The sequence below is a fragment of the Gracilinanus agilis genome, chromosome 4 (assembly GCF_016433145.1).
Source record: "Gracilinanus agilis isolate LMUSP501 chromosome 4, AgileGrace, whole genome shotgun sequence".
In the NCBI taxonomy this organism is placed as follows: domain Eukaryota; kingdom Metazoa; phylum Chordata; class Mammalia; order Didelphimorphia; family Didelphidae; genus Gracilinanus; species Gracilinanus agilis.
In genome coordinates, this window is record NC_058133.1 from 441,497,906 (window position 1) to 441,567,718 (window position 69,813).

The following is a 69,813-nucleotide window of genomic DNA, read 5'->3' on the forward strand; positions in this document are numbered from 1 at the left end:
AGTTATTAGTGTCTGCTTTATTTTTAATCTTCTGAATCAAAGTGGACAGAACATTTTGAGGAAATAGTATACTTGGGTAGGGTATAGTATTCAATATTAAACTCCCATTTCTCTGACTTGAGGTTTTCTGTCTAGTGGATCTAACTGAAAGGTTGACTACAGGCTAATGACCATTCTGTCTCTGCCACTCTTTGTAAATTTTGACTGGTCACTTAGAACTTTGCTTTTACCAGCATCAATTGTTCCAAATACAGATAAACACTTTTCCCCCTTTAGTTTAGTTGAGGAATATGTTGAACTCTCCCCCCGCCCAATTAATTTTGTATGTTTATTATGAATTTGAAAAGTTCACGTAACTTTTTGGATTACTTGATGAAAAATGAAAAATTCCTTTTGAGTTCCATTTGTCTATTATGTAGGAAATACTCCCAAGGTTGGAGTTTTCAAAATAAACTTTTTTAAATTTAAAGATATTTTATTTTCCCAGTTACATGTAATAACAATTTTCAACAAAGGTTTCCAAAATTAAAAGATTCATATTGTCTCCTTCCTTTTACCTCCCCCCTCCCAGAGATGGTAAGCAATTTGATCTGGTTTATACATGTATTACTATTGGACATTGTTGTAAGAAAATACCATACAAAATGAAAACCCAATAAACTGCAAATAAACTAATATGAAGGATAGTAGGCTTTGATCTGCATCTGATTCCAACAGTTCTTTCTCTGGAGGTGGATAGCATTCTGTCATAAGTCCCTCAGAATTATCTTGAATCACTGTATTGCTGAGAGCATTTCAGTTGATCATGGTACACATTGCTGTTACTGTGTACAGTGTTCTCCTAGTTCTGCTTATTTTGCTCTGCATCAGTTCATGTAGATCCTCCCAGCTTTTTCTGAAGTCATCCTGTCAAAGAAACTTTTTAGGCAGTTGAGGGAAAAGTCAGACAATCGACAAACATTTGTTCAGCATATGATAACTCTTATGCTAAGTTCTGGGGGATACAAAGACAAAAATATAGTGGTTCTTGTTCTTGAGGAACTTCCTGTTAGCATGAAATTAAGTGTAAAATTTATGATTTTACAAGGAATGGAACTATCTTTTTTTTTTAAACCATATCTTCTATTTTAGAATCAATACTATGCATTGGTTCCAAGGACAAAGAGCAGTAAGGGCTAGGCAATCAGGGTTAATTGACTTGTCCAGGGTCACCCAGCTTAGAAGTCTCTGAAGTTAAATTTGAACCTGGGATCTCCTGTCTTGGTGCCTGATTCTCTACCCTCAGAGCCACTTAGCTGCCCCAAAGAATGGACTATCTTAATATTCTCTGGCTCAAGTTCCTTAAAGGGTACCTTGTTCTCATTTTCTCTTTTGACTCAGACTCTTTTGTCTTTGGCCCATTTCTTTGTTCAGGTCAGCAGCTCAGGATTTGTTGGACTCTCCTATTAAGACTATGCCTATATTTTGATAAGAGTCTGTATCTGTATCCTTTTTAACTAGGATCTTTGCCTAGTATTACTGGATGGCCAGCTGCCATGCTCCCTAAGATAGCCCTCCTGTGATTCCTGCCTGCAAGGCACCTAAACCAATTGACTTTCTTATCAAATTCCAGGCATCTTGTGTAATTCCTACCAATTTGTAGCATTTAGTCTGAGAGTGTTTCCAGCCCTTCCTTTGTTGACTGATCTATGATAAAGTGTACTTCCCTTCCCTAAGAGGTGTGGCCTTTTTCTAGATTTCTATTTCATAGTTTATGATTTCACAAACATTTATAGGCATGTAGTAATAAAGCATAACAATGACTCAGTGAGTGAAGGGTCATTTTTATCGTCTTTAAATCAATAGTCATGAAGAAACCTGCTAAGATTTAGGGCATGGACTCCTTTCTTTTCCTTTGAAAATCTGTAGTGGTATAGTATAATGGGTATAGTTTGCCTCAGAGTACAGAAGTTCTAGACTCAAGTGCTACTATCTTTAACACATAATAGCTGTGTGAATGAGTAAACCTCTTAACTCCCCAGGCAATTGTTTAAGATTTTACATTGCAGAGCAGGTACTAAATGTAGAAATGGCAAAATTTGGCAGTTGGTTAAGTGAGGTGAGAGAGAATGAGAATTTGATGATGTACCAAGGTTATTGCCATAGGAGACTGAAAAGACTGGTGTGGTCAATAGAAATGAGGAAGTAGGGTTGGGATGGATTTAAAAGAACATGTTGAGTTGGAGATATCTCTGAGACCTCCAGGTTGAAATGTCTAGGAAGCATTGGAGATGGGAGACAGAAGCTCAGTGGAGAAATTGAGGCTTGATATATACTTCTATGACTCCTAGTAGATTGAAAGAAGTTGAAGTTTTGAGAGGGGGAATGAATGTGGGGGCAACTTCCTGGAGAAAATTGGAGGGGATGGAATGAAGAGTAAATGCAAAGGGAATTGGCATTGGCAAAGAAACTAGAAGAAAGGAAGAGAAAGTAGAGTTGGTATAATGACTTAGGCATATAGAGTGACTTGAAGGTAACTTTGTCAGTAAAGGGAGTGTTAATATGAGAGCATAGGGGAAAAGGAATAGAGGAAAGTTTGAGGAAAGAATTAACCGTTTGACATAATTTCTGTGACAGAATGAAATAGGGAATCGGCTAAGAAGGAATGAAAGGATTGTATTGTTGGTGTGAGGACCCAATTGAAGTGGCATAACATACTTTTATAATGTACCCAGTTAGCTTGATTTTGCAACTTCTTCCCAGATCTATTCAGCAACAGGACAGATTGGAGGAAGTGCTTGATGGGAGTCGTCAAGAACTAGGCTTAGGAGGCAGCTGAGTAACAGGTGGCAAAGGATTCAATAATAGAAAACTGTGTAGAGCTGAATTGATGAACTTTTGTGTGGAGACTGGAAAGAGAAGAATAGCGAGGAAGTGAATGGCCAGAGAGTACTGAGGATTGGGAGTACTGGAGGTTATGATGAGGATGATTGCAGTTTGAGGAAGAGTGAGGGATATAGAGTGATGGAATGAAAGGAAATTATGATCAGATGGGGAAATTCCAGAGTATTTGATCAAGGAAATGGAATATTTGTGGGAGGTTGAGTGGAAGAATAGTTCCTGGGGAGGTTGAGGAACTCGGAAGTTAGGGCACTTGAGGCTGCATTAACATCGATATCGAATGCTACCAGGTTAAGGGCAGGCTTTTGAGGAGAGCAGGACAGATAGCCAGATGTTGAACTCCTTAAGAGAGGAATCAGAATGACATGTGGAGGATTGGTAGAACAGCCACAGTGGTTTGTAAAAATGATCCAAAATATTAGTAAACACAAAGCAGCAGAGGTTGCTGAGTGATGGAAGAAAATGGGGAGTTGTAGTGATACATGGGGAGTTGTAGTGATACATAGGGAGCATTCCGGACTCTTCCTCCAGGACCACTGTTTGGGGGTGGGGTATGAGGAAAGTTGGAGCAAGGGCAAGAGAGGATGGCTAGGGATGCAATGAGAGTAGATAAGTGGAAGGAATATGAGAGATCAAGCCTATAATGGAGTGAAGTTTGCTCATTCTTGAACAGGAATTAGAGCAGGCAGAGTAGAATGAGTGGGAAAATTTAGAGCAGAGCATAGATAAAATGGATTTAAGGAGATTGGTATGAGACAGTTGGGATTGTGGAGTGAGAACAATTTATTTCTGGGTAGTTAGTGATTAATATAGGGAAAAGGGGAGTATCAGTCAGTGGGAGTTTTCCAGTCATAGGGTAGTAGTGGGTGGCAGGCAGATTAGGACATGCATTAAATAGACACATGCCTGCTGCATGCCACCTACCATGCTAAGCTTTGGGGATTGATACAAAGAAAGGAGAGTTCCTGCTCTCATGGAGCTCACTGTCTAATAGGGGAAACAACATACATAAAACTATGTACAAACAAAATGTATACCAAGTAAATTTGGGGTCATCACAAAGAGAAGTCATACTTGGGATTTGGAAATTTGGATCATCTTGTGGAAGGTGAAATTTTAACTGAGACTTCAAAGAAGCCAGGAGAGGAAGAGGAAGACGCATAGGGGACAACCATTGGAAATGCCCAGACTGCATTATAGGAGGCACATCGTCCACGACCAATGAGACCAATGAGTACAATCCTACTAAATTTTTGTTTGATCTACAAAAATAATAAAGATCTACACTCTCTAGGTTAAAAAAAATGCTCAGAGTTGGGAAAGAGAGAGTGCTGTTCAAGAAATAGCTAGGAAATCAGTTTCACTGGATCTCAGAGTATTTTGGGTGGAGTAAGTTGTAAGAAGACAGGAAAGGTAGGAAAGGGCCAGGTTATAAAGAGTTTTAAAAATCAGACAGATTATATTATATTTGATCTTGGGGACAATAGAGAGCCAGTGGAATTTATTGAATTGGAGAGGGTGGTGACAGGGACACCCTAGAAAGATCAGTTTAACAGCTGAGTAAAAGATGAAATAAGAGTCAGGAAAGTTTTGAAGCCCTGTGAACCTTCTGGCTAGAGACAGGTTAGGGCATTGCAAGAGAAGAATCATAGACTAGAATTGGAAGAAACTTCTGAGGCCATCTAGTTCAACCTCTTGTTTTATAAATGATGAAACTAAGGCCCAGGTTTGTTAAGTAACTTGGCCAAGACATAGGGATTGCCAGGGGAGGATTTGAAGTCCTCTGACTCCAAAGCCAATATTCAGGGATGGAATGTTTTCCATGAAGAGCTTTCTTCTTTTAATCTCATAGACCTCTTCTTTATGATAATTTACCCATTATAGAAGGTATGTTTGTACATGTGTATACACACATATTTAAAAGGTAAAAAAGGAGATAGTGTACTATTTTATATCCTATATTATACTGTTACTAATAATTGAGTTTTATATACTTATATCAGGATTGCAAGTTTTAAACATTTAAACATTTATCTCATTTGATCTTTCCGACATTCTTTTGAGGTAAATTCTTGAGGTCTTTTGCCATTTTATAGATGAGGAAATTGAGATGTAGAGAGTTGAAATGATTTACTCTTAGTTTGAGAGGTAGAATTTGAACCTATGTCTCTTCTGACTCTTAAATCTAGCATACTATTTAGCTTCTCATCTAATTTTTGTATGTTAGAGCCTCTGCCAGTAGAATACCGATCAAATACTCTATTTCAATAGGCTTTTGGGATCATCTGTTACATGCAAAATGCTGTGCTGGGAGTTGTGGAAATTACAGTGATGATGACAATTCCCTGTTCTCATGGAACTTTCAGTCTAGCAGGAGTTATAGCAGGGTGTGCAAACAACTAGATTGCAAAACAGAATGTGACAAGTGCTTGCAAAATACAAAGTACTTTTAAAATTCAGAGAAATAAAATCATTGTTAGAAGAGAAGGATTTCCTGAAACTTCTTAACTAGTTCCCACTTCCTACAGTAACTTTTTCAAACTCTGTTTTTAAACAGTTGCCAAAATAATCTTCCTAAAAGTATGAACACATTCATTGCCCTGCTGAGAGATACTAGCTAGCTATTTCTTATTACCTAGAACTTAAATAACAACTCCTTAGCCTAACCTTTCAATGTCTCCACCAGGTGGCTCCAGCCTTATGTTACATTATTCCCTATCTATTCTAGCCTATTAGCCTTTCACCAGCGTTGTCCTGCATTCTCTTGCCTCTGAGCATATCACTAGTTCCTTCCCCTTCTCTTCACTCTTATTTTTCAACCCTTTGAATTATAGTTTCTTACTTTATCACTCAAATAAAACTGTTTTCTCCAGTCACCTATAATCTCTTAATTGCCATCTCAGTTAATGGTCTTGCCTAATCCACATCTTTTTGACCTCTATGCAGCATACAGTTCTATTGATAACCCTCTTTTGTTTTGAAACTGGCACTGCTCTGTTTTGTTTCTCCTACCTGCATGACTGTTCCTTCTCAGTCTCCTTTACTGAATCATTTTCTTACTCTACCCTCTAAGAATATTACCTAAGACTCTGCTCCGGGCCATATTTCTTCTTCTTCTTCTTCTTTTTTTTTTTCCTTAGTGGCCTTTTCAGTCTCAATAGATTTAATTAACATCTTTATGCAGATGGTCTATATATCTCAATGAGGATATTTATAAATCTGTTATCCAAGGTCTATATCTCTAGTTCCCCAGATTCTTAACTGAACTTCTATTCTGTATCACATACTAGATATTTCAAACTGGAAGCCCTAGAGACATCTCCAAATCTGCAAAGTACTCAAAAAGATCTTTGATGACATTCTTTACTCCTATTATTATTTGGAGTTCTTCACTGATGATTTGCGGCAGCTTACTGATGCTTGCCATGTACCATGTATTGCCTTATTAATAAACTCTCAATTGATATATAGATGATTCTCACAAAGATGGGGAGAATAGGCATATAGATTGGTGTAAGTAATGATATTTTCTCACTTTTTGGGGTATTAATAGGTTCCTAGATTTTAGTTGATGTCTTTTGTTCTATTGATACCCGAATAATTCTTAATTCAGTGTGTTAGCTTTCCCTTCTCTTAGTACTGTTCTTACTTCTTCTTTAAATATCTCAGGAATTTGTGCTGGTCCAAGTGTGGTGGTTTCATAATCCTTGATGAAAATAAAAAAACAATTAATGGAATTTATTTTTATAGATATTTTCCCATTCTTCTTCTGTTTGTAATCCCATCTTTTTATCCTCGAATGTCATGTAACTTTGCTTATTTGGATATCTTACCAGAGAGTAGAAAGACTTGCTATGATTCCTGGAGTTACAAAGAATCAGATACAATTGAACAAGAAGAAAATTTTGGAATTATTCCTCATCTGTATTTGTGTCTTGGGCATCTCTGGACTTATAATAGGTCTTTATCTTTTTTGTTTGTTTAGTCATACTTTCAGCGATCTACTGGCAGCAATGGGTGTTGCTTGCCAAGCTAGTTGCAGAGGAGTCTAAGCCATTGCACTGGGTTGGAGATGATTGTAGCATGTCTCAGGCTGTTACATTCAGAGATCACATTCTTGACCTTTCTTGGGGAGACCAATTCTATGGCATTTTGAAGGATCCTCAGCTCCTAGCCTTTTACCTTGAGTCCCTCATCAATTTTGAGTGTCCCTTCACTTCTGGACCAGCTGAAAGCTCTGGATGTGCAGTCTGCCATCTCAGGCAATCTTTTTTTCATAGTTCCTACTCTGGTCACAATCCCTTTAGATCAAATTTGGGCCTATGAACCAACAGTTGATATATCCTCCTTTCTCCTAATAGTTTGTTTATATGGTCCCCTTTTAAAACCATTGTTGAAGTACTTGTGGAGGGTGTGGGCCTGGGCTACATTACTTCTTCCTCTTCCACCATCTTGGCTGGAGCCTCCCCATTTTATCCTTTTTTCTTAACAGGAAATTTGGATGCTCTTCAGTTTGTCAATACTGCTAAAGCATCTGTCTTTCCAGACTTCCTGAATTCTTCATGTTTTTCATTCCATATCTGACAATAATATCCCACTATATTCATATACCACATTTGTTTAGTTATTTCCCATTCAGTGGACACCTCTTTGTTCCAGTTCTTGGAGGCAGTAAGGCCAGAGAGATGAATTTGGAGGGAGGAAGATCTGAGTTCACATCTTATCTCAGATATTATTTAAGCTGAGTGACCATCTCTAAAAGGTGAATAATAATAGGACTTATGACCTAGGGTCATAACCTAGAATCAAATGAGGTCCTATATGTAAAGCATTTTTGTAAACATTAAGGCAGTATGTAAATGCTTTCTATTATTATTCAAGAATACTTTTTTATCTATTGAACCTTTTTTATGGTCTTTTGGGACTTAGACTTTGTGAGTGGAATTTCTGGGTCAGAGGATATGGACATTTTATTTAGTCACTTTTTAAAAAGTATAATTCTAAAATGTTTTCCTGAATAACTGGGCCTGTTTATTCACAATCCTCCCAATAGCATTTATGTGTCTATTGTCCTGAATCCCTTCTTATATTGATTATTTCCGTTTTTTGACATCTTTGCCTCTTAATCTTCACTGTTTTAGGCTATTCTTAGAGCTTCAATTTGAGCAAATGAAGTTCTTGTGCATACTAATGAAACTTCCTAGATGAGATTTAAATAGCATTAATGGCTACACATAGTTTTAAAAAATAATTATATATAAGTCTTTTAAAAATACAAAATATGTCATGTGGTATAATAGCGTTGTGTTTTAGAAAGGAAAAGTTCTTAATGATAGATACTGGTCTTTTGTTAAAAAGCAAAATAAACAATTCCTACAGTAGGCTAATGTTACAAGATGTCTGCTTTAAAATATCTTTTTAATATGTATTTTTCAAAAGTTTTAAATCAATATGAAACATAATAATGACAATATATAGTAAATTTCAGTAAAAATAAGTAATAAACTTAATGGACTCACTGCAAAGGATTTTAATATCAGATTTTTAAAAAAATGAAAAAGGGAAGAATTAATTACAGATGCAGTAAAACAATTATATGAGATTCTATGAAAAACAGATTTTCATTATGGTATTCTAGAGGAAGGGGATAAAGCTATATTATTGCCAAAGTACTCTATGACTTTTTTTTTTTTGGCTGGAGAATTGCCTTCAAGAGATGTCTTTAACTTTATTTTTTCATCTTAGGCATTTGGAAATTTTTTTATTAATTTTCTTTTGATCTGGTTCAGCTTTATCAAAGACAGCTCTAAAACTGCTATTTCTGCTAGGTATGAAACCTGTTCCATTCTTTGGTCTGAATCTTATTAAAGTTTTAAGGAGTGAAATGAATTTAATTTCATACAGAAACATTTTAAAATGTTTGTGTTTATATGTAACAACATTATTTTCTCTTCTGACCTAATTTTTTATCATCTGAAACAATTTTGCCATTTTTGAAAGCAAATTACATGGAAGAACACACTTTTTAGGCATACCATTATATTACTGTAGATCGAATAAGTTTAAGGTACCACTTTGAAGATGAGCAATAATTTTAAAATTAAATATAATGAAGATTCTTAATCTCGAGTGTTTAATATTTAATATGTTTCATTTTTCTTGTTGTTTAACATCTATTTTTGGTTTGCAGCTGTAGGTAAAGGTAAATTTCTGTTCTAATGTGGGAGTATGAATTGAGAAGTCAAAAAAGTGCTCAAAGGATTACTGCAGTTGTAGTAGGTGAGTTTTTTTTTTAAATCATCATAGCAATTTAAAAAATGAAATTTGATCCTTTTTAATGTCATTATATTGAAATTGGCCCCTGATGCTTTAATTAATGTTAAAAATCCTTATTTAATTATTCTTTTGAAAATAATTTTTTAAACTTTACTAATATAAATGTGTATATAAGACTTGACAGGATTGCTAGTTGGTTTTATGAAAAACAGCCAAATCCCTTAAACATCTAATAACTTCTTTATGTTTCATTCTTGTGCTAAATTATTTAAAATTATTTCTAAGCATAAAGCCATAAACTTAGTTATTTCAGTTCTAGAAACAGTTCACAGGAGTGATTGTTTACTGTTTCTCTTAACAGGTTGAAGAAACATGGATTCTTACAGTATTATTGGCATTGTTTTTACCAGTTTTCTCATGTTTCAACTTCTTTTCCATTTTGTAAGTCCTTGGTTTTCAGCACAAGTAACCTCAGGTTTTAACAAACTAAGCACCCAAAAGAAGATCGAATGGAACTCAAGGTAAAGTTTCTAAAAATAAATAACTGTAGAAGAATATTAAAAGTTACAATTCCCAGAAAACTTACTTAACACCAGACTGTAGTCATAATTTCACTTAAAACCAAAATATTCTGAAATTTATTTACTTTAGATTTTATTATATCTGCTTTAAATTAAATTAAATTAGTTTTTGATCAAATTACCTTAAACTTCCCACAAAAACAAAATCAATCAATATTTTTGAAAAGGAAAGAGATGGTGAATTATATATCACATGAAAAATGTATTGTTCGTTGAAAGGCACGTAAGAAAAAAACCATAATCTTAATATTTAGTGAGTTTTGTTTTGACTGCCTCATTTCTCATAAAATATGGTGTTAAAGGATCTCAATTTAATACAATACTTTGAACAGAGTGGGCACTTAACTGCTTTTCACACATTCCTTTCTTTGTACCTTCAATTCTAGCATACTATAACTGTAGAAATATTATACATTTTTGTATTACTTAGATGAAAGTAATACTTATGAAAAAATTATTTCTAAAATTCTCCTTTTTTTAGAGGGAGAGCAGTAGAAAATTACCATTTGATTTTAAGTTCTAAGGAAATTTGCTAAAAGCCCAAGTTTTTCTTAGAGAATAGTCAAATATTTTAGCTGAAGCTTTCATCTTTAATTAGGAATCAAGAATTTCTGCATTCATTATCTTTCATTACAATTGCTTTTGCTCATGCTGTGAAAAATACATACCATTAAAAAAGTTATAGTTGATTTTGGCATTTCCTACATACTATGTATATTGGATAAGTCCTTTTCTATGTATGGTTGAACAGCAACTAAAGGCAGAAGTGGCTTTCTTCCAGAATTGCAAGTTAGAGATTTAGTATTTTTTTACGCATAGAATTATAGAATGAGAATATTGCTTCTCTTAATCTCCTCACCACTTACTCCTCTCCACCCCCAGCAAAAAAAAGGAAAGATATAAGTCTCTTAAAATCGACTAATGGACAATGTTGACATTTTCAAGAGGTTTTTAAATAATATCAGATCAAATATTGAATAAGTATGTATGGAATAAAATTTCATATGCAAATAAAAATATTGTGTTATAACCTAGGAGAAATAAATCTGATAATTTCACAGATCTCCCTAAGTAGAAATTAAGAAATCAAAGAACCAAACCAATTAAAACATTGTTTAAAATTTTTTTTTCTAGTGAAAATTTTCTAGTTAAATTCTGAATTTTTTTTCTGTCAAAAGCATGGTTAAGTTGAATAGACCCTCCCTTGTATACCCACCTTTTGCTCGTGAAAGTGGTATATGCATGTTGTTTTTATTCTTAATAAAGCGATTGATGGTTGTATTACTTTGGTCAGGATAACTTAATTTCTCTGAGCTTCTATTGTGTTCATGTAGCATATGATAATTTTACATATACCATCTGCCTCATAAGCAGTTATGAGGAACACTGTTTTAAATCTTTAAGTCAGTAAGCATTTATTTGGCACCTACTATGGACCAGGTGCTGTGCTAATTGCTGGATTAACTGTGTTAATGTTATTGGGAACAAATATTTAGTAAGCTTTCCCTTTAAAAGACATTTTTTGGGGAAGGAAAGATGAAAATTTTAAGTAAGGGAGGGTTTTTCTTGCTTCTATGCCTGGAATTGTATTTCCTTCTCACCCACACTACCCAAACTCCCAAGTTTCCCCAAAGCTGAGCTTAAATGCAACCTTCTACAAGACTTTTCCTGATTCCACCCTCCCTGAACCCCAGCTGCTAGTGCTTCATCTCCTACACAGTCCTTAAAGATGTTTTCATATATTCTTACTATATATGCAGGTGTTGTCATCTGCCCTTGGGCAATAGGATGTAATCTTTTTGAGGGCATAAGATGTTAGACTGTTGGGTGTTTGGCTTTGCATGTTGAGTGAGTGCCTAACACAGTTAATGCTTGACACCTGTGTCTAATAAATGTTTGTTGATTCATTAAGCATATTAGTCTGGAAAGAGGGTGATACTAGCAAGCTTGTATAACTAATACATACTATTACTTAAGTATATCCGAAAGAAGTTTGAAGGACAGGGAGCTCCCTATACTATTGAAGTCACATGCTTGGACCAAAAAATATTCCTTTTCCCTGCTCATAAAAGGGATGTGCGGCTTTCCTCTCTCATTACATTTTCCACCCAAAAAAAAAGTTTTATTTATATTTTTCAGTGTTTGTCTCCTTTTCATCTGCTTGTTACTGCTTCCCCCCCACCCCTGTTTTGCTTGTTCTTCTTCTTCATCATGTTCCAATGACATCTCTCCTTGCTCTAGAGGATTTTCTCTGGTAAGAGACAAATTCAGACAAGCAAATTAAATAAACACATTGGCTATGTTTAAAAATATGTCTCATTCAGCACCTATACCTTATTACTCCTTTTATGACAGGCAAGAAACATTGTACCACTGGATTTGGAAAAGCAGTGCTTGGTCACTGCATTGTTCAAGTATTCAATTGTGTTTATCCTTTAAATAATTGAAGTCATTCTGTAAAATCAATTGATCATCAGTCATTTATTAAGTATCTGCTCTAGGCCAGGTACTATGCTTGGCACTGAGGATATTCATATAAAATTGAAACAATTCTTGCCTTCAAGAAGCTTACATTCCAAGGGAATATAATATTTACATATTAAGACATAAAAGACATATACAAAATAAACAGATCAGAGGGTACTAATATCTGGATAAATTAAGAAAGGTTTCTAGAAGAAGTGGCTGTTTGAACTGATCATGGAAGGGATTAGTACACTAATAACCAGCAGGAATCTATAAAGTTATTGCTGATATGAATGTAAAAAGTGGACTAGGATTCTTATAGGCAGAGATGAGAGGAATTTCATTCCAGCCTTAAGGAATGGTTCTTGTATGAATGGAGGGATATGGTAGGTGGAACAGAGTGCAGGGGAATGGTATTCCAATATGGAGAAATGTAGACTTCAAGAAGAGAAGTAATCAGAAATACAATTGTGGATAGATAGTTTGAAGTAAGACTATAGAAGGCATTAAATGCCAGACTGACAATTAGTATTTTGTCCTAGAGACATGCAAAAGTCATTGAAGTCTTTTAGACTGGGAATAATGTTTTCCTGATTCTGTTTCACCTTTATCAGTTTAATGCAGTTTAATTCTCAAATTCTCTTAATTTTTCTGAATTTTTTATAGTTTTGATTTCATATAGCATGGTATTTAATTTCATTCATATACCATAATTTGGGTACCCACTTCTAGTTTTTTGCTACTACAAAACTGGGCTGTTGTTTCCCAGAATGGTTGGTTTACTTCACAGCCCCATTAAGAAAGTATTAGTTTGTTTCTGTTTTCAGTTTTTGTCAACTTAGCCCATCTGATGTTATGAAATACAGCCTCAGAGATATTTTAATTGGCATTTTTCTTTTTACTAATGATTTTGTGCATTCTTTCCTGTGCTTATTGATAGCTCACATTTCTTCTTTTGAAAAGATTTTTTTTTGTATCTCTGACACCTTACTTGTAGCCCTTTACATCTTTTCTCTGAGACAGAAGTAATTATAATTATTGATATTTAAATTAATATTTTGCAAAGCACTTTTATGTGCATTATCTCCTCTGCTCACAAAATGTACTCTAGTTATGATAATCCCCATTTTATGACAAGGAAAACCGAGGTCTCAGGAATTAAGCTATTCTATTCATGGCCACACATTTAGTAAATGGTATTCATATCAAGGTTCCACCTTACTCTAAGTTTAGCATTCTTTCTATTAGGGTGTATATGCCCCAAAATGGAGTTTTCAGAGATGCAAAATGAAGAATTGAGCACAAAATGGAAAAATACTTGGAATGGGAAGTGGAAAGTAGAATCACATTCCCGTAGCCTCCAGATTGAGAGATTTAATGATTTCTGTATATTCTGTGTATTAGTAACTAATATTACATAATTTAAGACAAAGCAAAAGCAGCAGTCACTTACCAATCACCAGTTTCCTAAAGTATAGGGAATTCTTGTTGGGAAATCAGAGTCTCAGGTGAGGTGTCATGATAAATAAAAAATGCTTTAAGAATTCAAGATATTCCCTTGAGGAAGATAGATCAAAACCCTTCTTTAAGTAAGTAGATGGTCCTCAGGAGCTGCCATGGCCAACATATTTATTATTGCCCTGCCCCTGCTGAGATAGGTTCATTCTCAGATCCCAGATGGAGTCAGCTTTTGGTCCTATAGAAAAGTCAGGAAACCTCAAAGGAGAAGTCGAGTGTCTTAGTGCCTCTGTAACACTAGCTCCAAGTTGGTGGTGATTACTGCCTTCTGAAATCCATAGAGTTTGTCATTTGCCCATTGCAGCAATTTTCCTCACTAACTTAGGGTGGAGAGAATAAATTAACTTAACACATGCATCTGCTTCCTCGAAATCAGAGACTGCCTAAGTCTGTGAATATTAGATGGTCTGAGTCACCTAGGAAGGCATAGAAAAATCCCCACCAGAAAACGTTCATTTGCATAATTATTGTTGGAATTGAGTCCATTAAGCTTAATTATTGCCTTTATATAAAAAAATAAGAATTATAGGTATTATTTGCCATAGTATTGTAATTTATTTCTTTTTCCTTTATTCAGTTAGATCCAGCATTAGCCAAATGGACATACTCAGCATAGAGAATCTTGCTGTGCTGAATTACTTTTTAAAAAATCTATTGGTCTACTAATTAAATTATTGCTTTTGCCTTGTTTTAGGTTATGTAATTTTAGTTGTTAATAAATGAACTACCTAAAAAATGATTAAATCTCTAACTTCAGCTAAGCTGCCATTCTAAAATGATTATTTCTTTAAAAAATTTTACAAACACAAATTTAGTATGATAAAAAAAGTTTAAAAGTGAAAAACATTTTATATTAATGTGCATGTTACTATTCCTGCTCAACAAAAATGCATTTGAGTTTTATGCATGCCAGGAAGTCATTTTGCTTATAAAGTGAAGCAAAGATGTTTCTAAAGGAATCTGTAATGATAAATTACAAACCATATTTTAGGATACATTTTTTAATGTAGAATAATTAATGCTAAAACAGTATTTGCTCCTATTGTTCAATGAGATTTAGTGTTTATTGGCAAAAAGAAAAATAAATAGAAAACTGGAAATTATGATATGATGTGACTAGATACACAGAAGATTTTTTTACTTGTTTTACATTCCCAGGCTGTATCTTATTTTCTTCTAATTAATTTTCTCCTGTTTTTTTGGCTTACCATTTCTCTGATATATTAAAGTTACTTAATGTCCTTTTTTTCCTGTTTTGAGATTTTTACAATTCTTCCCAACTTAAGAGAAATCAGTACATACCATGGTAGAATTAGACTGAAAGAAAATGTACGTACTGGTGGTTTCCTAAGTAATTTGGCCATATGCTTCTTGTACTTTTTTAGTTGTATAAACTAGCAGTAGTTCATTAATCAACAATCATTTATTAAATTTTTAGTATGTCCCAGGTTTTGCACTAAGAGATGGACACAGGCAAAAATACTGTTTCTGTCCTCAAGAAACTCACATTCTAACTGAGGAAATAACATGCAAATGACTATATACAAACTGTATGGAAATGGAAGGTATTCGCAAAGGAAAGACAATGAATTATTCAACACAGTAGAATTTTGGTCACTGCCATTCTAACATGAGACATCCACATTTATCTTTACTATTTTCTCCAATTCATGGACAAAATATCTGAATGTGAAATTAAAGAGAAAAGTAGTGATAATGTCCAAAAACCATTTTGCCAAGTAGATGAGTAGTTCAAAGTACATGAACAAAAAATTCTCAAATGAATTGTAAGCTATGACCAAATGAAAAAATACTACAGGTTTCTAATAATAAGAGAAATGTAAATCAGAACAACCTTGAAGCCTCACCTTACAACCAGGAAATGGAAAAGGAATACAAAATACAGGAATAGTTAATGTTGCAAGGATTGTAGAAAGAGGAGGTTTACTAATGCATTGTTGCACAGGTTATGTTAGTACAGCTTTTGGGGAAGAAATTTGAAATTATGAAAATATAAAATGATTACAATTATTTATAGCCTTTGACTGAGAGATCCCACTGTCTCCATATATAGCAGCATATTTATAGCAGCATTTTTTTTTTGTGGTAACAAGAACCTGGAAGCAAAGCAGATGTCTGTCAGCTGGAGAATGAGTAAACAAAGTGTCCTACACTAAAGTACCACTTTACTGTGCTGTAAGAAATGATGAATATGTTGAATACAGAGAAGAATGGAAAGACTTAAATGAAATAATGGAAAGTGAAGAAAGTGGAGCCAACCCCTCCCCCCCCATTATACCTAGCAATATAAGGGGAAAGAATAACCAACCATCACAGAACAATCAAAAATAAATGTCACAAAATTACAAGGAAAAGTTTGGCTCCCAACAAGAACTATGGGAAGATATTCTTCCCCCAGCCCCATGCTTTTGCACAAGTGAGGGGCCTCAGGTATGGAACATTGCATGTGTTGTCAGGCTTTCAAAAAAATCTTTTTTGAGGTATTAATCAATTTTGTTTTTAATTTTTTCTCTTATCCTCTTTTCTAAAAGAAATCTTTGTCATAAGGGATGTCTTTTTGAGAAGAGAATAGAGAAGGATATAGGGAGAAATTTAGCCAGTCTAAAAACAAAAGATATAAAAACATTTTTTAAATAATGGGCAGGGGTCCGGACTGCCATGAAAAACCAGTTTAGGAAATAGCAAATGTGTCTTAAATATTTATATTATATAAGGACTTTTCTCTTTACATAAAGATTTACTGCAGCATTCCTTTAAACAGTGAGGACCTTGATGATATTTGAAATTCTATCCCAAGTTTGTCTTGTTATAATGTTATTTTGTTATATTGAGCTTACATGTTGGTGATTGCATTTTAATCCTTTTGAAAGGATGCTTTTGATATTATTAAAGGGAAAAAAAGAGCTTTGGACTTGAGCAAACTTAAGATAATGCTCTCATTCTTCCTCTTTTCTCTCTCTTTAGTCCTATAATATAAATATATAAATATAAATATAATTTTATATAAATGTATATATGCACAAATTACACATATAAATGTATGACTTGTACACATGTGTACATGCATAAACATATATGTTTACCCATATATTCCTGAAATTATATGGTTGGATCATTTTATCACTATTAGTCAGATATAATTTACTAGAAATTTTTTTTACATTTCTACTGGGAAGAGAAATAAAACAGTGCCTGGCAAGGACATAGTAGGTGCTTAATAAATATTGATTGAAGTTGAATTACATTTTCCCCAAAACTTTAGACCTTCATTGTAAATAGAAACCTAGTCATAACTAGTTGATGCCTTTAGTTTACTTTTTATGTATTTCCTTCCAAATTTGATTTTTTTATATAGCTCAAACTTGGAAAAATAACATGTTCTAAATCTTCTGCAAACATTTCATTGATAAGAATGGCAATATTGTGATCAGGTTCCCTAGTGTGTTCTTACAAAGACCAATTTTCAAATTGAATTTTCTTACCAGTTTTCAGTGTCTGATAGCAGTGTATTTAGAGAGAATACTAGCATAAAAATCAGAAGACCTGGGTTCTGGTATTAGCACTTCCACATGACAATGGGCAAGTCACTTATCCTCTCTTGATATATATCTCCTTGACTGTCTTGAAAATTAAAAAGAAGTTCTATAAGCACTTTAGCCCCTTTCCCCCTCCATGGAGGAGTTATCAAAGGACATGGACAAGATTTTGGCAGAATGAGAGGACACAAATGGTTGGCAATCTCCATCTTTGGAAAGGGTACACACATTAATTGATTGATCATAGATATATTAAAGTATGTGAGCAAAACTACCCTGAAGAGTGATTGCAATTGAGAGTACATGTTATGTAACTTGTGAACAAGCATATCCTAATTTTTAAGTAGTTGCTTTTTGTTTGTTTATTTTTTTTTAACTAAAGGGAGAATCATGGTTGGTATTTGCAATGTTTAGAAAATACTGATAATTTGAATGTTGTAGTTCTCTGCTAACACCCTCAAAATAATATTAGCAAACATGTAACACTTTAAGGTTTAGAAAATGTTTAAATTATATCATTCCTCATTATAATCCTTTGAGGTAAATACAGCAGGTATTATTTATCCTCCTTTTACAGACCAAGAAAATGTGTCTCAGAGAGGTTAACTAATTTGCCCATGGTCACAGCAGAGTTTGAACTCAGTCTCTCCTGATTCCAAGGACAGGGCTATTACCATTCCATTCACTTCTTATACTTCTAATCATAATTACCTAAGAATATTTCAAATGCCTAAATGAGGTAAGAATGCATTTGAGTCTGAAATAATGTTGAATATATTTTTTCTTGTTCCAGGATAGTATCCACATTCCATTCCTTGCTGGTTGGTTTTTTATGCCTATATATTTTATTTTTTGATGAGGCTACTATAGCTGATCCCCTTTGGTAAGATATTATGTTTATTTCCCCAAATGTTTTGATTTTATTTATTATGCTTTTGAAAAGAATGTTTTATTTGTAAGATTATCTCCTATTTACCTTGAAAAGATAAAGAGTTTATTTTTATATAAGCAAGAATTAATGGTTCATTTGTTCAGGAGAATGTACATGTAGCCAAAATGTCTGTGGCAGTGTTTAACTCTTTCATAAAGATGATGAGATCATGGATTTAAAAATAAATAATATAGTCTACTTCCATGTGGTAATCCAACTATTAATCTCACAAGAGAGGATAGAGTTAAGTATATAAATGTCCATCCTTTAGCATTTATTCTGTAAAGCCAAGGTCTTTCTCTTTAACATGCGCTTTGCAAAGCTTGGTTCTAAGCAGAACAGGACAATCTAGTTTCAAAAAATACACTTTGACTCAATAATCAATTTAATATTTGCCTTACTGTTTGTCATTAGATACAAAATTTTGGATCTTAATTTGCTACTTTAATAGGGAACAGGGACTGGACCAGTGATTTTGTTGATAAAAGGTACTTCTGAAAGAGGAAACTACCTTTTCCAAAGCAATTTGGTACCTTTTCTGTACATACATCTTTCAGGAGTTGCCTTTAAGAGTACTGAGAGGTTGTGACTTGTCCAAGATCTCTCAACTGGTAGGTGTTAGACGTGGGACTTAAACTCAGCTCAGGTCTTCCTGATTGCAAGATTTAGCATTCTATCTATTATGCAGATACTAATATAGTCAAAGGTAGCAAGATTTCCATTAGGTATTCACTTTTGAAACTTTTAAAATACTATTCTAGCAGTGAGTATGTTGCAAGTAGATGGTGCAAATTTTTTACTTTGACTTCAAATGTTGCCTTTCATATTTATTATGCCTGTGACACTAGGCAAGTTCATTTAAACTTCTCTGTGTGCATCAGGCAACTTTCTAGCACTTATTTTCCAAGTTAAAGATATCAGAATTGGTGACATACTTTTTTTTGCATTTTTTCTTAAAGCCTTTAATTTTATAGATGCGATGGAAAATTTTTTTACAGAGACTTATGGAAAACTTAGACAAACTATTCTTATTCCATAAGTTTCTGATACTAGCAAAAATCACTGATGCTTCATTCCAGTAGTAAACTCAGCCTAAAATTTTATTTCTTGTAATGAGTAATTTAATTCTGTAAGGCTGAGAGACATATTAGAGCAGGAGCATTTTGCTTAAGAAACAAGACATCCATTCCTTCTACAACTTTCCAACTTTTTAAACAAGTCACCGAATTTCTTAGAGACCAGTAATGCCTAATCCACCTCAAAACAAGGGAGCCAGACTAGATTATTTCTTGCAAACTCTTCCATTTCTAAGATTTCGATTCTGTGAATTTTTTTTTAGCATGAACATTATGCTAGTCATATAGAAATTAGAATTTTTTTAAGGCAGTTAGAAACAACTTGGTTTAATAGTAAGTACAGTGATGAATAGTAGAGTGCTATGAGATTGCATCTGCAGAAAGATATTATCTAGTGGTAAAATGAGTTAGCTAGACATTACCTTTTTTTTTTTTTGATTAATTTGTAACAGATGCTGATCATTAAACTTGTAATCAGACTACATTATAGTGCTTGGTCCTATGTTTTCTATATAATCATAGTACTTAATATTTGTTCATTTGATATAGTTAGTTGAGAAAGTTCATATTATGATGCTCCCTAGAAGGTTATTAAAGCATTTGCTACCTGGTTCTGATTGTAACCCAGGATGATTACTGTTGACTTGAGTAAATTGTTCCGCTGGGCTCCTCAGTGAAGGTGGGCAGGTAAATGGCACTGGGGTCAGGAAGACATGAGGTCAAATCTGGCCTTAGGCTATTACTAGCTGTGTGACCCTGAGCAAGTCACTTAAGTTCTTTCTGCTCAGATGTCTCATCTGTAAAATTGTGGGGAAAAAAGCACCTACTTCTCATGGTTATCATGACAATAAAACAAGATAACATTCATAAAGCACTTACCAAACTTACCAAAGCACCATATAAATGCTAGCGGTCATTTGTCCTAAAGGAAACTTTGAAGACTTCACTTAGGCCTATAAGAGTCTTCCCACTGAAAGTGTGACTGAAAGCATATTTCTCTGTTAATTTTCATTCTTTTGGCTTAATTCAAAGGAATTCCCAAGTTGTCAGAAGGAATTGGATTTGGGATAGCCTATGGACAGTTCCTTCTGGAATTCACAGTTTAGTTGGAATATTCTAAGACCTTTAAAGTGATACCTCAGGAAATGTATCACAATAAGCACTTAGAATGCCAATATAATTTACATACAAAACAATACTTTGCCAAATGATGATATAACAATTTCTCAAAAAATATATGGAAAAAAACCCAAATGTGCTGGAATATTCTTTTACAAAACTTGCATCAAAATCACTAATTTTGGGGGCAGCTGGGTAGTTCAGTGGATTGAGAGCCAGGCCTAGAGAAGGGAGGTCCTAGGTTCAAATCTGGCCTCAGACACTCCCCAGGTGTGTGACCCTGGGCAAGTCACTTGACCCCCATTGCCTACCCTTACAATATACAGTATTGACTCCAAGTTGGAAGGTAAAAGTTTAAAAAAAAATTTAAAAAAAAATCACCAATTTGAATGATAAAGACTAAAACTTTTATTTTCATGTTTTTTTCACAGGGGTGATCCTTCAGTTGTTCAAGTGAATCTTGCCATTGCTTCAGGCTACCTCCTCTCTGGTAATTATGTGATATGGCGATTATGAACAAAAAACAATTTTTAAATTTTATATTTCTGTAACTGCTCTGAAGAAATAAAGCCTATATTTTCATTCTTTTATATCAATTATATATTATAAGAGGTGTGACAAAAAAAAATTGTCTTTTGATTCTCTGAAATGAAATCTTTCCCACTTGCCTTTGGGCTAAATTATTTGTCCTAGTCTCCAAAAAGAGGTTATGAGGAGAAATATATCCTATAGAGCAAATGAGCTGTATGTCAAACTGTAGGGATTTGATCACTTTCACTTTTGGTATTGTTGATAAGCCTCTTTGTGGTCTCCATTCTAGTTAGCTACCCTTTTCTGCATTTGCAGTTGTTTTAAAAAAAATAATTTGAATTATTTTCCCCTGACTTTTAGGATATAATATAGAAAACTCTTAAGTTTCTAAATCTCAAAGAAAAATTTTAGGTATTTTGACCACTTCACTGGATTTCCATTTCATAACTAGATCTTCTGATAATTATTGTGCTAGAAAAGAAATACTATAGATGGTCTTTTTGTATTTTTTTTCCCCTTGATAGATTTATATCACAAATTCAAATTTCTTTAAATTAAAAAAAAATTTTTTTTAAACCCTTACCTTCTGTCTTTGAATCAATACTGTGTACTAGTTCCAAGGCAGAAGAGGGATAAGTGATAGGCAACTGGGGTTAAGAGACTTGCCCAAGGTCATAGCTAGGAAGTATCTGAAGTCAAATTTGAACCCTGGACCTTCTGTCTGTGGGCCTGGCTCTTAATACACTGAGCTACTCAGCTTCAATAATATAAGCTTTCTCCACTTAATTCCATACCTCAGATCGGCTATATTTTTCTACATTGGCTTCACTTGCTCTAGTTTGGAATCCTTGTAACAAGGTCATTTGCTTTCATTGTGTCTATGTCTAATTATATATTTTGCACATCTCTCAGCATTTAATAATTTTGTCATTTTAACTTGATATCTCCTGCTGCAATGTTTGAAGTAATTGAGTATGAGTAACAAATCATTTTGATTAAACCTCAAATGGTGCAAGTTTTCTACATATCCGATCATTCACTTTGGTAATTTTTTTCCTTCTTACAGATATGTTTCTTATCATTTTGTACTGGAAGGTGATTGGTGATAAGTTTTTTATCATTCACCATTCAGCAGCTCTATATGCATACTACTTTGTACTGGTGAGTGCCATATGTTGCAATAGCCTAACAAGCAGACAAGATTGGGAATAGTGACTAAGGGTGAACATTGATCTAAATATACAACTCTAGAATTTAGCACAAAAAAATTTTTTTTCAAGAACACTGAAATCATCTTAGTGAGAGATATGTAATGTTGATTAATTCAGATTTTAGTTTTTGGGAATACTTGTGTATATGTGTGTAAATAAATAAACTCCTTGAAGTGTTTACATTTTCTTGAAATTATGTTCAAAGAACTGTAAGGCTTTTTAGGTACTCTATACTGTTGTTGATAGTTCTGAGAAGTTATGATTATTTATGATGATATAGTTCCAGGCATTTGCAGATTCCTATGTAATAACTCAAGTCTTCTTTCCCACTTAGTTACATACTTGCTTTATCTGAGTTCTAGGATTTAATAAACAAATTTAAGTTAATTTTAGCAAAGGTAGGGGAGTAAAGTAAAATAACCAATCTCATCTATGTTTCATAGCAAAGAAAATATATTTTTCCAAATAGAAATGACATTAACTCAATATATGTCCATGGCTTCTTTAAAAGCAAGAGATATACGGGCAAGATAAATTCAGAAATAAATATTTTTAAGCTTTTTAGGCATGACAAGAAACCTCCTGTGTTTTTGTTTTTAAAGTGAAATTGTAAATACTGTATTTTATTTTATTTCATTTTTTTGCTTAGTATTTTCTCCTTTTTTTCCCCTCTTTTGTTTGTGAGTAAAACCCAATAGAATTTTCTTTTAAAATTTTTACTTTCTAGGGGCAGCTAGGTGGCTCAGTAGATAGAGAGCCAGACCCAGAGATGGGAAGACCTGGGTTCAAATGTGAATTCAGACACTTCTTAGCTATTTGACCTTGGACCAGTCACTTAACCCCAAAAGCCTAGCCTTTACTGTTCTTCTGCCTTTGGAATTATCAATTTTGGTAGTATCAATTCTAAGACAGAAGGTAAGGGCTTTAAAAAAATGTATTTTCTTCCATAGACTTTCATAAAACTCTAAATCAGAGAATGTTAGTGTCAGCTAACATGAAGTTTTTTTTTTGTTTGTTTTGTTTTGTTTTGTTTTTTTTGGAAAATATAGAAATGTATATGAGAAAAGTTCTTGGTATTTTTATTTTTAGGCATCACTAACATAAGGTACCAGATTAACTTAAATTTCTGCTATAGCAGAAAACTCTTCACCTTTTTGGTGGCCAAAGTGAGAATGACATTTTGTTATTTTATGTTTAGTGTTAAATCTTCAGTAATTAATAATGAATTCAGTTTTACAATTTCTATAGTGTTATACATGACAGACATCTTATTGACATACTTCCCCTCAAAAATCAGAATCATAGAATCCTAGATGCAGAGCTGGAAGGAATCTCAGAATCTATCTAGTCCATACCCCTCATTGCATATTAGAAAACCTATGGTGCAGGAATGTTGAATTATTTCTCTGGGGTTACAAGTGTAGCAAGCATCAAAGGTGGTTCTCTGACTTCAAAGTCAGAGCTTTTCTCCTGGATTGTCTATGCAAATTGCCCATCTGAAATGTAAAGCTTTAAATAATTAATGAAAATATTAATACCAATAAAATAGAATATATTAGATTAAATAGATAAATAGATATATATAAATATGTCCACTTATATCTAGAAAAAGATCTTACATATCATCCACTTGTCCCTGGAGCAGTTTGGATATAAATAGAAGACAGAACTGCCTTCATGTTTTCTTTTATCTCTTCTATCTTCCTGTTATTAATATATCAGATAGTTATAAAGTAAATACTATAAATTTAGAGATTCTCATGATACTTTGACATTCTTTCAGAAAACAATAAAATTCCAGTTTCTGATGCCATAACATCAAGGCTTTTACTATTAAAAAAAAGTGGTATAATCTGTAAGAGTATATGGTGTAGTTCCCTTTTTGTGGCCTTAGTTATTTCATATTTTGGTACTTTATACTGATCAACTTAATGAAATCCAGGCCAAACAAAGTCTGTTGTAGTTGTTAATTTTTATTGCAATGTAGCTAATAAAAATATAGGTGCACACTATTTAGAAAGACTGAATATGTATGTATGTGTATAATGTCAGGTAGCAATTTAAGGGGAAAATATATTTTCTGAATACAAATCACTAACAATCTATGTGCTACAAGAACAATAATGACCTATCAAAAAGTATAATTTTTAAAATGTAAATTCACATTAATATCTCATGAATCTACTGTTCACTCTTGGTCACTCTTGCAAATCACAGGCTTGACAAGTGAATGGCTTTGCATGAACTTGCATGTTGAATGTTCATTTTTGTGGAATGTATACTGATATTCTCTTTGGACCTTATTCTTCTTTGTATTTTATGTGAAACCAAAAATAAGTGCATGTTAGAGTCTAATTTTCAATTAGCTTATTTTTCTCATTAAATATTGATGAATAAAAATCAGCTTTAATTCTAAAGATGGTATATTAACACATTGATATTTTAAGGTTCTATCTCACTGATTTAATGCAGCATATATCAGTAAGAGTCAATCTATTCTTATGAAATCAAAAAGGGGAAAATTTTAGAGGTATTGAAATTTCAAATATTTGTTAACTCTTGGGCTTTAAAAAAGTAACAAAAGTAAAACTACAAGTACAGACCCACATGGAAAGTTTCAAAAATGGAATAATTATTTTGTATTTCTTTTTCTTAAGCAAGCTTTCAACAAAGTTGGTGCTTTGTTTACATCGTTACTTCTTCTTACTACTGGCCTAATTTCCATTTTTAGGAAGTAATCTGTCTTGATGCCTTGCAGTGTTTATGATTAAGCTATTTGCAATGAGTTTTCTTTCTGAAATAATGGTTCTTTTGTAGGTAATATAGAATTTAACCTCCAGGAAGCAAAGAATAAAATCAAGATAGCAATTGGTCCTTATTTGCTTCCAATAAAGAGAATTTTTTCCCTATGTTACCTACTTTCAAAGTAACTTGGATCCAAAGTATTGAACATAAAATAATAAGGGAAAACAAAGTTTGTACCCCCAAAATTAGTAAATGAATATTATTTTATAAAAACAAAGTTTTTATTGTGTTTTTGAGCTTTTCTTTAGTTTGGGGAGTTAAGAATCTTTATTTTTAAAGTATTGCTTTAATTCCTTGAATTAAGAAATCCAGAATAAGATTTTTTCCCTCTCCATCAAATTTACTAGGTTTTTTCCAACTAATGTTGACCTGAACATAAGTTTAGTGGTTTGAGCTTTTTCTTTTTTTTGTGTGATTTTTTTTTAAAAGGATCCTTCTGCATCCTTAGATAACAAAATGCCACATTCTCCTGATGATTCAACAATTTCCCCATTTGATAATTTACTAGGTAAAGCTTAGTAGGCTAATCTGTTATCACTGGGGAAAGTGAATCCATTTGTTAGGTATTTTTAAAAAAATCTCTAATGCTGTTGATAGACTACTAACTTCTTGACAATTTCTTGTCTTTGGATGCCTTTGGTAGCCTCTTCACGTTTTCTGGGGAGTAATAATAATACAATGATTATCATTTATGTAGTACTTTATAGTTTTCAGAGCACTTTGTATATATCATCTCAATTGATCCTCACAAAAACCTTGTGAGGTAGTTATTACAAATATTATTATCGGAGGCAGCTGGGTAGCTCAGTGGATTGAGAGTTGGGCCTAGAGAGGGGAGGTCCTAGGTTCAAATCTGGCCTCAGACACTTCCCAGCTGTGTGACCTTAGGCAAGTCACTTGACCCGCATTGCCCACCCTTACCACTCTTCCACCAAGGAGCCAATACACAGAAGATAAGGGTTTAAAAAAAAACACAAAAACCAAAAAAAAACCCAAATATTATTATCTCTCCCCATTTTGCAGATGAGGAAACTATGATTCTGAATGGCTAAATGCCACGTCCATACCCATACAGCTGGTGTTGGGCAAGATTGGAACCCAAATCTTCCTGCTTCCCACCAGCACTCTGCTCCTGATGTCACTTTGTTATTGCCCCTCTCTAGCAGTCCTATTTCTACTTCTACTGAAGCGTGGCTCAGGCCACGTTTTTAGGTTCAATACATTTTGATAGCTTTCAAGTTTGAGGTTTGAATTGAGTAACAGTGAAGAATCTACCCCCTTTTTACTCCCCCAGGCTTATCATGTTTCATCCTTTAGCAAGGTGGACTTTGGCTTCCCTCTTCCTCAAAAAACTGTTTTTTGGGGTCTGTATCATCATCGATCATGTCTACTTGGTAGTCGCATATAAACGATTCCTTAAATGAAAAATGAAGTTCCTAAGTCTCCCCTAATAAACCTTATGATTTTAATTCATATATCTGAAAAATTAGTGCTAATAACATAATAATCATTGTTTGTAACTAAGCACCATTTATAACAATTTACCTATGAGAGAATTTGTTTAGCATTCTCGCTTCAGATGTTCAGAACAATACCTCAAACTATGTTTTTTCCCATCTCTCACCCTAGATTGCTAAACAGTAAGATTGAGGAATCTCATCCCCACATGGTAGTGTTTTTTCCTCTAGTTGGGGTTGAAGTAAGGTATGGCTTGCTGGGAAGATGGTGAAGGTCTTTTAGCAAGGCTAGGGAATATAAAGAGGAGGAAGTGTTTGGGAAGAAATGAGGAAGATTGCTTTCTCTTTACTCTTTTGTTTGCTCATCCATTTGCTTTTCCTCCCATAACTGATCGCCATTTTCAACAATATTTTTTTTGTCTTCTTTCTCTTCTTTGATTCCTTGCTTCTCTCTCATATATTACTTGGCTATAAAAGTTTTAAACCTTTGGGAAGAGTGCCAGGATAAGGGTTACTAATCTTGCCAGAAAGAAATGAAGGTTCCTCGGGCTCTAAAATTACCCCCCTCCTTTTTTCTTTCCCTGATTCTCTTGTTCCTTTCTTTCTTCATTCCTCCCTTCTTTCTGATTTTCAGAGAAAAGAGCAAATTCTTTATTGACCTAAGGGAATGGGAGTGATATTCTTTTGGTGGCCCAGATTAGATGGTTATCAGAGTCTAGAAATAGTAATAAGGGCTGTAAACTCACCAGGACAAAGTTGGGGAGTATCCATAGTTCCTTTAGAGGGTCCCCTAGAATAAATGATAAAATCCAAACCATTTTCTCATTGTGTCAGAGTACTTCTAGTACTAATACTTTTTGAAAATTGTTTCTAGTAACTTTCTTTTTTCTGCTACCTTTATTTCTACTTCAGAACTTGAGCTATTGCCCTTCTGTCCCTATGCTATTTTATACCACTGAAAGTGTTTTTAATACGTTTTATGTACACCTGAAAATACTTTATTTATTGACTCACAGGGTGCATGGTTTATTTCTTGTTAACAACCCATCTCTGTGACCTCCTTTAACCTGTTAAAATTCTGCATTTTGTAGTGTAGGCAATTGAAAATAAGTCTCTGATATATGTGGTTGAATATATAGAGAACTCTAAAGCAAATTTTTGAATGAGCTTTTCATTTTCCTGGTGCTCTGTTTGATGAGCAACAAATCTCTCAATTTTCTTATAACCCTAGAAATACAATAAAGTATCTCTACATTCCTTCTTTAAAACCATAAACTTGATTATAACATTAGTCATAAAGTAGATTTGGCATAGGATGAATTTGGTCTTTCTTGGATATTAGCTAAAGGGATTTACACATTCTAGTCCAAGTCTTGTACAGCTTACTTGACCTATAAATATTTCCTTTTTTCAAACAAACAAAAAAACAAAGCCACAGTGTGAAAGACTGACTTAGAAATAAAAAGAATTCTTTAGTGAACCTATTATTAGACAATCTGTAAGCCTAAGAAGCAAGACTAAGATGGCTTTCTGTAAATTTATTGAATTTCTTCTTACCTTCCTGGGGTAGAGTGAGTTAATGAAGTATTTTAGTTTAAAAGATCTGATTTCCACCAGGTAGCAGGAGTTAAGTCATTGTAAATAGGAAGAGCTAGTTAATTATTTATTTAGCTTTTTGTGTAGGTAGAGTTTTAGATCTAAAAAGATATCTCAAATATCTGTCCTACCATTTTGATTTTATAGATAAAGAAGCTCAATGCTCTGGGAGATTAAATGCATTGCTCAAGTCATAAAGATAATTAGTAATAGAACTGGAAATAGAACCTACTTCTACTACCAGTTCCATGTTCTTTTCACTTATATCAAGTTACTTACATTATCATTGTCATTAAAAACAAGATTTGCTTTGGATTAGAAATCAATGATGATAATTAAATGATTTCTATTCCTTTAAACTAGTTGTTTTTGTTAAAATGTCATGGAAATTTTAAAACATTAAAAATATTATTGAGATTTAAATAGAGGGGAAATCTAAATGTACTCGTTAAACTTTACAGTTATAATTTCATGAGAACATACATGGTTTCATGGAATTATGAATTTAGAATCTTAGACAGGTCTTATCTACTAAACAAGAAATGGTATGAATCTAAGACGGGGTTGGCAACGTATGGCTCTCGAGCCATATCTGGCTCTTTTGAGGGCCAGATATGGCTCTTTCTGCAGGAGCCATAAAGTCAAATTTTTTTTTCAGGAGCTGTTACAGGAGTGCGCATTGTGAGCACTGTACGGCTCTCACGAAATTACATTTTAAAAAACGTGGCATTTATGGCTCTCATGGCCAAAAAGGTTGCTGACCCCTGATCTTAAGAGTTTAAGTAACTGACTTGTCTATGGTGAGATTGCTACTATATGTGGGATATGTTGTGGGATTTGAACCCAGATATCCCTGCCTCCAAAACCAACGTTTTCTATCCAGTAACTCTAGTATTATGAGGTAAGCACAGAAAGCTACATCAAGTGCAACATGAAATCTTAAGGAGGCCATAACCCATTTGGTGAGGTGGAATTGAGGAAAAGGAGAATCAGAGAAGGCTTCATTGCAGAAGTAGTCTTTGAGTTAGACTTTATAAAATGGACAGGGAATCACTGGGCAGAGATGGTGAAGAAAGCCATTCCAGATATAAGGAGCTGCACAGAGACTGACCCAGCAGTTGGAAGGAGAGAGTGGTATGGGTTTGGTTAGAGTATACAGTGGAAGTAATAAGTGTCTACTATGTACAAGGGAGTATTGCATGCTCTGAAAGTTACAGAAACAATAAATAAATCATTTTTTACAAAATTCTTAATCTTACATTTTACTTATTGTACATAACATGGAAACGGATAACATGACCATTTGAGGAGGAAGGGAAGGTGGCTCATGGGCTGAACTTTAAAGACTGAGGTGAGAGACAATTGTATTTTAGGCGTGGAATACAACTTATTCAAAAGGTACAGAGAAGAAAAAAGTAATGCTAAATTCATGGAATAGCAAGTAGACCTTTTGACCAGAATAGTAGTCTTTTCTGTAAGGAGCATGAAAGGGTATCCTGGAGCCAGATTGAGAAAGACTTTTAATACCTCGATAATGAGTTTAGATTTTGCCCTAGAGGCAATAGAGAGAGCCATTAAAGATTCTTTTCTTTGGGGAAGCTGGGTAGCTCAGTGGATTGAGAGTCAGCCCTAAAGACTGGAGGTCCCTAGGTTCAAACCTGGCCTCAGACACTTCCCAGCTGTGTGACCCTGGGCAAGTCACTTGACCCCCATTGCCCGCCCTTACCACTCTTCCACCAAGGAGCCAATACACAGAAGTTAAGGGTTAAAAAAAAAAGTAAAAAAAAAAAAAGATTATTTTCTTTTTTTGAAATTACAAAGCTACTTTTAATACTCTGAGATAAGTGCCATAGGAATAAAAAACTTTGGAGAGGATGGCCTCCTCACCCCCAGGAATGCCCTGGAGGGGAGCAAGGCTGCCTGGGGGGAAGGATGCACAGAGGGAACCCACTACAGACACAGAGCAAAGGAAATGCCATCAGCTCTGGGACCTGTGAGCACTCCTGGAGGAGGCGAGAGCTTGATGGGACTGGTTCCAGACACACAATTGATGAGCAAGAGAGATGGGCATGAGCCATAGAGTCACTTAGGCTCTTCCTTCTTCTCATTGGCCTTTTTCTGCTTCTGTTGCATGATCTCCGAGTCCCTCTGCTTTCGGGCAGCAGCAGAGAGCCAGTCATCCCGGCCTGAGTTGCTTTTTCATGTTCTTCTGGGGGGCAAACTCATGCAGGTCATGGCGATGAGTCCTCACCGACCTCCTCAACGCCACCCCATTAAAATTTCTTTTGATCATACCTGTGCTTCAGGAATATCACTTTGATCTCTATATGGAGAAGAGATTGTTAAGGGAAGTAACCAGGGGTCAAGGAGACTAATCAAGAAGTCCAGGCAGGATGACTTATGTTTTTGAACTGTAGTGGTGACCGAATATGTGGAGAGAAGATGGTGTTCTGGAGGAAGAACTGGCAACTCTTCGCAATTGATTGAATATAGGGGATAAAGGCAAGAGATGAATGGAGGATAATTCATGGGTTTGAATGTAAGTAACTAGAAGGATGGTGGTATCCTAAACAGAAATAGGGAAATCAAGAGAAAAAGAATGGCGGGGGTAGAGATAATGAGTTCTCTTTTGGATGTTTTGTTGATCATATGACTTCTAAATGATATTAAGGTGATGTTCAACAATTCATTGCTGATATAGGGTTAGAGCTCAGGAGAAGGATTAAGACTGATTGTATAGTTCTGGAAGCCATCTAGATAAAGAATAAACTAAATCCACAGGAGAGGATGAAATCAACCCCAAAAAAAGTATTAAGAAAAAACAGAACTATGTGGGGACCTCAGAGGACCCACTTCTGGTTAGAGAGAGGGACATATATGATGATCTAACAAAGGAGACTGAGAAAGACCAGTAAGATAGGGAGAATGAGAATCAAGAGAAAGCAATATCATAAACATCCAGGGAAGAAAAATTATCCAGGAGGAGAGGTATCACCCACAGTTAGATACTGTAAAGAGATTTTTTAAATTGGGTGTTAAAGTCAGGATTCATTGTATTTAATCAGCATCATCAACACCCAGAAGCAAAACAGATTTTCTTAAGACAAAATAAATGGGATAAACACAGGAATTAACAATCAGCATTAAAGGATAAATATATGAGAAGTGAAGTGGATTCAAGGAAGGATCCTAGGGCAGGATGAAACTCAGGAATGAAGAAATATTCTTAGGAAATACAAATACATTATAAGAAGTACTGATATGGAATTATTTTATTGAAAGAGTGGCAGAATGAACAATGGCAAGAGAAAAAAACAAACTTAGAAAACAGGTCACCTTTCCCTCTCCACTTTTCTTCTTTCTTTCTCCCTTTCTTTCTTTTTTCTTCCCTTCAAGGGGTCTTGAAGAGAGGAAACCAGCATTAGATGGCTTGTTTAAAGAGATAAGAGGAGGGAACTGGAAGCAATGCATGTAAATATTTGGGATCTAGAGGACAAATCAAGAAGTAGCAATTAAAGGCTTATTGAAAATTCTGAAGAACCAGAGAATCCAACTCTATCAAGAAATCATACAAAAACATTTCTTAGAAAAAATGAAAATGAAGGATGGATTGCAGTTCACAAATGTTCAGATGGAAAAATTCAAGATTCAAATCAGACAAGCTTTAGCACTTCATTGACATAGAGATAATTCTATAAACAATGAAGAAAAAATACTTAGGAACACATATAACCAGAAAGGACTTTAAAGTCCATCTAACTTAAACCTCTCATTTTACCTCATCCATCCTAAAATAACAATTAGAATTTCAAGTGAGGATTAACAGAAGAACCTGAAGAATAACATGTAGTTAGTTAAAGAACATAAGACTGAATCTCCAAATCAATTCCTTAAAAAAGCTAAGCATTCTCTTATAAAGGGTAGACATTTTAAAATCAAGATGACAGAATAAACAACCCATGGAGCAAAAGCTCTAGCTCAGATCTGTTTTGCTTTGGAAAAACAATAGAAACCCAAGGCCTTTGAATTAGTTGGAGGCTGAAAAAGGATAAACTGAAAGATCCTCTGTAACAAACTCAGATTATTGGACTTAGTTGTTTAGATATTTTATAAACTATAACTAGTTTCACATTTCAATGCAATTGTCATTGTGGGGGGAAAATACAAGAATGAAATTGTTTTGATAAATACTGAATGATAGAAAGTGGAAAATGGAAGGTGGTCGAATTCTTTTTTTAAAATGTGGGTGTTAACAGTGAAAAGTGGGTATTAACAGAATGTGGCAGGAAAATGGCAGAATAAGGGTAGAACGAAGGTATAAACTCTAGTCTTAAATCAGAAGATTAGCTGGGAGAATCACATTTTTTTCTGTAAAAGTAATAAAAATGGAAATACAATGCACAAAAATTTATGGGATGAAGTAAAGCAATAAGCAGAGACAAATTTTTATCCAAATTTAAAAAACATTTCCTTCAGACAATTTAAGATATGGGTCTAGAGACCCATATTGACTTTTCAGTAGAAAAGTCAATTCTAGATGAAAATTGTGTTAGAGAAGGGCTAAAAAGGGTCAAGACCGAATCATGTATAACATTTATATCAAGGTATATAGATCAGGATGATGATCTAGCATAGGAGATGGAGTGTTTAGAGAGGCAGGAAGGGAACTAAGAAAATATGTTATCTTTGATGTTTTGGTCAAAGCAGAAATTTCATAGTAGGTAACGCATAAAAAAAGCATCCAATGGATATGGTGACTGGGTCATCAGGGGTTATCTTTCAAGAAATTAACGTCAGTGAAGTAGTCAAACGGTAACCATCTTTTTTAAGAAATTGAGACGAGTGTAGTGAAGTTAAAAGTATCAGATATAGATAAGTTCTTTGAGAGAAAAAAAGAAATGGTAGCTGGCATCAAGATAATTCTCATTCTCTCTCTCAAACTTTAAGGGAGCTCATATTATTGGAAGGCTTCAGAGGTCAGAATAGGGTAGATCATCTCCTTTACATGGGGAGAAGAGGAAAGAAGGAACATTTTGGACTAGTTCCTGTGGAGAATAAGATTGACCTAGTAAAGCCAGAATAGAAGTTGTTGAATAGCAGGGAGGGCCCAGTTGGTAGGTACCTTAAATTTGTAGTGGATGAAATTAGCCTAATTTCTTTACTTTATGAATTCTTAGCTGACTTGTAACAGTAGTGAAGAAATTCTGTACTGGAGATTACACAGGGACAATAGTTCACACATGAATACAGAAAAAGACAAGGGGAAGGTGTGGAATTATAGAAGAAACACTTGAGTGGCAGACCATATGATGAAAAAGCTGCGTACTGAATCAAGTGGAATTAGTTTGAAGGGAATGTCAGGAAGGATAATGATAGACCAAGGGACCAAAGATTGTTGTCAAAGACTTGGGTTTTTGCATCTAGGCAAGCACAGAACAGAATTTTTCAACACTTCAGTAAGATTATCTTAGATGATAAAAGCATAGTTCATCATTTAGAATGAGGAAAGGACATTTTTCTTGGGTTTTAATTTTCTCATTAACACAATAGATACAACTTGGAGTTAACTAGTTCTCTATCCTGCTGCATTGAATTAGTAATTCTCCAAATTGTTTTAGAAGATTGAGGTTAGAATGTATCTTTGAGCTAAAGAATTACCTAAAATTCAAGGTTTTAGGTAAAAGACTCCCTGAATATTATTTTCTTACCTTTTCCTTCACGAAGGATGTTAGCCTTCCAATCTTTTAGCAACAGTCACTCCTAGCCCAGTAGGTGCTTTAAGCCTAGTATTTCCCTTTTGTGAGAATTCGGATGATTTAGAATGAGAAAGAAACTTTTTTTAGACTGTTCTCAGTCTAGTGATTACATCTGCTTTTTAGTCGAAGTCTATTTTGTTTTTCCACATAAGGCTATCCAGAGACTATGACAAGTAAGTGGTCACTTGAACAGTTACTGGTGTCGATGAACTGGTTGTGAGCTAAAAGACTCAGGATCAAGAACATGCAAATATAGCCTTATTTTGTACCCTCAGACCCAATGCCAGGCAAGCTCTTCCAATTATAACATAACTGGATTGCTCTATAAGTTAGAGTATGCAAAATAAGTAATAATAAGGTATTATTATCCCCATTTTACAGATGAAACTGAGGCTCAGAAAGGTCAAGTGACTTGTCCATGGTCACACACCTAGTAAGTGTCAGAGGCAGGATTTGAACCATGGTCTTCTACTCCAAGTCCAGCATTGTATCTGCTACGTCACACAACCTCTCAAGTATAAGACATGATGGTGATAATGGTAGCTTACATTTTATATGTAACGCATATACTTATTTAATTTTATGGTTTTCAAAGTGTTTTAGCCAATAATTCAAAATCATATTTTATTCTCACAATAGCGCTATGAGGTAGATACTGCAAATATTGTTCCCCATTGAGAAAATTCAGCTACAAAGTAGGGAAGCTTCTTGCCCAAGGCCACTTGAATCCAGGTCTTTGAATTTCAAATTCAATATCATTTATTATGCTACACTATCATAGATCTTTGCCCACAAGGAGGAAACAAGGCTAATGTGTAAAATAATTTAGTAGCATAATAAAAACATTGCAAGTCAGATGCTAAGTCATGTGAATAAGATAGAGGTTATAGAAAGGAAAAGAGCAAATATATTCTAGAATAAGTTCATGAAAGAAGAAAAAAAATTAGAGAATTGGTAAAAAAACCATGGAACAGTTATCAAGTCATGGAGGTTTTTCAAGCAAAATAATCAAAGTAGAAATGAATAAGGCATCTATTCAGGATAGGTCAGTTTGCCTGTGGAATAATGTTTTTGTGAGGTGAATGCCAAAGATACATTTGTATAGATAAGTTAGAGTCATTGGTGAAGAGCTAAAGCTTTGTATAATGGAGTCAGTTTGTCAACATCTGGAAGGTTAATCTGCAAGGGATGCAAACCTGTATTGAAGAGAAAAATTCAAGATAGTCTTAAATAAAAAAATTGAAATAATTTAGGTGAGAAATGATGAGAGCTCAGATTGGGGCGTTGATAGCAGGATTGAAGAGGAAAGGGCTAGTCAGAGGGATGGTTGAAAAAACCATTTGGTTCTTCTAGAGCCTCTTTTGAAGGACGTGTGTGATTGATTTGGGTTTTGAAGAGGAAGAAGACAAAAATGGTTTCAAGGTATAAAGCCAAAAGTAATTCAGTATACATATCTACTCACACATTCCTAGAATAATAGTAGTGCCATTGGTAGAAATGGCAATTTGTTAGGGGGAAGCTGGCTTGGGGGAAAAATGATTTCAACTATACACATTTTGAATTTGAATTTAATATTACTAAGTGGAGGGTGTCCCATAGCAAGTTATAAATAGGAATAAAACTCAAATGAGAGATTAGAGTATACAGAAGTAAATAGAGGGCTGAGTTTTCTGTCTCAGGAGAAAAGAAGGAAAAAATGAGGAGAATGCAGATTTGGGAGGAACTTGTTTTTTCTTAAACAGTTGAAGCTTGAGGTCCATAATGGCAAACATCAGTTTAAGAAAGCAACACATACATTGGGTACACACAGAGAGAAAAATTTAAATTATTTTCTTTTTAGCTCATTAATCAAATGTGTACAGATAGTTCTTCCTTAGATTCCTTTCTTGTCTGCAGTTAGTGCTGTTGGTATGAAGCAGTCTTAATGCTTATAAACAAGTATGGACTTAGCAGTATTTAGAAGCACAAGTATATAAAACTGCTTTTTGTGGTGTTATTTTTCTAATGACAAGACTTCAGATTTTTATACATTATTGCAACTAAGTATTTAACATTTTCACCATCAGGTAAGACCTAACTAAACTTAAAATTATTTATGGATAAATAGAATTGAGAGTAGGAGGTATATTTGGGTACTATTTTGATAAGTTAGTTTAAAATCTAATATGAAATATTTATTTCTGTGTAACCAAAAGTAAGTCAATATACATATCTACTCACACATTCCTTCTATCCTTGAAAATGCTTTGAAGGTATGATTCCTTGAGTAGGGAGAAGGGAGGAGTCATAGAAGGGAAGAATGGAAATTTGGTCTTTTATCCCTAATATTTTAAATTAATTGCATTCCTTTTTTTTTTAACCCTTGTACTTCGGTGTATTGTCTCATAGGTGGAAGAGTGGTAAGGGTGGGCAGTGGGGGTCAAGTGACTTGCCCAGGGTCACACAGCTGGGAAGTGGCTGAGGCCGGGTTTGAACCTAGGACCTCCTGTCTCTAGGCCTGACTCTCACTCCACTGAGCTACCCAGCTGCCCCTGCATTCCTTTTTAATACTTCAGAGGTTAGAGGAGAGTTTTTATAATATTATTTCTCTCAGGAAATTTAGTGACTGTTTTCCAAGTATGGTATATATGTTTATTCTTTACAATGGCACAAGATACCGTAGAAAGATAAAAGACATCTCTCTACCTGGTTTATAATTATAATTGTTATAGCTTATCTTTATGCCTTAGAAAGTACCCAAAGTCACAGTTTTTTGTTGTTTTTTTTTTTCAATTTGATATTAAGGAGGTAGGTAGCTATTTTTATTGGTTATAACTTTAGTCCCTAAAATTAAAAAAAAAAAGACAAAATAAAGCTCCAAAATACAAAGTTAAACACAAAAATTATCACCAGTTGTGGACTGATCAATTTTTAAAGATGCATAGGAAGTATCTGTAGTGTCTGTGGTATAGAGAATTAAAAGGACCATACATTTTCATTTTTTGGAACAATATTTATTGGAATTATATTTATTTATTGGTTAATAATTTGGGTATATAGGAAACTTTGGAATGTGATTTTCCTCATGTCTTTTAATACACAATTATCATTTGTAATAATTTCAACATTAAAGTCATCATTTAATATTGGATAATTTCAACATTAAAGTCATCATTTAATGATGGGTATTGGGAAAATAATATTGGAATAAAAAGATAATATTAATAACTCACTGTTAGCCATTTATGGCATATGAGTACTTTCCTCTAAATAGTTCTATGAAGTAGGTGGAATATTTTTTATTTCACAGTTGGTAATTTGGCCAGGCCAAATAAATACAATCAATAAATGTTGACACCATTATTAAACTGCTGTGTTCCGATTCCAAGTTCAGTATTTTTCCCATTATACCATCCTACCCTAATTTAAGGAAAAATACTGTTTTCCTGTCTAAGACTGCACATTAATTGGGGGAGGGAGGGAAATTCAGTGTACATAGAGTTTTATTTTTATTTTTTAATTAGAGAAGCATTTGAACTGATCAGCATACAAGAAAACATAGAATATCAACAAGGAGAAAAAGGAATGAAGAAAAAAAACTTTTTTTTAAATCCTTCACTTTCTTTCTTAGAACCAAAGTTCAGTATTGGTTTCAAGGCAGAGAAGTGGAAGGGGTTAGGCAATTGAGTTTTAGTGACTTGCCTAGGGTCACACAGCTAGGAATTTCTCTGGGGCCAAATTTGAACCCAGGATCTTCCTTCTTGAGGCCTGGCTCTCTTATCTGCTGAGCCACCTAGCTGCCGCAAGAACATGAACTTTTAGTGACTGCTTGTGTTAAAAAAATCATTGTTTTGTTCTGTGGATGAGACATTATGAAGAGAGATTGAAACTCTCTGATATCTATCACTTTTCTTCTCTGCTTCTTTAGTTACTATCTTATATATATTCCATCTAACAATAAAAAATCCCAACAACTATTCTACATGAATTTTCATTTAGGTTCCAATCACATTAAATTTTTCTTAACATATATTTTTTATTTTATTAAATATTTCCAAATTTCATGTAAACCTTTCTTAATAATTATTATTAAAACTTTGTGTTCCAAATTCTCTCTCCCTCCTTGAGAAGACAGTGCCATGTATAGCTGAGAAAAAGATACACTCTTTTCTATTCCTATTCAGTTTTTTTTCCCCTAGAGGTATATCATAACTAACTTTTCTTAGATTCTGTTCTTCTCCATTACTTCTTTCTAATAAATAAATTTATTTTATTGTTAGATTTATCTAGCTCTGAGAGGAGAAAGTTTAGATCCCTCACTAGTAGAATTTTACTATTTCTAGAATTCATTTAACCTTTCTCTTAAGAATTTGGCTGTTATACCATTTGGCACATATGTTTAGTATTGATATTATTTCATTGTCTTTAGTTCATCTTAGAAAGATAGGGTTTCCCAGCTTATCCTTTTTAATTAGGTCTGTTTTTGCTTTTGCTTTGTCTGAGATCATGATTGTTCCCCTAGATATTTTAAAATTAATTTGAAGCATAATAGATTTTGCTTTAGCTCCTTATTTTAACTCTGTCTCTCTATTTTAAGTGTATTTTTTGTAAACAACATAAAGACAATTCTCATGTTATATAAATTTGCATTATGTAAATTTGACTTTAAATAAAGAATTATGAAAAAAAATTTCAAGTCTGCTGGCAGCTTGTTTCCGATTTTCATGGATATGACAAAGATGAAACATTCAAAGTAGTAACAAGAGTGTAAAATTAGCACAGGAATCAGAGCTAGAAGTAAATGAAAATTATGTGGAGGAGTTGAATGAATTTCATGGAAAGGAACTATCAAATGAAGATTTGATTGAGCTGCTAGCTACAAAGATTGCAGAAGAATGGGGAACTTCAGAAACCAAGTTTGAATCAAAAAAGTTCCTGGCAAAACAGTTGACAGAAACATCTCATCATTTGAGTGAATTTTTTTTTCTTGTGTTAGAAAGACTGGTCTAATTACTTCAAGATTTTTAAATGTTTAAAAACTTATTGAGGGTAGTATTGCTTGCCATCATCATATATATGAGGGACAAAAAGAGCTACTATCTAAACATCTCTCAATTATTTCATCAAAAGAAAAATGTTTTGTTGCCAACTACCACTGAAAAAGGCCAGGTACATGTGTGAGGAAGGAGCAACATTTTATTTCACAATTCTGTTTATTATCATGGTATATTATTTAATAGTCTTCATTTTAGTATATTTTATGACTTGTATAAAGGATTTTGTTTGTGTGTGTAGATATATATGACTTTGTTATATTACCTAAGGAAAGTGGGTGGGCAGGGGCAAATTTACCTTATATAAAAATTGCTTTATTTAGAGAGAGGTCTGTGTCCACAGAGAGGTCTTCCATTCATATTCATAGTTATGATGACTAATTATGCATTTCTATCCTGTTTTTTCCGTTTTTCCTTATCTTTCCCTTTTTTATCTTGTTCCTCTAAAGTCTGTTTTGCTTCTAATTACTGCTTCCTTTTATCTACTCTCCTATTATACCCCTCTTTTCTCTATCATTTTCCCTTCCTCTTTTCCCTATTCTTCCTCTTCCTTTCTTCTTCTTCCAGGGAATCCTTCTTTCTTGCCTATGCATTTTCCCCTCATCTTCCCCACATAATTGATTCACTCCTATATCCTCTATGTAAAATCCTTTTAAATGCTCTAATAATGATAAAATTTTTAGAAGTTACATGTATCTCTTCCCATGTAGAAAGGTAAACAGTTTAGCCTTATTGAGTAAGCCCCTTATGATTTCTCTTTCATGTTTACCTTTTTATTCTTCTCTTGAGTCTGTTATTTGAAATTCAGATTTTTCTATTCAGCTCTGGTTTTTTAATCAAGAATGCCTAAAAGTCTTCTATTTCATTACATATCTTTTTTTTTTCTCTTGAAGGTTTATACATTTAGCTTATATAGGCTATTTTTTGTTATATTCCCAGCTTTTTTGTCTTCTGGAATATCTCCTTCAAAGTGGTAGCTGTTGAATCTTATATGATCCTGATTCAACCTTTATGATATTTGAATTTTTTTTTCTGACAGCTTTAAGTATTTTCTCCTTGACCTGGGAACTTGGGATTTGGTTATGATATTCCTGGAAGTTTTCATTTTGGGATCTCTTTCAGGTGGCAATTGGTGGGTTCTTTCAATTTCTATGTTATCCTCTATACTGTTGGGGCATTTTTCCTTGGTAATTTCTTGAAATATAATGTAGGGATTGAAATTTAGGGTTTGACTTAAATGTGAGAATTTTAAAATAATATTGTTGCTGATTAAAAAATATTATAGCTCAGTCAAGTGACTTTTAGTAGCTTTTATTTACAAAGAGGAGGAAAGAGTAAAAGTAGAGAAATGTAAAAAGAGGGTAGAGAACATAGAGAAAATGTCTCTAAATGTTGCTCCGGTGTCTAGCTCAGCACTGGCAGAGCTCATTAACTCTCAGCCAGAGGACCTGGTGGTGTCTCATGCAAGGGTTCCACCTATGTAGCCTCCTCCAGGAAAGGAAGGCCTCTCCGAAACTAATCTCTCCAGAAGCCAAGAAAGAAAATCTAGCTACTCACTTAACCAAGATGAAATCCAGAGGAGAAGATCCAGGATCAGTCCTCCAAGAAAGCAGTCCAAGAGTCAAAGTCAAGGTCCAAGCTGAAGGTCAAATCCAAAGCCACCTCCCAAAGCCAAGTCACCATGACAAACTCCAAGCCGAAGATACAAGCCGAAGGTTCCCTTGACAGGAAGTTCAGAACTAGTCCTTTTTTCCACTTCACTTCCTGTCCCTTCCTCTCTTCACAGGGGCCAATCATAGTTTCCAAATTGCCCAGCACTGCCTTGGGGGTGGGGGTGGGCAGTGTCTGTGGGATCCACCTCTCATCCTCTGAGGGTGTAAATTCTTATCAAATGATTCACAAGTTTCTGCCAGTTAAAAGGGTGGAGCTCTCTAAGTAAGTGACTTGTGAATTCTCTTACCTGATGGCTAACCAAAGTGTTAAGTAGGGTTTCTTGATTGATTAACTCAATAGACAAAGAATAAAGAATTCCCTTTTACAATGTTGAGATTTCTTTTCTTTGATTATGACCTTCAAGTAGTCTAGTAATTGTCAAATTATCTTCCTCTGTTTTTAAGATTAGTTGTTTTTCCAGGAGATACTTCACATTTTCTTCTATTTTTCATTCTTTTGACTTTGTTTTTATTGTTTCTTGATGTCTCCTGGAGTCATTAGCTTTTACTTGCCCAATCCTAATTTTTTTTTTTTAGACCCTTGTAGTTCGGTGTATTGTCTCATAGGTGGAAGATTGGTAAGGGTGGGCAATGGGGGTCAAGTGACTTGCCCAGGGTCACACAGCTGGGAAGTGGCTGAGGCCAGGTTTGAACCTAGGACCTCCTGTCTCTAGGCCTGACTCTCACTCCACTGAGCTACCCAGCTGCCCCTCAATCCTAATTTTTAAGGAATTATTTTCTTCTGTGAGCTTTTGTACTTCATTTTCCATTTGATGAGTTCTACTTTTTAAGGAGTTGTTTCCATTAGTGAGTTTTGTATCTCCTTTTTCATTTAGCTAATTCTTTTAAAAAATGTTTCCCCCTCCCCCACTATTTTTTTTTTTTTGCCTTTTTAACCAAGCTGTTAAATTGTCCTTTTATGATTTCCTTCTTCCCTTTTAATTTTTACCTAGTTTTTCCCCTGGTAGTCTTTTTGATTATGCCCAAAGAGTTATAAAACTATGTATATCCTTCACCCCAGCAATACCACTATTACGTCTACTTGTCAAGATGATCATAGAAAGGAAAAGAATCTTTATATTTTAAAATATTTATAACAGTCCTTTTTTGTGATGGCAATTAATTGGTAATTGAGGGGATGCCCATCAATTGGGGAATAGCTAAATAAATTTAGGTATATGATTGTGATAGAATACTAATGTGTTATAAGAAATGATGAGCAGGTTGATTTTATAAAAAGAAGGAAAGACTTGTATGAAATAACTGCAGGGTAAAAAGCAGTAGAACTAGATAATATTATATAAAGTAACACTAATATCATATTCAGAGAGCAACTGTGAATAACTTAAGCAGTTATGAATAATATGATCATTCAAATCAAGTATGAAGATCTTAAAAAGGAAAATGTGAGTCATCACCAAAAAAAGAAATTATATATGTAAGTATGTGTTCTATGGCTTCACATATATATATTTATGCCAAATGTTTGCCTTCTCTAATGCAGAAGGAAAGGAGAGAACTTGGAACTCAATGCAACAACAACAACAAAAAGTTGAGAAATAATCACTTGAATACAGTAATATCTGGCTTCAGATAGGTCATATGTAGACTAATAGCTTCTTTTCCTTCCTCTCTCCATTCCTCCCTCTAGATTGGTACATTAGGGGAATGTTGTAATTATAATTCATGTCTGGAGTTCAGCAAGATCTTTGAAAAAACCTCATATTACTGTGGACAAAGATAAAAAAATGTAGTCTGGATAATGATACAAATAAATCAGTTTCAGAGCTGGAGAATAACTACCCCAAAAGAGACTTTCTTGATTGGTTTACTGCAACACTGTCCTTGGTTAATCTTTATTAGTAGCCAGGATGAAAATCTAAGTAAGATACTTAACAAATTCATGAAAGGGAACTTTAGATAAGTAGTGAATTTATTGCATAGATTTAGAATTTTAAGAGTCTAGAATAAAAGTGAAATTGTATAAGGATAAATGTAAAACTGTGCTTAAACTAAAACAAAATCTTCAGTACAAGGATAGGGAAAAGTAAAAGACGGAGAAATTGCTAGATAGTAATTCATCTGACAAAAGGTCAGAGTTCTAGTTCATTTATAAACTCTGAGCCAACAGTGTGATGTGCCAATGCATTACATTCTATCTTATTGTAGAAACAGGGGTTATGTCTTTAGTTTCCTTACCATAGAAAAATTCTTTTTACCAATACAGGTCAGCACCTTCTATACAAATGTAATAAGATCAGAGGCTGCATTAATTCCTACTTTTAGCTCGAACACTTTTATGCTTTTATGTTTTACTAAATATTTTCATCACATTAAATTTGTGAGATCAGTAAGACAAGTACCACCACTTGTGCAGATGAAGAAATAGAGGCTAAGAAGTTGAGTGACTTGCCCAGGATAATGAATCCAGTTATGTTATAATTGGAAGAGCTTGCCTGGCATTGGGTCTGAGGGTACAAAATAAGGGAAGTAAGTGGCTGTTCACTTTTTGTACCACTTCAACTATTGTATTGTGGAAAGAATGATAATCAGAGTCAGGAGAAGTCTAAGTTTGAATCCTGCCTTGGAAAATTATCTCTCAGAGTATCAGATTCCTAATCTGCAAAATGGGATGTTAATATCTATAGAACCTACCTCACATGGTAGTTTTAAACCTCAGATGAGTTAATATATAGAAAGTGCTTTGCAAACCTTAAAGAGCTGTGTAAATTTTCTTTATCATTTAAAGGACATTGGTAAAACTGAGTTTTCATTCAGCAGTAAAAAAAAAATCATTAAGCACATAATAAGTGCGAGGTATTGGGGTGGGGGTTCAAAGATACAATATTACTATTACTCTAAATACTTTCTCATCTGTAAAATGTAACAACACATGTAAGCATTTGTATAATGCAAAGAAAGAAATTATGTGGGCATTATGAGAGACTTGGACAAAGCACTCCAAAATTGGAGAGAGAGAGAGAACACTTGAAGATGAGAGAACACAGAGAAGGTGGCCCCTGAACCACTTCCAGTTGAAGTCAAAGAGGAGGAAGGACTGCATTTCAGTGTAATTGAATAGAGGTAGGAAGAAGCCTAGAAACCTAATTCTGCCAAAGTATAAGAGGGCATGAAAAGGGGGAGGGGGTAAAAAATTAAGACTAAAATGGTGGGTTGGAGCCAACTTATGAGGCCTTTAGTACCTCATCTTAGAGACATTAGGGAACAACTGAAGGTTTGGGAACAGCAGAATGACATGGTTTTACTTGTTCTTTAGGAAGGTTTTCTCAGCAGTTCTAAGAAGGATAGATTCAAGATTGGGAAGATAGAAAAATGGAAAATAAGAAAGCCATTTAAGAGGCTATTATAATAGGCAAGCAATGAGGACCTGAACAAGTGCTATAACTGTTTGAATAGAGACAAGTGGATAAATGCAAGAGCTGTTTTGGAGAGTAACATAAGCAAGACTGGCATCTTGTTAGTTAAGGAGTGAAGGGTGAGAGAAAAGGAGTCAATGACAGTTACACAGTTCTAAATTTGTAGGACTAAGAGGAGTTATATTCAGAGGTGCCTATATGTAAATGAACCACTTTATCAACTTGAGCCAAATATTTAAAAAAAACAACAGTAAAAAAGCATGAATAAAAATAATCTATTAGTCATCCAGATTAGAGTAACTACATTGGTAACATTATAAATATCAATATCTCAACAAAAATCTTAAAATATATTACAATGTACTTGTAGAAACTTTAAGACTTGAGATTCAAATTTGAAGTTATAAAGGGAGCAACAAAACAAGGATGATTTATCCTGTTTATATAAAATTAGAACCTAAAATCTGAGTAATTTAAATGGCTCTCTCATTAATTTCCTTTTGGAATGGCTCAGTGTCAGAATATGGGCTGTATCTACTATAAAGTGCTTCTACAGTGGAACATAACTAATTGGGCATTTGAATGGCTCCAAAAATTGTAATATGAGAGCATAAGTGTGCTTGGAAGATTGTTATAGAGAACATTATTAATATTTGACAGGAGTAAGGGAATCCAATTAAATTTGTGATTGTTGTGGAAGACGTAGGAAAGGGAGAAGATTTTATCAGTGGAATATTTATTTTCACAAATTTATGCTTTAAAATTTTTTTGACCCTGCTCAAAAAAAATGGCATTGCTTTATTCTATATGATCAGTATTATTATTCCATACTGAATTTGGAGTCATTGGCTCTTGGTTCATATTCCAGCTCTTTGTACTTATTCTTTGAGAAAATCACTTAACCTCCTCTAGGCTTCTGTTATAAAGTGAGGGTGGTGGAATAGATGGTCTTCACCTCTAACTTTATAATCCTCAAAATAAAATAAAAGTTTTCAGGGGCAACTAGGGGGTTCAGTGGTGAGAGTGCCAACCCTGAACTTGGGAAGACAGTTCATATTTGGCCTCAGGCACTTTCTAGTTGTGTGACCCTGAGTAAGTCACTTCACCTCAGTTGCCTAGCCGTTATCACTCTTCTACCTTTGATTTGATACTTTTGTATATAGACAGAGTTCCCTAGAAAAGAGAGGTGAAATTTTAAGTTTCCAGTGGGGAGAGACCCAAATAATCATTGTTATTCCATAGAGGTAAAATGGTTCATATTTTGTCACTTGGGAATTAGAAGGCTGAAAAGATACTTTAAAAGTCTGTATTACAAAGTAAGTTTTAATTTCATATTCTCTTGGTTTCAATTTTTTTGATGGTCTTTAACTTTGTGTTTATAAAATCTTTCTTAAAATGAAGATTTTACTTCTCAAATCACTTGCCAATCTTTCACAGCAATTACACTGTGAACACTTTTTTTATTTTAGTGATTTTGCCTTCTATTTTTTTATTTACATAGGCATTTCCCCTAATTCTATTTTATTACAATGAAAGTATATAATCTGTAAACTTTGGCAAATCTATAATCTTTTAAGTCTATTGAAAATAGTTGTTTCATAGTATACAATAGAATTTGTAAAGAAATATCAATTTTGGAACAACTACTCACAAATTACATATATGTATATATGCACATGCAATAAAATATTTTTAAAGCATGAAAATGAAATAGGTATAATTCAGCTATTCTCTCAGGCAATAAATATATATTAGTTAAATATGTATTTTCTCCCCAGATTTTACATGTTTAGAAGAAAAAAAGATATTAAGTTCCTGCCATAGGGCAAAATCTTAAAGCCATGTTCCAGAAGTAGAATAATAATTTATTTTATGAAAGTATGTTTCTCTAAAGAAAAGTGTTAGTTATTTCAAACCCTTGGAGGAAATATTGAAGTTATAAATTGAAACTAGAACAGAACTGTCAAAGTAAAAGTAAAGCAAAAAAAAAATTAAAATGTTAAGCAGACCAAAGCTGAAAGAGAAGGGAAAACCAAGTGTGATATATGTTGAATTATAAAAAATGAAAGAAAAAAAAACCCATAATGTTATTGACATTGTGGGAAATGATAGGAGGTGACGATAAGAATTGAAACATGACCCATGAACCTCTCCCCCCCCCCAATTCTGATATCAGAGTAAAAATCAGTGCAATAGAAATTTCAAGATATAATATAAACAATATTTTTTCATATTGAGATTTTAAATTAGTTTCACTAAGTTGTAGACTTTAATTTTATAAAAAGTTGAAGTATTTTCTAAAGGACAAAGCTTACAGGGTACTAGTGAATATTTTGGAACTCTTTTACATTTGAGAAATAATTCAAATATTTGGTTGCTGGTTGGTCACTGACTTTTTAACCACTTAATGTACATTGCAAGCAATATATTAATAATAGCTGGAATCTGGCTTTTTAAGTTTGGCAAAATGCTTTACATTCATGATTACAGTTCAGTCTCACAACAACTTTGCGAGATAGGTATCTTCATCTTCATCATCATCATCATTTTCTGTTACTATGAAAAGAGCCTAAGACCTAGAGAGGTAATATGACTTGCCCAGATCACATAGCTAGTAAAGATCAGAAGCAGGATCTCAGGCTGGTCCTTGTTTTCTAACCCTCTTCACAGTACTGTGCTATTGCCTTCCAATAGTTTATCTTCATTTCAGCAAGAATTTTTAAAATTGCTGCATGTAAGGTACTATACTAGTTGCTGAGGATAAAAAAAATACATTTCATTATGGAGATAGAACAGGTACATTGTTAAATATTATGTAAATTAGAGTATAATGAGGGCAGAGGAAGGATATAGACCGAGTTCCCCTAGAAAAGATTGAGGCACAGGAACAGTTTCATCTAGGGGGGCTGGGGAAGGGCTCCATTTTGAAGTAAACTTTCAAATTATAAATATGGTTAGTATTGAATCAAGTTTGGCATGGGCCCCATGTAAATAACCTGACATTTAAAAAAAAATTTTTTTTAAACCCTTAACTTCTGTGTATTGGCTCCTAGGCGGAAGAGTGGTAAGGGTGGGCAATGGGGGGTCAAGTGACTTGCCCAGGGTCACACAGCTGGGAAGTGTCTGAGGCCGGATTTGAACCTAGGACCTCCCATCTGTAGGCTTGGCTCTCAATCCACTGAGCTACCCAGCTGCCCCCTAACCTGACTTTTTAAGAGAATGATGGCAATCAAAGATGAAAAGTTAAAGGAAAAGAATATCCCTCCATTTAGCTCCTACAGTGTGACTGAAACTCTGCTAAGAACTGGAGGAGTATATTTGAGAAATAGAACATACCTTCACAGATTTTACAAACTAGAAGAGAGGGGGGAAATACAACCTACTTAGCAATAGGTACTTTGATAAGTACAAAATAACTGGAAAAATAAATGAATATTAATATTAGAAAGCTATGCAGAGTATTACATAAAATTAAAGAAAGGAAAAGATAATCTACAACTGGGAGAATCAGTGATAGCTTTTTTGAGCAAATGGTATAAGGGCTGGGTGAAGCTTTAAAAGTAGAGATGAGTGTTATTGGTGAGAAGCTCCTCACTGGGAATGTCAGAAGGCCTTTTACCTTTCTCAAATGTGATTGTTAGTGAACATAACTATGTCAAAGTTAGTAGATGGCCAAGCATAGACTGGGCATAGTGCTGGAGAATTAGAACTGAGGAATAAATCTAGGATATTCCCTTGAGAAAGTTAAATACAATATAGGTCAGTATAAGTGGTAATTTTTGAGGATTCCCCCCCCCCCTTCACTTAGCCATCAGACAATATTTTATTAAAGATAAGGCTGTTTCCTTTTTAAAATTTGTTCTAGCTGGACAGTTTACAGTGATTATAAATTATGTTAATTACATTTCCTTGTTGGTTCAATGAGATTTTTTTTTAAATTAAAAAGGCATCATTGAAGTAAGTGTACATTTGGAGCTAATAATAACTAGATTGTACTGCTATCACAACCAGGCCTCACCATTTACCCTGATTGTAGTAACCTGAGATGAAGGAAAATACATAGCCAATGAGGAAGTAACATCTCTTAAGATTGTCCCAAAATTTCATTGTAATAGCAGGAAGAAACTGCCTAATTTGGAGATAATAATTTACTTTTTAATTAACTCTCTGACATTTCTGGATAGAAAAGTATTGAAAAGGAAAAAGAAAAAATTCTAGTACAGAATGATGCATTTTGCTGCTTAAATTAACTTGCTATTTTTAGCTCATCCATAAGATGTCCCGAAGTGTATCTAACTCTAGCTTGTTTGTATTTTACTCAGCCTGTTAATCATGTTAGTTATATTCACTAAATTACTTTTTTTTTTCCCCAAACATTTTTTTGACTGTTAATTGCCTTCTGTGTCAAGACCCCACTTCCTTCTTCCCAATTTACTCTCTTCTTTTACTCATACATTCTTTGGTCTTATGATAGCCCCAGATTAGGAGATAAAAAGATTAACATTTTTGAAGTTCTCCAAAATGTTTTATTTTTTTCTAGATTTAAAAAGAAATTTGTAGTTATTTCACTACAATTTAATTTTTATGATATAACCAATTTGTTTTTTAAAATCTGGATATAATTTTCTCTTTAGGGTAAAGTTTTAGGCAGAAGTTAGTGAGTGGGAAACAACTAGGTAACTCAAGTACTTCCTAATTGTGACCCTGGGCAAATCACTTAACCCTACCTGCTCTGCCTTGGACCCCATACTTAGAATTGATTCAAAGATAGAAGGTAAAGATTTAAAAAAAAAGTTAGTAGGTGGGTGGAAGGAGATTACCGAGACTTTTTGGAGAGTTTTTTAAATGTACGTTTAATTAATTAATTGATTGATTTAAGAGTATTTTCTCTTGGTTACATGAATCATGTTCTTTCCCTCCTTTCCCCCCACCCCTTCCCATAGCCAAAGAGCAATTCCACTGGGTTTTACATGTGTCATTGATCAAGACCTATTTCCATATTATTAATATTCAAACTAGGGTAATCATTTAGAGTCTACGTCCCCCATCATATCCTCATTGACACATGTGATCAAACAGTTGTTTTTCTTCTGTGTTTCCACTCCTATAGTTCTTCCTCTGAATGTGGGTAGCGTTCTTTTCCATAAATCCCTCAGAATTGTCCTTGATCATTGCATTGCTGCTAGTACAGAAGTCCATTACATTCGATTTTACAACAGTGTATCAGTCTCTGTGTACAATGTTCTTCTGGTTCTGCTCCTTTCACTCTGCATCAATTCCTCGAGGTCATTCCAGTTCACATGGAATTCCTTCAGTTCATTATTCCTTTGAGCACAATAATATTCCATCACCAACAGATACCACAATTTGTTCAGCCATTCCCCAATCGAAGGACATTCCCTCATTTTCCAATTTTTTGCTACCACAAACAGTATGGCTATAAATATTTTTGTACAAGTCTTTTTCCTTATTATCTCTTTGGGGTATAAACCCAGCAGTGGTATGGCTGGATCAAAGGGCAGGCAGTCTTTTAAAGCCCTTTGGACATAGTTTTTAGAATTTCTTAATCGCTGCAAAGGAAATATTCTTTGCAACATGTCTACAATGTTAAATGTAATAAGGCAGCATAGAGCAGTGCATAGGTTATTGGATTTAAAGTCAGGAAGTTCTAGGTTCAAATCTCTTAGCAGATTCAACTTGAGTGAGGTATTTAACCATCCTGTACCTCATTTTCCTCATTTTCAAAATGAGCGGAGGATGAGGTGGATTCGATGGCTTCCTATGAAGGTTAGTTTTTATTCTTTTGTTATTTTTTGCCTTGGTCCAAAAAATTTTTTGGAGGTGTCAGAACTTGTTATTATTATTAGTCTTCTCTACATAGAAACTTCATTCACCAATCTAGATCATCAACTCATCCATGATTTATAATCAGAATTACTTGGGTCAGTGAAAGGTAATGTGACTTGCCCCTGGTCACAGTATGTGCCTTTATATCCATAAAGCCATATTGCCTCTCTGATTTTACTTTATTTTAATTCACTGGGGAAGTTTTGAATGATATGAAAAGAGTGCCTGGAAAGAAAATGTTTTTCTTAATGTTACATTTTATTATTGTTGTTGTTGCTTTGTATGAACTGAAGGATGGCAGGACTTTTTAGTATGCCCTTTTATAGAACAAGAGAATCTTAGAATTAGAAACTTTTAAGTTATTCTGTATCTGCTGGGGATTGATTACAGTTCCTAATCGGCAGTCACCTGTCATCTTTTTGAAGATTTCTTGTAATGGGGACTTCAGTAATTCCCAGGGTAACCCATTCCATTTTTGTAATGTTTTAGTTATTAGGAAGGAGAGAGTGCTAAATTTGAAGTTAGATGACCTAAATTAAAATTCTTGCACAAAAAAAAAAAACAACAAAACTCACTATATCAGTGACTTTGGGTAGTCTTTTAATCTCTCTTGTGCCTCTATTCCCTCTTCTGAAAATTAGGATGTTAGTCTGTTTGCCCATAAAAGGCCTTGCCAAGCCTAAATCAGTAGTTTTACATTTGTCCTTTTATTCAGTGATTGATTCCTTTACCCATTGCTCCTCTTTTTCTTTCTGGGTCTAGAAAAAGCAATTCTAATGCTTCTGCCACACGACAGGCTTTCAAATACTGAAGACAGCTATCATGTCAACAAACAAAATAGCAGATGGTTATTAAGTACCTACTTGTGTAGCACATTGTATTAGATGATAGGGACGATACAGGGTTTAGAGAGACATCAAGGACTCCATGAGGAAGTACGAAGCACCAGCATAGTATTAAATAATACAACACAGTAAAGAAATTAGACGGTTACACAACAAAAAGTTGTGTCTCTGCCCAAGATTTTTCTCTTCTCCAGACTGAGCATCCCTAATATCTTCAAACAGTCACTTGGCATAATTTATTTCCCATTCACAACTCCTTTGAACATGAGTTTGTCTGTATCTCTTAAGCAAAGCACAATACTTCAGCTGTAGATTGTCAAATTTCTCAGGGCAACAAAACTATTCTCTTCCTTTTTTTTTTGTGGCACATTTCATCTATTAATGCAGCCTAAGATTTTTATGTTTTTGCTGCCATTATCATGATGTTGAGTTTAATTTATTTGCAGTCCATTAATATTCTTGGGTCTTCTTCACAGGAGTTGCTATTGATAACAGCAGTTTTTTTTTTCATGTTCTACTTATATAGTTGATTTTGTTAAAAATGTTTCCTTTGAAGTACTAGACAAACATAAACACCTATAAAAAGAAGTATTTCATGTTATATTTTCTTTTTAATTTTTATTTTAAACATAAAAAGAACATTTCTCTGCACCCTATATCTCTCTCAAAGCAGATTCTGTATAATACTGTTAGTCATCAGTTCACACTGCTTTTTTTTCCAAGTATAAAATAAATTCTACACTTTACTTTGAAAAAATGGCCTACTTGTTTGTACTTCCCTTCCTTTCTGTTCATTTAAAATATTTTAGTGTTCTTTTAATTTGACATTGCTATCGCTATTCTCTCCCACCTGATCGACAGTGTCCTCTCCCTATTTAAAAGAAAAGAGAAAGGGGGAATGGGGGCAGAGAACCACTTCTGATAAAGAAGCATAGTCAAGAAAAATCCATGCAGAAACCAGGTTCAGTCTGTATCTTGTGTTGATTACCTCTGCTTCTATTTGTATTGCTGGTGCTTAGCAAAGTCCATTTATTAAGAAAGGCAGTGTGCTTTTTGTATTTTCTCCAAGATCTTGAGATACACGTATTGTCTACCAGGAGGCATGCTCTACTCCCTAAAAGCCTCTGCTCCTCCATTTACTTTGCTAGACCGGTCTGAGACTCAACTGCCACAATCCACAGTCCTAGCTGCTTGGCCTTCTCTCTGGTCCCAATGCAATAACTGTTGATTCTTGCCCACATACTGCTGTGTGACGATGACCAAATCTGGCTTCATGTCAGCTACTGATTTCCCCACATATATAAAATATCTCATTTGATTCTCTTAATAACCTTGTAAATAGTAGGTGCCATTACTGTTCCCATTTTACAGATGGGAAAACTAAGATGACTTTACCAGGTTCATATAGTTCTCAAGTATCTAAGGCAGGACTGAGTGGTATTCAGGTCTACAAGTATAGTACCTTGTCTACTGTGCCAATTAGCAGCCTTTCTCATTCAGGTTGTGAATAAATATACTGCCCTTCATCACCTTTTGAGCCAGAGGAAACTAATAACTTGAATATAAGAAGACATAGGTACATGGGACTATGTTGCACATATAGTGAGTCATTGGCTCTGCAAGAAAAACAAAACTTGATATTATTTCTGCTGGTCTTTGTGACATTCCTTTTCTGAGCTCAGGGTGCGTCTTTTTCTGACTCTTAGCTAAGAGGGCAAACTGTTATTTGTCTCTGCTTTTCACTTTTCTAGGCCTTTTCCTATTTGTTGGTGTTACTGTTAGACATGACTTACTTAGGTAGTTTTCCTGTAATTAGCAAATTCTTGACAATGCTCTATTGCAAACAATAACCTTCTTTGGCTATTATCTCTGAGAATGTTCTACTGAAGAAATCCAACTTCTAGCTCTTTCTCTTTTTTTTTTCCTTTTTCATCATTTCTCTGGATAATACAGGTACTAGTTTCTTGTTCTCCCCAGGGAAAATGTCTCCTTTTAAATTGAGTCAAGACTAAAGTCATATGCTTGTTCATTTTACTCTTCTCCATAGAAAGTTGAGTATATACTTACTCTAAAATATGTCCAAGACTGTTAGAGGTACATGCTACATTGTAAAAGTGAACAGTTTTAGAAGAATTAACTCAGTTGATCAATTCAGTAAGCCAGTGAACTGGTGGTGAGGAATTCCACCCACTTCTTAATGAGAAACAATGGACTAAATATGCAGAATGAGACGTGGCACATTTGGGAATTTATTTTGCTTGAATAGCATATTTTAAAGTTCATGGCACAATTTTAAGAATGTTGCATCTTATTTACTCTCATCATAAAATATATGTGTGTCTTCTCGAAGGATTTATTTAATATCATTTGCTACAAAAAAGCATCGTAGAATCCATCTGGGGCTATATCTCATTCCATTTTGCAGTGGTCTCTTCTGTCATATTCTCTGAGCTTTGTACATCACTACCTTCAGTGCTGTAGTTTAGAGAAGTTGTAGAGAACTTCTAGAAACAGAGGGGTTCAATATTATGGTACAATGGAAGGAACTTTGGTTCAGAACTATGACCTGCCAGTATGACCTTTTGCAATTCATTTCACAGAATCTGAAGAGTTGTAAAGGACCTCAGTGGTTATCTAGATCAACCTATATATGAAAGTAATCTTCACTATAACATACCCAACAAGTGGGTATTTCACCTCCCTTGACTTCATATTTCTCATCTATCAAATGAGGAGTTTGGACTAGATGGCTTCTGAGGTTCTTTTTAGCTCTAACTTGATCCTATGATCCCTTGGGAAAATTATGAGAGTAACAATAAAATTATAGGAATAATTACAGAAATAACAAGTAGGGAAACCACTACTATAGATGAGAACAATTGCCTTGGTTTAAAAGAAGTGAGCAAGCAGATCCTCTAAAGCAGAGATTCTCAGCCTAGGGTTCACAAACCATTGATCCCAAGATGGGGTGGATAGATTGGGGCGGGGGGTTCATGAACTCCTGTGGGAAAAAGACTTCTTTTTCAGTATAATTGGTTTCCTTTGTAATCCTATATATTTAATGTGCTTAAAAACGTTCTTATGAGAAGAGCCTTAGGTTTTACCAGATTGACAAGGCAGTCCATAAAACAAATAGGCCAAGAACCCTTGATCTGAAGGGAGAAACATGGCTCAGATCCTTTAATAATAACTCATCACAGTGATAAAAATTATAAGGAAATTATTTCTAAGCCTGATGCCAGAAAAATTCTCTTATCAAAATTCAGTTCACAATCTGAGTCAAATTCTGTAATCATCAGTTATTTAATAGATAAATGAATGCTACTTGCAGAATACAACTTGCTAGTTCATTCACAAAGAAATAAGATGGGAAGGAAGGGAATAACAGGGCTCATTACCATTGTTCTGTTCTTTATGGATAGAAGCCCAAAGAAAGCTCAGTTATTCCAGCTCTTCATTGCTCCTCACCTCATATATTCTATACCTTTCCCCCAGCAATACACAGACTAGTCAATAAAATAAGGATCACAGAAAATATATAAAACCTGGAGGAGAGAGAGAAGAGATGGATGTGAGGGCTATGTATCCAGTGGTAGTTAGCTTCCCAATCTTTCTCCTCCCTACCTTTTTTTCTTATTACATTCAGATCATTTCTTTATTGTGTGATTCAGAGTGACTGGGATCTTTTCCTTTTCCAGACTAGATATGTGAATTGTAATGCCTTTTTTATCCCAAAAGAGATTCCACATCAATAGTAAAGTTCCTCTGCCCTGTGGAGTTTCTTGCAAGGTCTCCCCTAATCATGCAGAATGGAGTAAGCAGGTAGTAGAAGCATGAAATTGGTCACTCTGGCTTATTAGAGAACCCTTTTGGGCAAAGTGTAATGGGGACCTTGTTGCTATGCTGACCTACCTCAATTTTTGATATGTGGAAATACACAACAACCTTTCTTTCCCCTCAGATTTTTCCCCACATATATAATAGAAATTATTTGATCTGTAGCATAATTTGAGCATTCTGACCACCTTGAATTGCAACTACCATGATAGATTGCAGAGGAAGAGGATAAAGTGACAGAATTGGGGAAAAAAACTCCAGATTTTAAAGGGCCAATCAGTTTTTGGACTCATTGCCATATTGGCTGAAGGTTTTAGTTCACCAGATCTGTATTTGTTTCTCATTCCAGTTTCAGGTGTGGCTCTGGGGCAGGGACAATGTGGAGGTCATCAGTGGTTCTAATTGAAGCTTGTGAGTATAGGGTTGTCCCTTTGATTTTAGCCAAAAGGTGTTGGGCTGTTGTTTCAGGAAAGAACAAACCACTCAAAGTTAGAAGGCTGTTACTTTAGTGATCAAGAGAGATGTTTGGAAACTAATGATCAATTTTGGACTGAGTTAAAGGTTGTTATACCTTTAAGCTTTGTAAATATTTTGGAAGTTAAGTATTTTGATGAATTAGGTATGTTTTTGGTTAAATGCTTTGACTGGAAACTGTTAAAAGGGGAATGTTATTGTGTCTGTGATGTGCTAATCATGTTTCTGATGTTATCCACATTTTCATATTACCCATTACAGTTTCATAGAGGACAGTAACCTTGAGATTACAAAAATACATTTTAATTAACCTCCAAATTTCTGATTCTTAATCTCCAGGAGTTCCAGAATTTACACATAATAAAAGTATTTGTTGCAATTCCTAAAATAAAACAATTTTGAGACAAATATGTTTCTCTACATTCCCACTGGGATGGGAGCAACCAGATTTAAAAAAAAGTAGACAGAATTTACTATATCTTTGTTTATGGGGAGCAACTATTTCTTATGGCATAAAATTAAAGTCTTGGATATCCTACCAGTTGCTCAAACTCAGTTTATTCAAAGTAGAGCATGATATCTTTTTTCTGCCAACCTGCTTCTTTCTTGTAATTTTTTTTCATTATTATCCATCCATATTCAGTCACTCTCCCATTCTTGAAATCCTGACTGATTTTTTCTTCTTTACTTCTATGTCCAAGATTTCTAGACTTGACTGGAAAGTTGTGTTACACTTCTCATATCCAGCTTATTATTATTAAGCCCTCCACATATGCCTCCCATTTTGCCTCTTTCCTCCCATTGTTGCTATTATTAGTTGTCACAACCATCTGCCCTGGGCTTTTGGAGTACTCTCTTTACAGGTCTTGCTGATTTCATTTTCTTCTCTCCCTAATCCATCCTATCTTCATACTGCTCCAAGACAAATCTCCCTTGTGCATTCATCAGATCGAGTTCTACCCAAGTCAAACTATCAGTCAACAATTATCAAGCATTTACAATGTGTTGCTGAACTCCTTTAAGGAGCTTACATGGTAATGGTAGAGACAACTTATAAACAAATAGGTATATATAAAATGATAATGGAAAGGGAACAAATATTTGTTAAAGCCCTGTGCTAGAAGCTTTACAGGTAATAGTCTCATTTGGTTCCTCATAACAACCTTAGAATATAGGTGCTATTCTCCTCCACATTTTGTAGTTGAAGAAGCTAAGACAGAGGTAAAGTGCCTCACCCAGAATCACACACTAGTAAGGGCTTAGGCTGGACTTGAACTCAGCATTCTGGTCCATGCACCCATCTGGCAACATATGGAATAGAAGGAACAGTAATCTTAGAGGCGAAGGCTCAGGTGGCTAGCAGGATGAATGATAGGAGGAAGAAAGAAGCAGAGAATCAGAGGTGAGGAGGGAGGGCATTCCAGGCATGGAAGAAAGACATTTAAGGATAGAGAGATTGAGGATAGCTTGTGGTAAATGAGGAATAGCAATCATTGACCCCTAGAGTGTGTGGAGGAAAAGACATCTAGGTGCACAGAATACCAGGCCTGGGGTCAAGAAGTCAAGAGTTCAAGTCCAGCCTCAGGCACTTACTCATTGTTTGACCCTGGACAAATCACTTAACTGCTGTCTGCCTCAGTTTCCTCAACTGTTAAATGGGAATTAAAATAGCACCTTCTCAGGGTTGTTGTGAGGCTCAAATGAAATATTTGTAAAAACTTTCTGCCTTAGTAACAACTAACAAAGACAGAAAGACAAGGACTAGGCAGTGTGGAGTGATTAGTCCAGGGTCACAAAACTAGGAAGTGTCTGAAGTCACATTTGAACGGAAGTCCTCCTGAATTCTGGCTTGACACTCTATCCACTGTGCTACCTAGCTGTTCCTCTGAAGAATCTTAAACACCAAACAAGTCCATATTTAGAATTCCTGGAGATACAGGTCAAGCCTTCCCTTCTCCCTGAGACCTTTCCTGATCCCACTCAACTTGAGGTACCCTCCTTTCCAAAACTATTTTGAATTAATTTTCTTTTGTGCATTCCCTTTCGAATGTAGACTCTATCAGGGCAGAATCTGTTCCACTCCAGTTTTTGTATTCCCAGTGCTTGATATAATGACTAGCACATAGTATAGGCTCTTAAATAATTTTTGATTCATTGATTGATAACCTGTGCTTGGAACATCCTTCTTCCCCTTCTTATCTATTAAATTTCTATACTTCTGTCTAAACCTGACCACCTCAACCCATTACACACTGTCAGTAGCACACAGTACTTTGTGCCTCTGAATGCTCTCTTCATTTTGTATTAGTCACCTGTGTATATGGTCTGTGTACCGGATTATAAAATTTCTCGAGTCCAAGGATCCTGTCTTATAAACATTACAGTTCTCTGTACATAATAGATACATTGAATAAATGTTTTCTTGAATTGAAACAAATATCTTCATTTTATCAGTAAAAGTTTGATAGTTTCAAGTTAATTTAGTATACATGGTTAGTATTAGTTTTTGCTAAATATTTTGTCTGCTTTCAGATTTTTTTAATATTGACAGCTATGTACCTGATTTAAGATTCTGTTAAAATTTAATAATGGATATGAAATTCAAGTTAAGTGATTGGTATTAGCATGCCAACTTTTTAAAAAACTTTACAATCATTTGAGAATGCCATCCTTAATTATTGCTATTTTCAGAAGCTATTTTATTTGAGGTCCCCATTTGAAATTGTTTCCTCAAAAACATAAAAGGTACTATCCATAACGATGTAGCTTTTTTTTCACTTTTAAAGATACCAAAGCCTTAAGGTCCTAACATTCTATGGAATTAATAAAATTATGATGCTAAAAGAGAGGGAAATATTCATGTTTAGCCATTTTAATATTAAAATTCTACTATGAAAAGAAGTTTGACAGTAAAAATGTACATAATTTCTAAATTTTCTTAAATAAATGTAAACTTTGGTACAAGTTGGTGTACCTGACTGTTTTTATTGTTTATAATTTAGATGAAGGGGATGCTGGCATATTTTGGTAACTTTCGTCTGATTGCAGAGTTTTCGAATCCTTTTGTGAATCAACGGTAAGTTGTTGATATTGTTAATGGTTTTTAATGTTGGCCATACTAAGCCATTTATTTTTAGTAGAAAATGATTTTCCTTTGTCCTGATGCATCCAGCTCTAAAATTATTGTTTTAATACTACCCTAGGGACTCCCTATAACATAACTTATAATGGAGACTGAAATTAAGCAATATTTATCATGAGTTCTGTTTTAAACCCTTCTCAGTGAGTTACTGAAAAAAAACAAACATTTTATGTATATTAGAAGCTTTTTCATTTATTACCTAGCCTAATACCTTGAGCTCACTGAGACTCAATAAATATATATTGAATGACTGATCCCATTTGATAATGCAGTAGAAACATTATACATGTTGGGCATAAGACTGAGCATCATAATTTTGGGGTAAAGAAATTTCTGCCAAATCTTAAAGATACTCCATGGAAAGGATGCCTCAGCACCACACATTTTATAAGACACTGTATTTTTATATATATGCTATAAACTCATACTTGGGGCAGCTAGTTGGCACAGTGGATAAAATGCTAGGCTTGAAGGCAGGTAGACTCCTTGTTCTGAGTTCAAATTTTGCTCCTAGCTGTAAGACCTTGGGTGAGTCACTTAACCCTGTTTGCCTCAGTTTCCTCATCTGTAAAATGAGCTGGAGAAGGAAACTGCAAATGACTTCAGTATCTTTGCTAAGAAAACCCAAATGGGATCAAGAAGAGTCGGACACTGCTGAAAAATAACTGTAATCAATAATGGGGAAACAGATTCATAGAAATTGTACAACTTATTCATTGCCACGTTCCCAGTTAGTGTTCAAGGTAGGATTATAGCCCAGATATCTGACTACAAATACCCCCCCTCTACATGGCACAATGCTACCCCTCTAAGGAGACTGGGGCCTTATGGGGACCAAGGCAAATCACTTCTTTGCTATCAGACCATGAGAAATCACTTAACCTCTGTGATCTTCATTTTGATCATCTATAAATATAAAATCTATATTTTGTCAATATCGATCATCCACAAAATCTATATCTATATTGATCACCTATAAAATAATTAATACTTGCTGTACCTGCCTCCTAGGGCTAGTATAGAAGGTGGGATTTTAGCAGAGATATGACAGAAGTCTCAGGAGGCAACAGACAAGGATGGAGAGAATTGCAGACATGGGGACATCCACTAGAAGTGCCCACGGGGGTAGAGTGTTTTGTTTGAGTAACTAGCCTGAAGCTGGTGCCAGAGTATGTATGTAGAGGGGAGTAAGATATAAGAAGACTGGAAATGTAGCAGCAGCTGGGTTGCAAAGGGTTTTAAAAGCCAAAGAGAATTTTATATTTGATCCTAAAGGTAGTTGGAAACACCTGGAGTTTATTGAATATTTAATTGCTCTTGATCATAGTTTTTTCTTTTCATTGTTTTTGAGCTTTGTAATTTAGTGTAGATGCTAGTCATGTGTCCATTATGTTTAATGGCAAGACCATTTGTACAGATTTTTCCTTAAAACAATGACAGAAAAGTTGGCAAAATTAGTATGTGCACATTATTTCCAGATGAAATAAAACCCATTGCATAGTAAAAAACAAAAATGGAAAGCATTCACTTTTGCAACATATCTATCCCCCCTGTCACCCATAAATAAAGATTTAGTTTAATAAATGCCTTTATTTTTCAGGTGGTTCCTCGAAGTGCTAGGATATCCCAAGTCTTCCAAAGCTAACATCATCAATGGCGTACTAATGACAGTAGTATTCTTCATCGTAAGGATTGCAGTCATTCCGCCTTTCTATAGTCATATTTATGCTGTATTTGGAACAGAAGCTTTCAACAGACTAGGATTCGCTGCCCAAAGTGCCTGGATTGGTTGCAGTGGTGTTTTAGATGTGATGAATGTGATGTGGATGATCAAAATTTCAAAGGGATGCCTCAGAGTTATCTCTCTCATAAGAAAGGAAAAAACCAACAAGTGTCATCAAAATGGAAAACTTGACTAAAACTGGCATATCGAAAAACAAACTACTTCATTACCTTTCATTTGTGCTGATATGTGCTGATTTGACATTTCTTGGCATGGTCTGTGCTTTATTAATATTTGCTATTCAAGATTTCCATGACATCTGTTTTTAACTCTAGGAAAGAAAAACTAAGAGTAGCTTTTATTCCAAGACACCTTTTCAGCTTTCCAGCTGCCTTATAAGCATGAATACAACTTTAGGAGTTTAAAGAACAATTTACAAATACAATGGAGATTCTTCTGAAATGTATTACCTGCACTAGCATTTTTCACCATGAAAAGATGGCTGTGTTCATGTGTGTGGTGCACTTTGTTTTAGCTGATTAATTCTGTTGACAGAATTTAAATTATCTTTTACTCTTTTCTATCAGTGTTTTCTTGGCAACCAACACTTATATGGGGCTTGACTTCAAAATTGTCAGTACTAACCAAGGGACTTTGGGATATGAAAATAGTGATTCTGGCACAGCTTATCATTTTAAATATCAGGATGAAGTATTTTGCTTCATCATATGTATGTAGTTAGCTCAATCATGGAAAATATTTCCTGCATTGTAATATTTCCTGCATTTCTTTAGGATTATACAGATTTTGTATATATGCTCTTTTTACATTTTTTCCTTGTTTCTCACACATTAAATTTTAATTAGTTGATAGCCAAATTTTGGGGTTGACTAAAAAAATAAAACCACCAACATCAGAGATATTTTAATCACTTAGAATTTCTTAATTCCCAGTTTAAGACCTGGGTTCAAATTCTGTCCTTTCTGATGAAAGAAATTCCATGTTATTAGAAAACTTCTTTTCTCCCTTTTTCTCAATATTTTACTTCAAGAACACTGTTTTACAGTTTTTCTCTAGAACTGAGCACATCTTTCCTTGATATGTATTGATGAAAGGAGAGATTTGGAGGGAAAAACTCCACAGTATTTAACAGTAATAGACATGTCAGAAGGACATTTCAAATGTGCCTATTCTGCTATTTTAGCTCTATCTCATTTTGCTAATCCCTCCAAAACTTTCAAATATTTGTCAGCATCTTTATGACAAAATATACTAATGTTTATCTGCTTTCTCATTTGGTATCTGAAATAATCAGCCTTATATTCACTACATGTGGTCATTTATTAAGGAAAGCTATTAAACAGGTTTTTAAAAAAATTTCTGTCTAGCATTTTATCAAGTTATTACTGTGGTCTATTTTTATATTGCAGTAAAAACTGACATAGACCTAATTAAAAATTTCCAAAAGAGAGGGATGATTTTTCTAAAAATGTCAGTAGGTGATTATGTGGTTAGAATAAAAGGATGAATTGTGAGGGGGAAATGCTGTGATTTTGCTGCCTTGTCTCCCTTTCCACCTACCTTGCAGATGAGAAATTATTCTCTTGGGGTTTGCAAAATCTTTGCTGCATTTAGAACCCAATAATCATAAGTACCAAAGGTCTTGTGCTATAAAGTATCCATCACATACTTGAGGCTGGCCATTTATCTTCCTAAAAATTCTCTAAAAATATTGCAGGGTTTTTTGTTGAACATTTTTATAGGATTGAGACCCACGGATGTGTGGACAGTGCTTTAGAAATTTTTTTTTATCGTTTTCATTAAATGGCAAAGGATATAATTTAATTATCTATGTGTGTTTGTTATCAGTTATCACTTTATCACATATATGTAAAAGATAATGATTTATTTGCTGAAAGCCCAGTGTTAGACCTCTCTTTTTTTTGGTTCTCCCTAAGAAAGGAAGTTATATTTTTTATCAAACTAAGGACATACATCAGGGATTAAATGAATCTTAATAAAAAAAATTTGGTATAAAGAAGGTTTCTAATTTGTACCAGGTTATTTTCATTGGAATAGAACTTTTCTCGATCATAGTATGATAAAAGTTCCATTTTGGGTTCTAAATGGCCTAGTATTGACGGGAATGACTAACTAAATCAAGCCAGAATTTTATTTTGTTTTGTTTTCCTATTTGATTCATTTGTGTCCAGTCTGTAAGTTATAAAAAGCCATTTGAAGAAGAAAAACTTATACTTAAACCATTTAGTTAAACTATTGGCATTTTAAAAAAATCACTAATACTTTTTTATTCTTAAAGTTAATGGCACATTATTAGCATGTTGCACATAAACATTCAATAAATATTTATTGATTGATTTGTTTATTTAGATGGTAAAAATGGATACATATTTATCTCACCCCTGCCTTTCTGACAAACACACACATACATACAGGAAATACATTCCTTGGAATGAAAAAAAATTTGAAATAAAGACTTTAGCTCTTAAAATATCTTTTTAATTCTGAACACAGATTAAAAAGCTACTTAAAATAAAGACAGTATAAATTTAGTATTCTGAGGTATAATACAGTATTTTCAACTAAAACTATTAATATTAGAACTGTTAAAAACAGTACCTCTCATTGTCATAAGTACCTCAGATATGAATATATTTGAATTGTCATTTTAGATTAAGCTGTTTTTGCTTTTTAGTCTATGTATTTACTTCATATCACTTTCCATAAATTCCTTAATTTTAAAATCCAAATGTAGTCTGTTAAGTTGCTGATATAAAACAAATGAAATGACTTGAAATTCATATGGTTCACAGAAAAGATATTTCCTTAAATTTCATTTTACTGTGATTTTATATATATATATGTGTATGTATATCTGAGATGCAGATGTTTTAATGATTGAGGATACCTCTCATTAAGAGATGGGACATTTTAGCAACTAAATATTCTAAGTAGTTGGATCTTAGATGAATCTTCTATGACTTCTAATATTGGAGACTTAATTAAATTTATCAAAATGCAGCAAATTGACATAAGGATATTTTCTAACAACTTTTTTGGAGGAAATTAATTACATTGTTGGTAATCTGATGTTATGAAGGGGTTATTAGAATTTCTTCTAAAACTTTCAAACTGTCACTTTAAAAATCAGCAGAAAATTTTGTTACATAATTTCAGTTAATTACCCATGTGATTGTCCATGCAAGATCAGAGTTAAGTATTAGCTGTGTAAGTAATTAACACAATTAAGTATTTTCTTTGGGTAAATTAAAGAATTATGAGCTTGAGTTTGTTTTCTTACATACAAAATCCTCTTAATGAAGACTGTCTGCAATTGTTTAAAATTCAGAGTGATAGGTTACAGGATGTTTATGTAAGATTGGGAAAGTTCTTTATTATAAGTTTGTTTTCAGTCCAGCTGCTAAAAACATGTAACATTTATGAAAAAATCCCTTCATTGAAAGAGATATAATAGTTACATGCCTTTATCTTCTTTAAATGACTTAAATGTACTGTGCAGAATTCAGTATAGTCTTCTTAAAGGTCTAGTTAAAAATTTACCCAGTTTACAGCAAACATTTAAATAGAATTTTTCTAAAATTTAGAAAGAAATTTGACTCATATTTTTACTGATGTAGGTTTTTTTTTAAATTTAGGCTTAAAATTTGTATAACTTCTTTGAAATACATATGATGTTTTGGTGGAGTGGGCACCAAAAAATTGGACTTCATTTTTAAGAAAAGCTGACTTCAGCGTCAGTTACAAGGTTAGTTTATAACACATGCAGCACACGAGTCATCCAATAAAGGTATGTAGAGATAGGTCTTATAGTTTTGAACTGTGTTCTACTCTAGTTCCTAGAAGGAAATTTGCTATGCCTAAAAAGTGGTTTGTGTTCCTGGGGATGCTTAAAGTAAGATACTTTAATTGTTTTGATTGTAGTTGCTCCAGGCTAAGTTTGGCAGAAATAGTTCTGAATTGGCTAACCTGAAAAAATGTCTATAATATGTAATGCCAGTTACATTGTTGTCAATGTTAATTTATCACAGAACATGAAGTTGTAGACTTAAAGTTTCATTAGAAGCAAGTGAAAAATATGACATCAGAAAAGAAGTCATGGTGCCCATCTTGGTACACCAAGGAACTGGCAAAGACATACACATGTCCCTTGCACAAACTTAAAGAATGGTTAATTCCCCATTAGATCTGTACCAGGGTAGTTTAGACCCAGTGGGGCCTGGAGGTGGAATAAGATTATTAGAGGGAAGCTTTTTTACCTAAATGTGCAGAGTGCTCTGGGCATAGAAGTCCCTCTTTCCCAGACCACATCAGTGTATATTTTTTTTGCTGGTAGCACAGAGAAATGCCGCATTGCTTCCTCTAAGCCTGTCTACCACTAACATTCTGCTATGGCACTTTACTAGCATACCCTCTGTTAAGGTCTCCCCTTGCCCCAGACTCTTAGTCCTTGGGTGTATTGGGAAAATTTAGAAATAAATTTATAAGTTGATTGTGGTACACACGTAGGAGACTTAGAAGGATCATATGAAAATATGAGTGAAAACCAATCAAACTATGTTTTATTAGCTATGGAGAGTCATTCAGTCCAAATAGACATGGTTCTCATAGCGTTTAAAAACATTTCAGAACCTTAACACCTGTTTATTGTGTGAGGGAATGCTGAAGATGGGGTGATCCATACTTTATGGGCTACTTAGGGACCATAATACTTGGACTTGGTATGATCTAGACAACTGTTCCACCAGCAAATAAATGTGTTATTCAGGACATTTTGCAAAAATATAATACCAGTAGTCCTTCCTTTTCCACATTTGAGTCCCAAGTAGCCTATAATGTCTCTGGTAATTACAACAGTAGATATGAATGAGGAGAGCACTTTGGAAATGAGTGAAGAATCACAGGCAGCTATAATAAAAGAATGATTTGCAAGGAAAATGTTTACATTGATTCACTTTTAGCAATGGACATGTCTTGTTGTGAGGCCTTACTCTTAGGACCAAGGACAATGGAAAAGACAATTTCCAAATTGAAAAATAAGTATCTTTGCATAAAGGAATACCTCTGGCTGAAAACTCGTTAAGCATTGGCTATGTAGTTTTTGCTTTGTACCTCTGTGTAATCTTGTAATTAAATGATGTGAGGGTTATTTGCTACTTCCTGGTAAATTAAACCTAAAACATAAAAGCAAATAAAACATTGTGTATTTTTTCCTTCCTCTCTTGCCTGATTGTTGAACTATTGTATAATAATGTCTGTATTTTAAGGGCTTTTATGTAAGCATAGAAGACACTAGATTTTTAGTACTTGCTACCAAGAAATGTATGAGAATGTTTTAAAATTTTTTTATCAAAATTTTTAATATAAAAGCATTAAAAGTTATGGATTTTATTTGAAAACTATATGCATACTGCAATAAATACAAGAATTTAGATATTTTAGATGTAAATGAACTACATATGTAATGCTTGCACACAGAAATTCTATGTAAAAGAATAAACAGCACATGGTATTTAAAAACTGGTTTTATGCATAACTTTATTCTGATTCTGATTCTTACTATTTGCTTTAAAATGTAGCCAATAACATTTTATATAAGCCTCATAGAATGCTTAGATTATTGGTGTATAATCTAGTAAAAAAAAGTTTTTTTTATTTTCCTTGACCTAATGGACACTAAAACAAAATCATGCTCAAATTTAATGGAATTAAATCAATAATCTAGCAGTCTTTGTGGTGTATATTTTGATTTTCTTATTTGGGTCTTTGGATGTTCTCAGTTTGAAGAAAGTATGAAATATTTAGAAAATTTCACTGAAACTATAAATATTTGAATAGCTGCAATTTGTATAAATATGTAGTTTTGAGTCATGCAATAGTATCTAAGCAATAATCCTCATGTCATCAGAATGATTAAGTTTATAATAAAGAGAATGCGGTTTTATCCTGTGAAATTACATTTATTTAAAAAGAATTAATAATTTTTAAATCATATTTTATTCAAGATCTTTGATATACTAAAGTAGAAAGTTTTGCATTCTGTGAAAGAAATTTAAAGAAAAAAATCCAGAGTTGAAATCAAATAGAAAGATTGATCATAAAGGCCTGTATTTCAAATCCTCATTAATAGGTTGACATAGTTACCTTCCTTAAAAACTAAACGCCTTTTACTCTACCAGGTTCCTTAAAAGAGGGAAATATTCACAAATCAATATATTATTACAGAGCTTGCTTTCCCCTTAAGTTTTGGTCAATAGAAATAGATTTTAGATAGAGACAGAGAGAAAGTTGGGTTGGTAGCAGAAGGAACTGTGCTTGGCATAGTCGCCGAGTCAACAGGCTTTTTATAGATTAAATTAAGAAAAAACAGGCATTTTTTATTTTACATCTTCCTTTTTCTGTGCCTCTAATACTTCCGTACTCTTATTTGGTCTTTCGAGTTTTGGCCATGACTCCTACCTTCTTGTGTTGTATGTGGCTTGATATTCAGCCTTAGAATGGTCAGATTGGGAAGCAGGGCTGGTTGCAATGCAAAAGAGGACTGGCAATTGGAGAGTATAATGAGTCATACTTCTAAACATGACAGTGCTGGGAAAGTCTGTCAAAGGAACAGCTGAATTTCAAGATTAAAATAGTTGCAGCTGTCACTTGAGAGATAAAACATGGGTAAAATTACAAGGAGGTCAGAATAAATTTGGTCCTATCACTCATCATTAAAAGTAAAGTCCCGTGTAAATGGTACTTCCTATATTGCACATAGCATATTCTCTCTCTAGACCTCTTTTATTTATCTTCTTTAGCTCAGGTCTACTTCTATCCTTTCCTCCAACCTTGCTCTTGATTTCTTTAGCATGTGTAAAGGTTATAGAAAGAGTTCTAGGTTTAAATTTTTAAAAATTCATTTATCTGATTGGCTTTACTCTCATCCTACAAACAGATATAAAGTTGGTGGTCTTGGGAGTTATTTTATTTTATTTATTTACTTTAAAAACTTTACCTTCTGTCTTAAAATCAATACTGTGTATCGGTTGGAAGGCAGAAGGGCAGTAAGAGCTAGGCAATTGGGGTTAAGTGACTTGTCCAGGGTCACACAGCTAGGGAAGTGTCTGATTTGAAGCCAGGACCTCCTGTCTCTGGGCCTGGCTCTCAATCCACTGAGCCATCTCTCTGTCCTCTGGGATTTTATATTTTAGAAAGTATTTCAGCAAAATATGCAACATTCACAGGAAATCAACCATAATGGTGAGGAGAGTGGATGCCATCTTTTGAAAGAATCAGGAATGTTTAGCCTGGAAAAGAGAAGGCTTGTTAGGATTGGGGTGCAATTGGATAGAGAAATCATCTCTGTCTTTTAAGTAATTTAATATTTATCACATAGAAAAAGAATTAGAATTGTCCTTTTGTATGAATGGGCAGAATTAGCAATAAATTGAAATTGCAGAGAGCAAGAAAATGTAGGGAACTTGGAGCTTTTGTCAAATTTAAATCCTGAGAAGAGGCCAGGAAAAAGGATCATACGTGACTTCAGTCATGACATTTCATCTTTTAGGTCCCCAGTGTGTTCTCCCTGGCAACATGAATTATAAGTTTCCTTATATCTCTAAGATTCTGCACTTCAGTAAATAGGATCTTTAATTTAAAATAAGGTATAGAGCTGCCTCTGGAGTACTCCGCTGATTTTTCACTTTCCCTGATGGTTTGGGGGCCCCAGTAGGTAAATGTACTTTCTCTTAGTGTTTCTAGTGCCCACAATGCTTACAAGCCCTTACCAGTGTATTTCTCATTAACTCAGCCAATAGATTAATTAGTTCTTTACCAAAGGTATTTGTTTAGCTTTTGTGGTAAGAAAAAATGGAAGAAAACATTCCTTCCAAAAACTTGGGTCATGCTTTCCCACAAATACACTTCGGGCCATAGAAAGAGTGGGGTCAGTCTCAGGAGTGCTTTGGTAGTGAGGCATACAGAAAGTGTACAATATAACAAAGGGTATCTCACAACTGCTGGCACTTGGCCTAAATTCTTGGCCAGTGTCCTTAGCCAGCAGTTTCTCTGGTACAAAGGGTCGTGGTCCTTGAAACTACCTTCTTCTTTAGGTCTTTTCATATCTACTTGTCCTTTATATTTCACTCTGCTTCTAGTTGAATATGTTACCTCCTAATGGTCTGGTTTCTTCAATACTGTGGTCAAAGGAGTTGAGGATGGAGGGAGAGAAAGAGAGGAAGGAAAAAGAGAAAGGAGGAGAGGGAGAGAGACAGCCAAACAGACACACACCTTCAAAGGCTTGGTTTCACCTCTAAAATCTCAACTCGAATTTGAATCTTCTACTGAATTGATTCACTACTTTATTGACTGCTGATTTTATACAAAAGCCCAGAGGTATGTTGGATTCAGCCAAATACAAGATTTTTTCCAGTATAGTGTCATCTGTTTTCATCCAATGGCTAAGACTTTTCTTGTCTTCTTAAATTATTTAATGAAGTTATACATGATTATTATAAGGTTGGAGGAGAATTCCTTAATAGCTAGTTAAAACTTGATTTAGTTAGGTATCTGGTCCTTCTGTGATTACATTAATTGAGATGGGAGTAGAACCTCAACCCTTATATGGACAATTAGGCTTCATGATATAGGGGAAAGATATTTTGTATTTGGAGTTAGAGGATCTGGGTTTGAATTTTAGCTATACTCTGTATTCCTTATGTGATCTTGGGCAAGTCACAACCTCTTCAGGCCATAGTTTAAAATTAGGAGGTTGGAATTAACCTCTAAGCTCCAAGACTATGAACTTGTGACATTTAAAGAAGATATTCAATGATGTGCCAGCTACTGAAGAAGTGAAACAAGAGTGAAGAAGGAGGTAGAGTTGGGGACATCAGTTAAGAAGTTATTACAGATTCAAAATGGGTAAAGCCAATCTTCCATTTCACAAATATTCTATACCTGCTATACTTGTATAAGAGTGATTCCAAAATAGTCACCAGATAACTGAAATTTATGTACCAACATCTGTTTTAGAGCATAAAAATGCAAGGAGATTCTCACAGAACTAAAAGCCTCAAAATTAAATCAACATATATTTATAAAAGAGTGATTCCAAAATTAAAAGAGCTATGGCTGGGTGAATTAACTTGAACATGAGAATCCAGTAATGAGACTTGATCATGTTGAGGAATGAATGAATTTCTTCTACAATTATATATTTTAAATGTTTCAAATCACTGATAATTAGAAACATACCAATTAAAATAATTTTGAGAAAATCTGGAAAGACTTATTTGGGCTGATGCAAAGTGAAATAAACAGAACCAGGAGATCAATGTACACAGTAAAAGCAATATTGCATGATGATCAATTGTGAATGGCTTAGCTATTTTCAGCAATATAGTGATGCAAGACAATTCAAAAGAAATTATGATGAAAAATGCTATCCACCCCCACCCCAGTGGAAGAACCGATGGAGTCTGGATGCAGATAGAAACATTCTTAAGCATTCTTTTTCCTTCTTATTGTCTGTGTTTTGTTTCGTAATATGACTAATATAGAAATTTGTCTTACATGACTGCACATGTATAATTGATATTAAAGTCCTTGTCTTCTTAAGAAGGGGGGAATGAGGGAATGGAATAAAAATCATGAAAAATGAATGTTTAAATTGTTTTTACATGCAATTGAGAAAAATAAAAGCATTCTTTTAAAATATTCTGAAGTTCTGTCTCAGACTCATCAGATTTGTATAGATAACAAAAAGGGGAAATGACAAATATTAGAGAGACTGTTGGAAAATAAGTACACTAATGCAATGTTGGTGGAAGGGAGGGAGAAAGGAAGGAAGAAGGGATGTTAAGGAGAGAAGAGGGGAAGAAGAAAGAAAGGAAAGGAGGAAGAGAGGAAGGAAAGGATGGAAGAAACGAAAGGATAAAGGGAGAAAGGAAGGAGAGAAGGAGGAAAGAAGGAAGGGAGGGAGGGAAAAGGGAAGGAGAAAAAGAAGAAATGAGAGAAGGAGTAAGAGAGGAGAGAGTTAAGG

The 69,813-nt window shown here is 34.3% G+C and overlaps 1 protein-coding gene across 1 annotated transcript; it reads left to right on the forward strand.

Annotated features, from left to right (window-relative positions):
- Nucleotides 1-9,123: 9,123 nt before the first annotated feature.
- LOC123243918 (TLC domain-containing protein 4-like) lies at nucleotides 9,124-59,946 on the forward strand. The gene is made up of 7 exons (XM_044672088.1): nucleotides 9,124-9,159; nucleotides 9,518-9,677; nucleotides 18,072-18,161; nucleotides 20,836-20,894; nucleotides 22,002-22,096; nucleotides 57,888-57,961; nucleotides 59,628-59,946. The coding sequence occupies exons 2-7, from the start codon at nucleotides 9,529-9,531 to the stop codon at nucleotides 59,944-59,946; spliced, it is 786 nt and encodes a 261-aa protein (XP_044528023.1). The 5' UTR covers nucleotides 9,124-9,159; nucleotides 9,518-9,528.
- The last annotated feature ends 9,867 nt before the right edge of the window (nucleotides 59,947-69,813 follow it).

Excerpts from the sequence above, each read along its gene's own strand:
- LOC123243918 (XM_044672088.1), top strand. The coding sequence starts at position 9,529 with ATGGATTCTTACAGTATTATTGGCATTGTTTTTACCAGTTTTCTCATG. Across the intron at positions 9,678-18,071 it reads AAGATCGAATGGAACTCAAG|GATAGTATCCACATTCCATT; the intron begins GTAAAGTTTCTA and ends TTCTTGTTCCAG. Across the intron at positions 18,162-20,835 it reads ACTATAGCTGATCCCCTTTG|GGGTGATCCTTCAGTTGTTC; the intron begins GTAAGATATTAT and ends TTTTTTTCACAG.